Source organism: Physella acuta, unplaced genomic scaffold (assembly GCF_028476545.2).
Source record: "Physella acuta isolate Inbredline_101_S28 unplaced genomic scaffold, ASM2847654v3 ptg000175l, whole genome shotgun sequence".
NCBI lineage: Eukaryota > Metazoa > Mollusca > Gastropoda > Physidae > Physella > Physella acuta.
The window spans coordinates 84128-156216 of record NW_026731694.1 but is presented as its reverse complement, the minus strand read 5'-3'; the positions used below and the strand labels follow the sequence as shown (position 1 = coordinate 156216).

The following is a 72089-nucleotide window of genomic DNA, read 5'->3' as shown; positions in this document are numbered from 1 at the left end:
GACGCTTGAATATCTTTATTATATTCGTAATGAAGGCAGTAAATTCCAAACATATCTTCAGGTAACTTAATTCATAATTAATTAAAGAACTTACCGGATGTAGAGACGGGACGTCTACCGGAAGAATAGTTGTTTCCAGAACATCCAGCGTGCTGCTAAGTTTTCCAGGGTCGCCTACGTTGCAGAATTTTCCGATCGCGCGCCTGAAGAAGTTGGTGAGTAAGGACGAGCTGCATTCTGAATTAGAGTGAGGACAACGGTAAAAGCTAGGCTAGACTGAATGCAAAGCTGTCTATGAAACGTGTGAGGACAGCGGTAAAAGCTAGGCTAGACTGAATGAAAAGCTGTCTTTGAAAAGTGTGGGGGCAACGGTAAAAGCTAGGCTATACTGAATGCAAAGCTGTTTTTGAAACGTGTGAGGATAGTGGTAAAAGCTAGGCTAGACTGAATGCGAAGCTGTCTTTGAAACATGTGAGGATAGCGGTAAAAGCTAGGCTAGACTGAATGCAAAGCTGTTTTTGAAACGTGTGAGGATAGTGGTAAAAGCTAGGTATAGACAGAATGCAAAGCTGTTTTTGAAACGTGTGAGGATAGTGGTAAAAGCTAGGCTAGACTGAATGCAAAGCTGTCTTTGAGAAGTGTGGGGGCAACGGTAAAAGCTAGGCTAGACTGAATGCAAACCTGTTTTTGAAACGTGTGAGGATAGTGGTAAAAGCTAGGCTAGACTGAATGCAAAGCTGTCTTTGAGAAGTGTGGGGGCAACGGTAAAAGCTAGGCTAGACTGAATGCAAACCTGTTTTTGAAACGTGTATGGACAACGGAAAAAGCTAGGCTAGACTGAATCCAAAGCTGTCTTTGAAACGTGTATGGACAACGGAAAAAGCTAGGCTAGACTGAATCCAAAGCTGTCTTTGAAAAGTGTGGGGACAACGGTAAAAGCTAGGCTAGACTGAATGCAAAGCTTTTTTTGAGAAGTGTGGGGGCAACGGTAAAAGCTAGGCTAGACTGAATGCAAAGCTGTCTTTGAGAAGTGTGGGGGCAACGGTAAAAGCTAGGCTAGACTGAATGCAAACCTGTTTTTGAAACGTGTGAGGATAGTGGTAAAAGCTAGGCTAGACTGAATGCAAAGCTGTTTTTGAAACGTGTATGGACAACGGAAAAAGCTAGGCTAGACTGAATCCAAAGCTGTCTTTGAAAAGTGTGGGGACAACGGTAAAAGCTAGGCTAGACTGAATGCAAAGCTGTCTTTGAGAAGTGTGGGGGCAACAGTAAAAGCTAGGCTAGACTGAATGCAAAGCTGTCTTTGAAAAGTGTGAGGATAGTGGTAAAAGCTAGGCTAGACTGAATGCAAAGCTGTTTTTGAAACGTGTGAGGATAGTGGTAAAAGCTAGGCTAGACTGAATGCAAAGCTGTCTTTGAGAAGTGTGGGGACAACGGTAAAAGCTAGGCTAGACTGAATGCAAAGCTGTTTTTGAAACGTGTGAGGATAGTGGTAAAAGCTAGGCTAGACTGAATGCAAAGCTGTCTTTGAGAAGTGTGGGGGCAACGGTAAAAGCTAGGCTAGACTGAATGCAAATCCGTCTTTGAAAAGTGGGAGGATAGTGGTAAAAGCTAGGCTAGACTGAATGCAAAGCTGTTTTTGAAACGTGTGAGGATAGTGGTAAAAGCTAGGCTAGACTGAATGCAAAGCTTTTTTTGAGAAGTGTGGGGGCAACGGTAAAAGCTAGGCTAGACTGAATGCAAAGCTGTCTTTGAGAAGTGTGGGGGCAACGGTAAAAGCTAGGCTAGACTGAATGCAAACCTGTTTTTGAAACGTGTGAGGATAGTGGTAAAAGCTAGGCTAGACTGAATGCAAAGCTGTTTTTGAAACGTGTGAGGATAGTGGTAAAAGCTAGGCTAGACTGAATGCAAAGCTGTCTTTGAAAAGTGTGAGGATAGTGGTAAAAGCTAGGCTAGACTGAATGCAAAGCTGTTTATGAAACGTGTGAGGATCAGTGGCGTAGCCAGGATCGTCTCAAGGGGGGGTTCCAATTTTTACCGGGGGTCAAACTTTCGATTTGCACCCCCCCCCTCAGACTTTCGATTTGCACCCCCCCCCCCCTCAAACTTTCGATTTGCACCCCCCCCTCAAACTTTCGATTTGCACCCCCCCTCATACTTTTTATATATACCGAGGGGTCTATGGGGGGGGTTATGACCCCCCCCCCCTTAACCCCCCCTGCCTACGCCACTGGTGAGGATAGTGGTAAAAGCTAGGCTAGACTGAATGGAAAGCTGTCTTTGAAACGTGCGCCCCCTATTCGAGTAATGACAGTTGTTATACTAGTAAACAAGGGATTGTTTCACCCGTCTCGATCTGATTCCTACACCCCTCCCCCACCTTTTGCAGCAAAAGTATAAACTCTGGGAGAAAATTTTTAAAAAAGTATAATTAATTAATTAAGAATATATATACTTTAACCAGGTGTCTCCCCCTGTGTCCGGCACAAATTTAAGTGCTAACCCCCCCCCCCCTCCGCAGAGAAAAATGTTTGAAAGAAACGGCTTCTGAAACTGAATGATGTTTGGCTTAATTTAAACCGGAAACAGGCTACAGATGACTAGAAGAAGGGGAGGGGTGGGGTTGACCAAGAGATTTATGTCCAGTGCATTTCTCTCCCTTGAAATAGCCATGATGTACTCAGTGCGGCAAACATGGCCCCTTATGATTACAGTAATCTGGACATGTCATTGGCGATGTAACATCTGCCTAAATGGATCATAGGCTACATGTTGTAAGCTGAATTAAAATCTATTGTAAGATGATATTTTAGAGTCAGCACTGAGTTTCATTAATGTCTCATAAACATATGAGCTGTTTCGGTTGCCCAGTACTTCAGATAGTAGTTTTTAGAACTATAAAGGTTGTTTTAGGTATTTACATCAAAGAAGAGTAGTAGACAGTTATACAAGCAAACAAAAAAACCTAAAGGAACTTTTTGTGCTATCTTCAATTAAATGAGGGGACGGAGTGGTCCAGCGGTAGAGAGCTGGACTGCTAAACCGTTAGTCTCGAGTCAGTAGACCGTCCCCGAGTCCACCCAACTCTGATGGGTACCTAATTCAAATTAGGGAAAGTAAAGGCGGCTGGGCATAGTGCTGAACACACTATCTCTTCATATGCCGAGGTCACAGAAACAAGTGAACTCTACTTCACTTGCCTCATAGACCGTCAGGTTTGAATGGGAAACTTAACTTACTTTACTTTTCAGTTGAATGATAGCATTATTAACGGAATGAAATCAACAACAGATTAACATAAAATATGAGGTTAACAAAGTCAGCTAAAACTACAAGTATTTTAAACCTACGAAGAGCTGACAAAACTAGTTTCAAGTATGGAACAACTCTTTCGATTTTGTTGAATCTACTTTGAAGCTTGACGGTAGTAACAGTAGGTCTATAATAATGCGTGATAAGAACAACAATACAATCTGTTCATATGTCCAGCTAGCATATGAATCTATACATCCATAATTTTAACTTACGCAAACTGTCAGCCGAGTTTAAAATGAGACAAGCGAACAGAAATAAGCCCACAACACGGCGATACATAATGGTGTTCATGTCATACATCAAATATTCAAAAATTCATTTCTGTTTTATCTAGTTTTGAGTTTTATACTGCTATGGTTAAAAAATATATATATGAAAATGACAAAATTGACATAAAAAGTGGACGTTTAAGTATAACATCAAACAAGGAGTCAGCTGAACCATCCGATCCACGTCAATCATCGGTATTGATTTTTTACTTAATTGCAGGTGTTAATCGATAGATCGATAGTCGCGTTAACAGTTTGACTAAGATACTAAAGTGCTTGGAACATTTAGCTAAGAGGTGAATCAGAGACGATAATCATTACACATTAAGATGAGCATTCAACAGGTATTCACGTGAGGCTAAACCGTACGAGGATTTTTACAATAACCAGCAATCGTTACTAAACCTTTGTAAGTCGGGTACTAAATAAAGCTGAGTAGTCTCAACTTAGTTTTCACATCAAATTGAGAAGTAAATAATTGGGCATGTAGACAGAAGCATACCAAGCATGAGAAGATGTTCACACATTGTTAATGTTCAAACAATCAAGACGTTCACGTAAGACATTTACACAATCAAGACGTTCAAACTATCCATAAGTTCACACAAGAAGTTCACGCAATCAAAATCTAAAATAGGCTATTAATAAATAGAGAGTAATTTTATCATCTTCAATAGAAATAAAAAATATCAAGTTTTGCAGTAACGGCAGAGTTAATTCAACGCTAAAGGTAGAAATAATACATTCCTGATGAAATATCTCTATGTCCCAATGCCTATACATTATAATATTATAATGATAGATATACACAAATATACACACACAAACCACACCACATATAAGGTGGTGAAGCAACTAAATTTTAAGGAAATAAAAAATAACACAACTTTGAATGAATACCAGATTTATTATTTGCAAACGTTGAGGAAAATGTTGAGTAAAACATAGCATCAACAGATACAGTCTGAAGCCGCACATAGCCCAGCAAACTGCAAGTAGATCCCATTATAGTCTAGGATCTATCTCATCCTGCTGGTACAGTTGCAAGGGTCGTTCTCCCCATGTCCTTCAGCAATCAGATTCGGTGGCAGAGGAATTCTGGGAAATATTTGGTAAAATCGCTTTTAATTAGACCTATAAAATCATCTCGATATTTGCTAAGGGATGAGATTTCGATAAAACAAGCTCTACCCTAACCTTAATTTTAACCCCCGGGCCATGTTTTACAAAAATTGCTGATTTAACATTCCAGTCTTCCTGTCCACGAGAACAATTTTAGCAACGATATGGTGGGAAGGTGTGTTGGGGGAGGATTATATTATAATTGAACGGTTTCTGATTAAATTTATTTTAAGTAACAAAATAAATACAAATTCAAATATCTGGAAATTCGTAACCTCGATTAATTAAGCCAAAAAAAGTCCCACTACTCTCAACCCTACGTGCCTGACGTGATTTACGACCAACCCTCTGACCACCTACAATGGGAGGAGTGAAACCAAAGCATACCCCCCCCCTCCCATCCTAATACAAAATCTCGCTGAAAACAACGCTAACCTCTCTTTCGACCAGACAATGTAGGGGACATTACTCGATTGCAGGCTGAATATACCCAGTGTTGAGACAAGGGCGAATGAGTTGCAAGCGAGGCCTACTGTGTAGGATGGTCGACTCTGTGACATTAAAAAAAAAATTCGTTCACGTATTGCTGTCTCTCGGGTCATAGATCAATATAAGTAATTGGGTTAATTAGATTTTACTTAATTTACAACGTTCGGAGTTCGAAGTTGTTTGTTGTTAGTTTACATATCTCCAATTCGATCCATTTTAAAGCGAATTCCCTCTAACTGTCCAGATTAGTTTAATGCAGATTACAGATAATTGTAAATTTGGTGTTTATTTGGTGTTTTCATTAGTTTGAAAAAAAAGGGATAATATTTGGGAAAGGTTAATTAGAGCATTATAAACATCATGTTTTGGGAAAGATTAATAACCCTATTATAATCATCCTTTTTGGGAAAGGTTAATCACCCCATAATAATCATCCTATTTAGGAAAGGTTGATTACCCCATTATAATCACCCTATTTGGTAAAGGTTAATTATCCCATTATAATCATCTTATTTGGGAAAGGTTAATTACCCCATTATAATCATCCTATTTGGTAAAGGTTAATTACCCCATTATTATTATCCTTTTTGAGAAAGTTTAATTACTCCATTATAATCATCATATTTGGGAAAGGTTAATTACCCCATTATAATCATCGTATTTGGGAAAAGTCAATTACTCCATTATTATTATCATATTTGAGAAAGTTTTATTACCCCATTATTATTATCCTATTTGAGAAAGTTTAATTACCCCATTATTATTATCCTATTTGAGAAAGTTTAATTACCCCATTATAATCATCCTATTTTGGAAATGTTAATTACCCCATTATAATCATCCTATTTAGGAAAGTTTAATTACCCCATTATAATCACGTGAACACACAGGCCAGGAGCCAATGAAAGAGTTGGCCTCGATGAGCCGGAAGCGGATCACACAATCTTGGCTGCCCCGGAAGTCGTCCTTGCTCAGCGTGGAGATCAAGGTCAAGTTCGCATCGCCGTTGCTGTATAGTTCAGGGATACATTTCCGTAAGAATGGTTTATATGTTTACATTGCAGCATTTGTAACCTCATTCAACACCTTACAGGCATTACACAGCTGATAAATACTTCATTGGGGACGGTGGGGGTCAAGCGGTAGAGGGCTCGACTGCCAACACGGGAGTCACGTGTTCAGATATCGGTCCGGATTTTAGTCTGCGGAAGGTCCCTGAGTTCACCCAGCTCAGATAGGTTCCTCGCCCACGTTAAGGTAAATAAAGTAGACTGGACAGAATTCTGACCATACTATCCCTTAAAATGTCGAGGTCAAGAAACATATAAACTATACTCTATCTACTCTATTAATATCATTGAATTTGACAGGAGAATTGTGTTTATACAACTTATAAATTAATTCACCAACCACTGAAACCATATTTTTAACTTATCAACTATTCAACCAGTGGCGTAGCGAGGGTGGGGGGGGGGGGGGGTAGCGGGGGTGCGGACCGCACAGGGTGACACCATTTAAGGGGGGTGACACCAAGGCGAAAAATAGCAAAATATAAAGAGAAAAAAAATGATATTTCCACTTAATTAAGTGATTAAGTCGAAGGTTAAATAGTCTTGTAAGAGCAAATTTGACAATCCCAACAACGGTGAAGGGGGGGGGGGGGGTGCAAATCGAAAGTTTTAGGGGGGGGGGGTAAACAAATAGAAAGACTAAGAAGAAGAAGAGGGGGGGGGGGGTGCAAAAATCGAACGTTTGAGGGGGTGCAAATCGAAAATTGAAAGTTTGTCCCCGGGCGCCGGGAAAGGTCGCTACGCCTCTGGGGGGGGGGGTGACACCCTTAAGTGCCGTACAGGGTAACACCCGACCTCGCTACGCCACTGTATTCAACACCCCTTTTCTTCACCGCTTTTGCCTCGTTTTCACCTAGTCTACAGAGAAATTGGGTTGGGTTACAAAACTTGAGGTCTCCAGTTCCTTTCTCGGAACTTATTCCGTACAATCTGTCATTGATTACCCGCCCGTAATTGGTTCCTAACATAATTCGTGGAAATATAGGAATCTAGGCATAGTGGCATCGTAATACTGCACCGTGGTCAAGAATTAATTTCTCTGTTAACCTACTTTTAAACAAAAACCTACTTGATCTAATACACAATCATTTAAAGGCAATGCTATTTTACTTAGACATCCAACAATATACGGGAAAGCGTTAGGATACGTCACGTTGTAAGGACGACTTACGGGAAAGCGTTAGGATACGTCACGTTGTAAAGGACAACTTACGGAAAAGAGTTAGGATACGTCACGTTGTAAAGGACAACTTACGGGAAAGCGTTAGGATACATCACTTTGTAAGGACAACTTATAAGAAAGCGTTAGAATACGTAACGTTGTAAGGACAACTTATAAGAAAGCGTTAGAATACGTAACGTTGTAAAAGACAACTTACGGGAAAGCGTTAGAATACGTAACGTTGTAAGGACAACTTACGGGAAAGCGTTAGGATGGATCACGTTGTAAGGACAACTTACGGAAAAGCGTTAGGATGGATCACGTTGTAAGGAAAGCCATGTATGATCTTCTCCTCATCCAGCGTGACAGCCATCACTTGCTGTATCAGAGGGACGCCGTTGATTTTAAAAACCATAGTCAGGGTAAACGCCTGAAAACAAATTTACAAGGAGTATAAAGTTTAGTCTACGGGGAAAAAATTCTCAGTACACGAATCATTGTAAAATAAATGTATGCTTAAGATTAAAAGTAAACGAAACCAGCTGTTATAAATTTTAACTAAAGCGTTTACTGAAAAAGGCACTAAAAATTAAACAAACGACGTTAATTTATTTTTAAAGATGGTAATAATGAATGAATAATTAATGTCCAGGTAATATTTTTGTATTCTGTTTTCGGCTTTAGAAAGCGTGTGAATAAATCGTTTTTACGTCACGACACTATAGAGTAATGCTATAAAATCATTCATTTCTTGTTTTAAGTTAGTTATGTGCTTAAAACACTTTTTATACTCGTTAGGAAAATAAATATTTCTCTACAGCTTTTTAAAGGTGCATCCAAATATGTATTTCCATTTTTTTTTAAAATAGGTGGGATAATTTTTGTAACTATGACAACGGCGGCAATCTTGAAAAATTAACCTCTTCGTAGGATTTTTACTATTCATAAAATATTATATTTTAAGTCCAATAAACAATGAATTCATAATCTTTTACCATATTTCAGCCTGCTTTTCTTTTTGGAATGCTTCCATAGTCCTTGTCCAACCAAGCCCAGAACTAAAGGCAACCATTATTTGATTTTTGAGTTGTCTCTTCTAGGTTCCTTGCTGACCCAGAGTCTTGTCTGCCCGGGGGTTCGAACCCGTGACCACAAGCCGACCACGCCAACCCCTGCATCTCAGTATAGGCCTGCATTTTCCATTTTTTTGGGTTTGGTAATACATCACTGTCTCTGATCTGTTATTTGGTATTCTATCTAGATGACCCAACTTACGAAATCTTCCTTTTTCTTATGTCTGCTACTACTACATGACAGTTGCACAGTTCTTGCAATTCACAATTGTAGAATTACAGTCGAAATTTCGAAAAAGATATAAATTACTAAAGAGTAAAACTTTTTTATAACATTTTTTGTGCTCAATGGAAAATTACGCACACAGAAAAATGCTCCAATTGAAGTAAGCGCAGAGAGAATAAGTAAGTCTAAATTAATTTTTATTTTTATTTTCAAGGGATGCATGTTTAACAAAAGAAATGTTTTCCATAAAATTACCGAATATAGTTTCGCTGTCTGTCTATCTATCTATCTATCTATCTATCTGACAAGAACGCTCTAGAGAAAACACAAGCAATTTAAAAACATGCATAGTATTTCGAAAAACGAAGTATGACGTCGACACATTTAGCATCTCAAGCCGGAGAGTGCACACAGTAATATGACGTCATTGATTCTCAAAAAAGGCAATTTTGTCTAATCTAAGTGGTTTGCGTGAAGAGTTTCTTGCATACAATTCTTCGGGTAGGGGCGAAGCCCCACCCCCCGCGTAAGAACGTCTGAGCCCCCCCCCCTCCCTAACACAAAAGAAATTTCTTCATCGATACTCTATAATAAAATTACCGCCTAATTAATGTGTCTAATCTAAAAAGTGGTTTTCTTGCAATGTCTTTAATGCAATTCTTCGGGTAGTGGCTAAGCGCGACACCAGTGTTTCTTTCAGACTTTTTCCTCCCCGGAGAGGGATGGGGGTACTTGAAATTTTCGGTGGCGGGGGTAGAATTTTCGGGGAGGGGGCGGACACTGGGTGGTGTGTGTGTGTGGGGGGGGGGGGGGTGGGGGGTGGGGGGGGGGGGTGGTGTGTGTGTGGGGGGGGGGAGGGGGTGGGGTGGTTTTAGTTTAGACTTTTTCCTCCCCGGAGAGGGGTGGGGGGTACTTGAAATTTTCGGGGGCGGGGGTAGAATTTTCGGGGAGGGGGCGGACACTGGAAAAAGTATATAATCATATTTCGTTGAATGGGACGGTAGACATGTTTTTTTGGGGGGTGGGGGGGGGGGTGGGGGGGGGGGGTGTTGGGGGGTGGGGGTGGGTTGGTTTTAGTTTAGAGAAAAGAGACAGCACTATCAACCTAGCGCCCGGTGTATCCTTCCTCAACGGGCCATTTTTCTCGTATTTAAATAATATCGCATAGATGTAAAGTTCTGGATTGTATTTTCTGTAACATGGCTTTTGTTAAATTTGCTGATACATTTCTCTTTCGAATGCGCATCATCGTTGCGTTTGACTCGAAAATATACACTTAAGTAAGTTGATTTCCTAGATTGTGTGAGAACCTACCGGATGTAGAGATGGGACGTCTACCGGAAGTACCGTTGTCTCCACAACATCCAATGTGCTGCTAAGTTTTCCAGGGTCTCACACGTTGCAGAATTTTCCGACCGCGCGCCTGAAAAAGTTGGTGAGCAAGGACGATCTACATTCTGAAGGAGAGTAAAGAGAAAATATTAGGCTGGTTACATTAATGACAACACTGTCTATGAAAGCATGGGTGTCCATATTCGAGAAATGACAGGCTGTAGTGGTAGTGAGTTCAGGCCTATGAGTAAGGTGGTAAGGTGGTAGAGTAACTTGTCCCTTTCTTTATCTTGATTATAAAAATTGAATGAATTGCTTCCTATGCAATTAATTATAAAGTATCAACATGTTGTGAGCCATGTCCATTAACACCTTCAGTCGGCATTTGTCCTTAATTTGTTTCCATAACCTCTGCCCACACAAGCACAAACTACAAGGCACTAGTTACTTTAATTTGGAGTTTTCTCTCCTTCATTGGTTGCTGTGCTCAGCTCAACTGTCTGGAGGTTCGAACTCGGGACTTTTAGAGTTAGCAATTATTCGCGATCCTGGTCGACCACACCGCCCACTTTAAGGTCTTTGAGATATTTTGCGACATGCATATAACACCAGTTGTACGGTGTTATGTGGAAGAGTAATTGTGTGAAAGTCGATCGCTGACTTTGTAGTTTTTGAGATGGTCTCGTTAGGGCACGTGCAATGTTTATGTGAGCAAAGCTTTTTATAGAGAGAGTAGCTGTTGAGTAAAAGCAACATACGGTACACGATCAAATCCATTAAAACCTAAAGTGAGCTAAGTCTATTGCACACACTTTTAAATTTAAGAAATGTGTGCTAAAATGAGCTAATACTATTCCTTTTAGCTTTGAGTTTAAGTAATTGGTGTTAATATGGGCTAAAAATATTCCTTTTAGGTTTGATTTTGACTAGTATTCATATAGATTGGACAGCGATGAAAAGTAGTGAAATATTTAACGCGAAAAAAAACAAACGCAAACAGGAATTCATTGCATATTCCGGGTTGAACGATATCAATCGCAAAAAAATAAAACATAGAAAAAAAACACAGAGAAACGGAACATAAGAAATTCTGAAGTTTTAAGAGTCGACTAAACTAGGAAAAAAATTGAGTATGAAAAACTGGAAAAAATAGTGCCATACATGATACAATAACTCCAATTTTGTTTCAACCATAGAAAAGCCGCAGTCACAAACAAAAGTGTATTAAGACAACTACAATACAAACCTTTCAACAGCTTAAGTAGCTGGTGACTACATAATACAAGTTTTAACTTACGTAAACTGTCAGCCGAGTTTAGAAAGACACAAGCGAACAGAAATAAACCCGCAACACGGCGATACATAATGGTGTTCATGTCATACATCAAATATTCAAAACTTCGTTTCCTATCATCTAGTTCTGAGTTTTATACTTTTTTAGTTAAAACATACATCTATTATTGTCGTAATTGTCATAAAAAGTGGAAGTTCAACATCATACATTGATTCAGCTCAATGTCAATCATCGATATTGATTTTTTTTTATTTTTTCACTTACTTGCAACCGATAAGGGGATATGCTCATTACAAAATCACCAAAAATCCTGATTTTTTTCCTGATGATGTTTTATTTGCACTTTGAATACTTTGTCCATTTTTGTATTAGGAAAATTATAACTTTAATGAGATTTTTTTTCAGATGTTTTAAATACCATTTTTTTACCATATTAATTAAAAAATAATCCTTTTTTCCCCAATCTTACCAGTTGTGTACGAAAAGTTTTATATCCGTTATCATATTGTATCAATGGAAAGCTAGATTTCTCATGTATTTGTTAATCGTATTTTCCATCACCTCGGAAACACCCAAAGCTTACAATCGGCTTCACAAATTTACACAGATATATTTTCGTTACTTTTCGTTACTTTTTGCAGTCTTTCTCAGTTCGCAATTTTTTAACACTAAAAAGCCTACTATATTTTTTATTTATTAAACAAAGGCAACCATATTTTCAGATTTTGTTCTTGATGCATAAATAAAACATTAGTTACGTGGGAGTTATGATAGCTTTAAAAGAAAAAAAGTTTACTGTAAATAATATCCAAATTTGAAACTTTTGCATACTAAAAAGGGTACAATTTTTATGACCTTGTAATATTGTGACCATTAGATCTTTTAAAAAGTTGTCGTGACAAAAGTTTAAATATATACTGAAATACAAGCCTAATAAATGTCATTGCTAACAGTGTATACAGAAAGAAGGCTTATTATTTTTACAAGTACCTAAATATTCAAAATGGCGGAGGTTTTATTTTGGGTTTCCATGACAACCAAAATTGTAACCCTTTTTTTTGCTGTTTAATACATACTTTTATGTGCCAAACACGTTAAAAGTACTGAAAAGGCTTTAGATCTTAAATTGCAAAAAAAAAAAAAAAACAAGAAAAAAACGGAGCATATCCCCTTAATCGATAGATTGATAGTTGCGTCAAATTTTAACTTTGGTACTAAAACACTTGGAACATTTAGCTAAAAAGTTTAACAGAGAGGAGAATTGTCAATACATTAAGATGTCCATTCAGCAGATAATGTTCACATAGGGATATTTGCTAAATGTACGTGACTTTTTTTTTTACAATCCACACAATCTAGAAGTCCACACAATCAAGACGTCCACACAATCTAGAAGTCCACACATTCAAGACGTCCACATAATCTAGAAGTCCACACAATCAAGACGTCCACACAATCTAGAAATCCACACAATCAAGACGTCCACACAATCTAGAAGTCCACACAATCAAGACGTCCACACAATCTAGAAATCCACACAATCAAGACGTCCACACAATGTAGACGTTCACACAATCTAGACGTCCACACAATCTAGACGTCCACACAATCTAGACGTCCAATGTAGTTTAACCGCAGCCCTAAGCTCTTCAGGAGCTAAATAGTGTGCTGTATTAAGTGAAGTGTCTACCTTGGGCGTTGAAATATCTCTATGTCATAATTACTGTTTCAGTAACAACACATGCTTTAAACCCCTCTGTATATGCATATATATATATATATATATATATATATATATATATATATATATATATATAAATATATATATATATATATATATATATATATATATATATATATATATATATATATATATATATATATATACATATATATATATATATATATATATATATATATTGATATAGATAGATAGATTCAGATATTAGATAGCAGAGACGAAATAAGTGGTAAATAGAAACACAAAAAAACACTTAAATGAACACATGATTTATTTCTTTTTACAAACGACACCTACAATTCAAAGTGTTCTACATTAAAACAGCATCAAGGCGTTAAGTCGGATGTTGTTCAGTACCCAGCATACTGCATGCAGATCCCAGTATAGTCTAGGATCTATCTCAATCTGCTGGTACAGTTACAAGGGTCGTTCTCTCCGTGTCCTTCAGCAATCAGATTTGGTGGCAGAGGAATTCTGGGAAATATGAGTAGAATTCGTTTTTAATCTGATCCGCATAGACATACTTCTTATGCATACTTTTCTAATTAAACTGACCCTACATATTAACTCTAAATAAAGCTCACTATCTCTTACAGAACCTAATTTTACAACTAAGCCTTCATGTCAAAACTAGTAAGTTTAGTAATAAAATTGTAAAGTAAAGGAGGGGTGAACTTTTTGAAACATTTTTGAATGTTTTTTTTTTATCAAATGCACTCCGCTTAACAACATAACTGCTGATAATCTAAAGTCAACTTTCTAGAACCCAGTTTCCTCCAAAGCACTTTGTTTACACATTTTAAGCCTCGTCTTCATCCATAGGCTTGTGACCTATAAACGGCCTTCTATAGGAACTTGATTTATACCATCATTGTGTAATGGTAGCGCGTTGTACGGCTAACACGACAGTCTCGAGTTCGAAACCCGTCGTTGGGTTAATCCTAATAGGTATCAGACTCACGTTTGGGGAAAATAAAACATGCTGGGCATAGCGATGAGTACTTTATTCATTTCAAATATCCAATTCACAGATGAACTCTGCTTCACATGCCCTATTGACCTTAAGGCAGGGGATACCAACCCCATGCCCGCGGGCGCAATGGCGCCCGCCGATCGATTCGTATGTACCCGCCTCTCACTACTCGACAGAGACTGAATTTTGTCATAAACATTATTGAAAGGTTGAAGGGGATGGAAATCGAAAGTTTGAGGGTGGTGCAAATCGAAAGTTTTGTCCCCTGGTGACGGGAAGGGTCGCTACGCCTCTGGAAGGAGTTTGTCAATTTAAAATAGTTGGTGCCCGCCACCCTACCGATATTTTAGCATATGTTCTAGAGTAAAAAAAAGGTTGGGAACCCCTGCCTTAAGGTCTGGTAGGGCACTTTTTAGAGTCATGGTTCAAACCCCCCCACCTCTCTTCCTACTCCGCGTTCAACAATTCTGACTACACAACACTGACCTCTCTTTAGACCAAACAATATAGGGAACATTGCTCGATTGAAGGCGGAAGAGACCCAAGGTCGAGACCATGGCGAAAGAGTTGCACGTGATTCCGACAGTGAGGGTTGGCCGTCCCTGGAGAACATAAACAAAAACATAAGCTGTTTATTGTAAACTTTTACTTTAATGCAATGACTCTCTGGGAATAGGGCTGGTAAGTAGGTCATCAACCAGTTCTATGGCTCATGCAGGTTTTATTGAGCCGTAGAACTGGTTGGTGACCTACTTACCAGCCCTATTAGTTGCTAATAAATTAACTCAAAATTGACTTCTTTCTCAGGTGAACTTCTTTAAACTATCCGTGTTAGTTTGATTCAGCTGACGAATGATCAGCGGTATTAGTCCCTATATATAAATTTAGTGTTAAAATTTAATTAAAAAAATATAACAACGGTGTGATGTGCTCACAAAAATTGCTGTCAAGAAAATTAAGAGCCAGTTGCAGAAGATAATACCATAACGTGGGACGGCGTGGCCTAGCGGTCGTGCGCTCGACCGCTAACCCGAAAGACTAGAGTTCGAACCAGGGTCCAAGTCATTAGAACGTCCACACAGCTCTGATGGGTACCTAACTCATGATAGATAAAGTAGAGGAGGAGGGGCATAATGCTGACCACACCTTCCTTTCAAATGCCGATTTCAAGAAACATATAATCTATTTCATCTGCCCAATGGATCGCTAGCTCGGAAGCGGAATCTTTAAAGAAGGTAATGAGGTACTGATAGGGTTTTTAAAGAAGGTAATAAGGGAATGATAGGGGTTTAAAGCACCTATTAATATTTGCGCAACCCGCATGACAAATATTAATAACTAACGAAATGGAAAATACTTTACTAATTGTTTTAAAATTTAATATTGACATTTAAAATACCGAGTATTGAAATTATTTGTTATAATAGTTTATATTATATTCTATATATTCCCTCCTTCGATGAAATACCGAGGATAACCCATGAAATTTGTTTTCTCTGAAATCTAACTCACTTACTTTCCTCTTTTTTCTCATAGTTTTTTTCGTCCTATTTTAAGTGCATCTAAAAAAGCTAGTATTAGTTTTTGTTTCATTTTACACGTATTAGTGTACTGTTAACTAGAGAAAGGTTAATTACCCATTATAATCATCCTTTTTGGGAAAGGTTATTTACCAAATTATAATCATCCTATTTTGGAATTGTTAATTACCCCATTATAATCATCATATTTTGGAAATGTAAATTACCCCATTATATTCACGAGTACACACAGGCCAGGAGCCAATGAACGAGTTGGCCTCAATGAGCCGGAAGTGGACAACACACTCCTCCCTGGTCTGAAAGTCCTCTTTCCTCAGCGTGGAAATCAGGGTCAAGTTTGCATCGTCGTTTCTGGAAGGTTATGTAAAACGTCGATGTAATGCTCGTTGATATCTTAACTTCATTACACTTCTAATCCCCAACAACAACACATTTATATCTTAACTTCATTACACTTCTAATTCCCTACAACAATACATTCATAAATTAAGTTCATTACACTTCTAATCACCTACAACAATACATTCATAAATTAAGTTCATTACACTTCTAATCCCCAACAACAATACATTCATAAATTAAGTTCATTACACTTCTAATCCCCAACAACAATACATTCATAAATTAAGTTCATTACACTTCTAATCCCCAACAACAATACATTCATAAATTAAGTTCATTACACTTCTAATCCCCAACAACAATACATTCATAAATTAAGTTCATTACACTTCTAATCCCCAACAACACATTCATAATTTAAGTTCATTACACTTCTAATTCTCTACAAAAACACATTCATATCTTAACTTCATTACACTTCTAATTCCCCACAACAACACATTCATATCTTAACTTTACTACATTTCTAATTCTCTACAAAAACACATTCATATCTTAACTTTACTACATTTCTAATTCTCTACAAAAACACATTCATATCTTAACTTTGCTACATTTCTAATTCTCTACAAAAACACATTCATATCTTAACTTTACTACATTTCTAGTTCTCTACAAAAACACATTCATATCTTAACTTCACTACATTTCTAATTCTCTACAAAAACACATTCATATCTTAACTTTGCTACATTTCTAATTCTCTACAAAAACACATTCATATCTTAACTTTACTACATTTCTAGTTCTCTACAAAAACACATTCATATCTTAACTTCACTACATTTCTAATTCTCTACAAAAACACATTCATATCTTAACTTCATTACACTTGTAATCCCCAAAAACAACACATTCATAACTTAACTTCATTACACTTATAATCCCCAACAACAACACACTCATAAATTAAGTTCATTACACTTATAATCCCCAACAACAACACATACATAAATTAAAGTTCATTACACTTCTAATCCCCAACAACAACACATTCATAAATTAAGTTCATTACACTTCTAATCCCCAACAACAACACATTCATAAATTAAGTTCATTACACTTCTAATCCCCAACAACAACACATTCATAAATTAAGTTCATTACACTTCTAATCCCCAACAACAACAACACATTCATATTTTAACTTAGGGGTAAATTACGTGGTGAATTAGGGGGTAAGTTAGGGGGTAAGTTATGGGATAACGTACGATGTGAATAAGGGGGGGGGGGGGTGGTGCCTTACGTGGTAACTTACGGAAAAGCATTTGGATAAGTCACATTGTAAGGAATGATTTGTATGACTTTCTCCTCATCCACCGTGATAGCCAGCACGTGCTGCAACAGTGGCACGTGGTTGATTTTTTGCACCAGGGTCAACGTGAAAGCCTGAACATCAATTAGAAACGGGATTAAAGATAAATCAAGGAGAGGAAATTATTCGAATGGTAAAATAATCTCGATATATGTCAATATAAAATTAATTTGTGCATGAAATTTGAAAGGGAGGTTGTGATCGGGGGGTGGGGGTGGGAGAGTACAGTTTTTGACTCCGAAAAACAGGAGTCTAAACCCCCTGGTATCTGAGGCTAGCTTGCTTGTACAGCTACTGTTGAGAGGTTGGGTGAAGGTGTCCTAACTGAATACACAAAACTCGAGTTTCTGATTTTTCTATTTTAAAAGAGCTACTGGTAAGAGAACTAAAGGTGATATTTCACACAGTAGGTTCAAAGGACTAAGCGGCGTAGCAACTCATTCCGGCGCCCAGTGCGAACTATCAAATTTGCTCCGCGTGGGCGAAAAAGAGGCCCCACCCCATTTAGTAGTCAATATTCCATGTTGTTAGTATGATGTCACAACATTAAAGACAGTTAAGTTAGTCAGGAAAGCAAAGTTGTAGTCTATTTTCTTCAACTTCGACTGTGTATCATTCAGTAATGCTGCTCAGAATGAGATTTTAAATAATTAGTTTACCCCGTTTGGCGCATCTTAGGGTCGGCCTGCCCCACCCGCATTTCCCTTAGTTACGCCTCTGAAACAACAACGTGCTAGACGTAAAGTTCTCATAAGTATCCGGGCTCATTTTTCTATAATAACGTGTGTTTTAAGTTTGTTGATTACGTTTCTTAATTATGTGCTTTACGGTCGTGTTTAATTTTAAAGATACCTTCGAGTAACTCAATACCGATATTGTGTGAGAACCTACCGGATGTAAAGATGGAACGTCTACTGGAAGTACCGTTGTCTCCACAACATCCAGCGTGCTGCTAAGTTTTCCAGGGTCTCCAACGTTGCAGAATTTTCCGACCGCGCGCCTGAAGAAGTTGGTGAGTAAAGACGACCTACATTCTGAAGGAGAGTCAATTTGAAACAATTGGTTGCGTTTATTACAAAACTGTCTTACAACATGACAATGTGTAGTGCTAAAGAAACATATTTGCTATTATAATGTCTTAAGTTCAATTTCCTTTATTTAAATTTCAAATTAGGAGAGGAGGGTTATGGCCAAGGGTTTCATGTCTAGGGATTTTGTTGGAAATATAACGGCTTGTTTCATTATTTTTTATATTTTTAATTGCATCATTGAAGGGATTCTCATCCAACAACATTTTATTTTCCTTATTGCAAGTTGACTCCAATGCCAACCTGCTTTTCTTTTTGGATTTACCTACATTGTCTTTGTCCAAACAGGTATAATATGCAAGGCAGCAGTTATTTTATTTTGGAGTGATCTCCCCTAGAAGAGTTCCTTTCTAATTTGCTCAGGGTTGCGATTTTGTGAGCTTCAGCGCTAGCAGCAGGGCCGCGCTACCAATAAGGCGAACTAGGCGGTCGCCTCGGGCGCCCTCCCTAACGGGGGCGCAAAAAGGTTTAATCGCTATTACCAAAAAAAAAAGTACTTAATAATTAAAAATTTTGATTATCTTTTATAAATATGGGTGGTAATATATAAAGGAGTAGTGATCTATTTCGGCGCCCAGGACGAACTATCAATTTTGTGCCCCCACTCGCAAAATAGGCCTATTAAGGGCTATATTTATTCGCGATGGTGAGAATACAACCCCACCTCCCTTTTTACCAGTCACTTTACCTTTTTATTTTGGTGTCACATAATTGATGTAGAAAACGATTAAATTTACATTTCGAACATTTCAAACAGTTATCTAATTTTAATGTTGACTTAGTTATCGCTCCAGCGCATGACGGGGCGTTCCAAAATGCGTGCAATTTTGGTTTTTAAATCTCGTTTTCTCTGACTTTGAATTAGAAATCTGTTCTGGTGTACAGAGTTTTGTAATGACAGGCTATTCAAAGTATTGTTCTTGTTTGGTAAGATTTGATGAATCGTTTAGATTTGGGAGTAACGGCTGTTTTGTAGATGAAGGTCTAGTTGAATCTGATTGGTAATAGAGAAATGAGAATGTAGATGATGTGGTATCGTAGTTCTGGAGCTCGGGAGTATCGAAGTGTGATTATTGTTATCGTGCAGTAGTAGGTCCAGTTAAATCTTTGTTTATTGGGAGTATCGCTTGTAGAGCTTGGTGAAGTTAAGCGAGGTGGTGTAGTAGTTTTGGAGTATCGAGTCTAGTTAAGTTTAGGCATCGATGTTTGATGTATGTTGTGAACGTAGTAGATTATATAGAGTAGTCGAGTTTATCGTAAGTTAGGTGATTTCAATTCAGGACAGAACACACTACATAGAAAAATAGGCGTTCTCTATCTGAAAAATCTTTAGTTTTTTAGGAATCTATAATCTATATTACCACTCTTAAAGTATTAATATATAATATTATATAGGTTGGAATTTATAACTAACCGTAAACTTTATTATTTTTTACCGACAGAACACACTACATAGAAAGGTATGCGTTCTCTAACTGAAAAATCTTTAGTTTTTTAGGAATCTATAATCTATATTACCACTCTTAAAGTATTAATATATAATATTATATAGATTGGAATTTATAACTAACCGTAAACTTTATTTTTTTTTTAAATTATAATTTTTACATTTAATCAATAATTATAGCAACGCCTTAAAACAGTTCGGGTATTGGGATTTTTTTTTAATCCAAAATTATTTTTTTAAATACTTTTATTTTCAACTAAAACAATTAACATCAAACATTTGTTTGTAAGCCATTGTCTGTGGTAACATAATATATACATAGTAGAATAGTCAGAAACATTGTACATAGCAGTGTTTCTTCCAGACTTTTTTCTCCGGGGGGGGGGGGGGGGGGCACTTGAAATTTTCGGGGGGGGGGGGGCGGGGGGCGGGGGGCGGTAGACTTTCTTTGGGGGGGGGGGGCGGACACTGCTAAAAGTATATATTTTCTATATAAATTATATAAATTTCATTACGTTCGGGAGGGGGGCGGTAAAAATTTTTTCGGGGGGAGCTTCGCTCCCTCCCCCCCGAAGAGATGCCTGAAAGAAACTCTGGTACATAGTATTCATCACATTTTGTACTTTAAAATTTTTAAAAATTTGTTACAGTATACATATTTTTTTTATTACAAACAATGTTGTGGTCCAATAGACACAAATTTTCTTTACATCCGATGAAGTAACATTTTTTCTCCATGGTCAATTTTTTTATTTTCTACCTGTTACGATTAAAATCATATCCAGTACATGTATAAAACTTTTTTTCCTTGAAATATTTGCTTTCCCTGACAATAACCCATTGTCTTTTATCTTTAAGTACCTCATGTTTTTTTATATTCGCAGAAATACTCAAATAATGCAGAAAGGTTTGTTGAATGTTCCATTCTAACTTTCTCTGGTTCAATAATTCAGTGATGGAAATTTCGGCGTCTCACTGAAAATACCTTACTCTGAAAGGGAAATAAAACAACCCTACTTAGAGATCTCTGTTTTACTTTAAAAAATACTTTTTTTTTTTTTTTTTTTTTTTTTTTAAATACTTTTATTTTCAATTTTAAAACAAATATAGTAACATCCCCCACCGTTTTGGTGGGTATTTACAAGGTGGTTACATTAATGTATAGGGTATAGTAAATAAATTGCTAATTTGGTGAATAAGTATATAAAATATATTGGGTTTAAGGCATTTTGGTTCAACAATTGGACAGAGGCTGGTTTGGAACATTTTGCTATTAAAAGTGGGTCAGGTTGTACAATATATGGGAGGTTATTCCAAAAAACTAAATTGGTTTACATGGGTTTCATCCCTTCTTGTACAATAAACATAGTAATAAAGAATGAATAAATGAAGGTGATACGTATATATATATATACAACTGTTGTTACTACAATTGTTACTACAATGATACCATTACAAGAAAAATACAACTGCCATTCTGTTTACTTTAAAAAATACAAAATATGTTTCGAAAATTGCGTATTTCAAGCAATGCGCTAGATTGAATATCATCACGATTGACTAGAAGTATGTTATAATAAAACTACCGTATTTAGACTTTCAAACAAAACCGACAGCTAAGTAATCAATTCGTAAAATATATTCTGTCGACACAATTGCATAGGTAATATAAAAGATTTGTTATAATTATTACGTAATGAAATTGAAAGCGTTTTATTGTGTTTTTTTAAAGCTTGTCTTAGTTACACTTGTTAATTTAGTTATTCTTGTGAAAGTTATTTCCCTTGAATGAAATTTTGGTGTTTGAATTTCAAAATGGGAGATAATTCATTAGGTTGACCGCTTACTTATAAATAGAAATTTAAGTTATTATTTGCTATTGGAAATATATAGAGCAGAAGTTCTAAACAAAATAGTTTGGTAGGTTTTCTTGCATTATCAAGTTGAAAAACAAATACATCACCAGCCGTTGTATATTGCAATACATACCCATACAACAACTGCGTCTAAAATCGTCTTAGTCGCATATTAATCATGTAATTAATCAAGTGTCTTGTTCACACCACCCCTCTCCTAATGGAGTTCATATATAACAATTGTAGGTTGGAATCTATAACATTTGTAAACTTTTATTTTTAAAAAACAAAAAAAAAAGAAAAGCATTACATAATGACACAATATAGACATTTTATAATTTTAACTAGACAGGTAAGCTTGGGAGGCCTGTAGAGAGCCCAATACTACAAAAACTGTTGGGGGGTGGGGGGGAATTATGTTTTTTTTTCTAGACTTATTTCTCCCGGAAGGGGTAGGGGGGACCACTTGAAATTTTCTAAGGTGGGGGGGGGGGGCTATGTCTTAAAGTACAAAGTAGACTTTGTAGTAGACAATTTCAAAAGAATGTGATTACGCTTGCAAACTGGAATTGAAGGAATTAGTACAGACTTTTGCGACGAAGGAGGCAAGTAAAATTTGATTTTGATGTCTACTTATAAGGTGTATGCAGTTGATAATAAATTAATTATTAATATGTCACTTTTAATTACTTGTTTTCTTATACGTATGTTTTAGTAATTAATTTGTGTGAAAGGGGCGTTTCAATAAGTTTTGCCTAGGGCGCTAAATAACCTGGCGCCGGCACTGGCTAGCAGTACTGCTAGACCACGCAATAACGCCTTTGATTAGTTTGATTTCCAGGGCGAACATATCAGATCGACTATAAGACTACGAAGATATAAAGTTTAGTATGTTGTGTTTTTTGTTTTTGTTTTAAGATTTATAAAGATTCGACAACAATGAGAATTGTAGGTAGTATAAAACAAGAAAAAGGTAAACTCCAAGAATTTATCATTGATTCTCGAACTAAATTATTTCAGTCACGAGGGATAGAAAAAACCTGAACAAACCAGAACAATAGGAATGTATAATGTTTCCAGTGTGTTTTGAAAGAGAACAACATTCACGAGGAGACAAGAACAACACAATGCTAAAAATAACTGGTGTTAACATCCATCTGTTTTAACTTACGCAAACTGTCAGCCGAGTTAAGAAATACACAAGCGAACAGAAACACACTCAAAACACGGCGATACATAATGGTGTTCATGTCGAACATTAAATATTCAAACCTTTGTTTCGTTTCATTTAGTTTAGTTTTATAGTTTTAAACTGCGATCGTTAAACATGGATGAAATATGATTTGATTGACGTAAAAATTTGACAGTGATGTTTTTACATTGAATAAAACACGGAGTTAGTTCACCCATCTTGTCGAAATCAATCATCGACATTGGCTTTTCAAATAATATGCAAGATACAATAAACAGATCGATTGCTGAGTCAACCATTATGTTATGTTTAACTTACATACTGAACCACTTTGCACATTCAGCTAACAAGTGAAACAGACGAAAATCTTTGTACAGGACTTTAGCGCCAAGAGAAATTTTTCACTATTGACAACGGCTGTGAAAACATATGTGCCGCTTACATTCACAAACTAACTAACGAAAACCGTAGTAAGCCAGGTACTAGTTACTGCTGAGTGGACTCGGACTTTAAAAATAAAGCGGGAGTGAACTTCCCTAAGCTTTCTTATACGTCTTATAAGTGGAATGGCAACTGGGGATATAGATATGGTTTTAAATCAATTTTTAAATACTTGAACTTTAAAAAATAGAATAGAATCTCGACGAACTACTAGGTCGTCTATTGTATGGTAATACTTTAAATTAAAATAAAAAAAACATTTGCCCGATTAAAATAAGTTCCCTACACTCCGTGTATGATTTGTGTAAAACGGTGAAAACTTTCAAAATTGTAAGGGATTTTCGTGCACGATTACAATGCTTCTTCTATACTCTGTATACCAGAAAGTAAAAATAGAAATTAGGGATAAAATATCTTATAAGCAAACAAACACATACCAAACACGAGGTTACGAATTCAACACAAACCACTTTGGTCTGTGAACATTTAGAATTGTTACTTTGTCAATTGCCCAAACACACACTCATTTCATCGGATTCCTGTTTACTTACCAGTTGTTTACTGTAATCGGTTCATTGTCTCCTTTTCAACTTTAATACATACAAAATATGTAATTTAAAACTAATGGTTACAAATAATTACCATCTATTTCTCTGTTAAAACCTTATGTATAAGTTTTTCATATGTTACACAATAGTATTGATTATAATAAAAAAAATGTCTAGATCAAGTTTTTATTCAATGTTTTGGGCCTTGGCTAAGGTGAAGAGGACACCAAGAAGACATAGTCAAACGGCCGACTAACTACTAGGCCGTCCTAGTATGGTATGGTATGGTACCTAGTAATGTATGGTAACATGTTAATTTAAAAAAAATATTTTCACAAATTTCGTTAAAAAATTGTTAAAATATTTATTTTCCTTTGTTAAAAAAAAAATTATTTATCACATTGACTAAAAGTGTGTCATACATTGTTCTGATTATTTTGTTAATTTTTTACATTTCTAAAAATAACCAACAATAGTGTGAAGAAAACTCGCTATTTTATTTTCACACTGAAACCTGTTATCTTTTATACAAATGTTGATCAACTGCTTGCTATGAGCTTTTTAGACAATTACTTTGCCTTGCATGTACACGGATCAACACTATCATGGCTGCTGTATTTCATGTTTAGGGGGAGGGGAAACCTGGAAATAAAATGTAAAAAAATATTTTGACAGGTTAGGGTCATAACCTTTAAAAAAAATTGTCGAGATAGATGTAAAGTAATATAACGAAGTTTCATAGGACTGTGTATCAGAGCGTATCTCAATTTGTTGTTATCGAATTTAGAAAATAAATCTGCTATTTCCAGGTTTTTTTTATAGTTAAGTACACGATGGAGCTGGACGGATCAGAACCCGTAACAGCTCAAGGCTGTCATAAACGACCATCAGGTTTTAGTACTCAACATTTGACTGTCAGAACATAGCACTTTATTGTTTACAACGTGATGGTAAGGACTGAGTGCTTTACAGCGTTACCACACTGTCTGAGGGCTTTACATTTTGTCCTTATGGCTTTAGTGCTTTACAACTTGTCCGTATGATCTTAGTGCTTTACAAACCACCATCTGGCCTAAGTTCTTTACAACTCGACACATAGGTTTTAACGTTATGTACAATTTGACCATACCATTTGAAAAACCAAGGGGTCATCCATAAATAACGGCACGCTTTTGTTGACGATTTTTACCTCCCCCCTCCTTTCCGTCACACATCGTCACAAAAAGCCAGACCCCCACCCCTAAAATGAAGTCACACCTTAGCCTACATACCCACCCCCTCAAAATTGCAGTTGAATTTTTCTTAAATCATCGATATTTTCCTAAAATCTTGTATAAACTCAGTCTATATAGAGTATTTTAATAAATTCCTATTACAATTTATTAAAACAGTTGTCTAAAACGCGAAATAACGTCTAAAATTAGTTTTCTAACATGGCTTTTTAAAAATACAAAAGTGTGACGTCGCACCATCTGAACCCCCCCCCCCCTCATCACACACCGTCACAAAATTACGGACCCCCCTTCCCCCCTACGAGCGTGACGTCATTTATGGACGACCTCCAATTAATTCCTGACAGCCTGAGTTCAAGCAATGATTCAGCAGAAATAACCTATGAACGAATAAGTTTCCACCCTTACCTTTCTTTGACCCAGATGACGTATGGGATGTTGCAGGATTTCTCTGGGAACAGGTTGAGCGTGGAGACAAAAGCGTGGGCGTTACAGCTCAGTGTAATCGTGTAGAAGGGGATTCCCTAGAGGAGAGAGTGTATGTAGGATGTCATGTGGGCACATGGATATGGTATATGTGGTGTTATTCAGTATTGCGTTTGTATTTAAAATAGATATAGTTTTACACTTTTTCTTTTATCATTATATAATTATAAAGGTGTCATTGAGGACCCTTTCTTCTTGAGTTAAAAAAATCGTGAGCTTTTTTGCCAGGGACAGTTTTTATGGCGTATATTGCTTAGAGTTATTTCATTGCAATATTTTTTGTCATAAAAAGTTAGGTCCTTCGACGTTAAGCTAAGCTGTATCAGATCACGTGATATTTGACCGAGTGGCCAAGTTAGACTTACCCCCGTGAAGAAACCTGTACAATCCGGCCAGGCAGCCACAAAAGAATTTGATTCAATGGGTCGAAAGATGACCTCACACTCGGGTCTCGTCTTAAAAGAATCAGCTTTTAGGGAAGAAAGTGACGTCAAGTTCACTTGCCCACTTCCGCTACTAGGAAACAATGTTTATTTTTAATAAAAAATGGTCTAAACAAACATGTTTATATTTGTTAGGTAACAAGCAACGTTTGATTTTTTTAAAAAGCAAAGAACTTTTAATTTCTCAACCTGGTTGAGTAATTAAGTGCTTTTGTGCTAACTTAATGCTCTTCAGTTAAATTTAGAGCTTTAATGTATGTTTTTACAATTAATCTAATGCGTCGGTACCGTAGCTACTGTAGGATGAGAAAATAAAAAAAAAAACTGTCTTTAAAACAACAACTGTAGTTTAATTACTCAAAGGTTTCTTGATTTTAAAACCAATAGTTTTGAATAATTTATTTATTTTTAGAAAAATAGATGTCGAAAGTCGACTTGAGGCAAATCCCTAAAACAAGAGCAGATAGGGATATTAAAACTCGCAAAAAGGGATAGATCGGGCAAGCCAGTGGGAGAGATGACAATATTGCGAGGCAAGCTTTGGACTTAAACACCTGGTGGAAAAAGTAAGTCGGTCTTTAAAATCCCTGACATGGAATGTGGAAGGAGAAGCAATGATTGCCAAAGATTTGCAAAAACAACTAAATTGTGCTGCCCGAAACATAGTCTGGTAGAGAAATGTAGCTACGTTCTTTTGCTCCTTTGGGACTTGAAAGGATTGCGTAAAACTTTAAACTCGGCACCTTAACACTCTAGTGTCTGTAATATTATACCCAAAGGATTGCGTAAAACTTTAAACTCGGCACCTTAACACTCTAGTGTCTGTAATATTATAACCAAAGGATTGCGTAAAACTTTAAACTCGGCACCTTAACACTCTAGTGTCTGTAATATTATACCCAAAAGATTAAGTAAAACTTTAAACTCCGTACCGTAACACTCTAGTATCTGTGATATTATACCCAAAGGATTAAGTAAAACTTTAAACTTCGTACAGCAACACTCTAGTATCTGTGATTTTGTACCCAAAGGATTAAGTAAAACTTTAAACTCCGTACGCAACCCTGTAATGTGTGTGATTTTGTACCCAAAGGATTAAGTAAAACTTTAAACTCCGTACGCAACCCTGTAATGTGTGTGATTTTATACCCAAAGGATTAAGTAAAACTTTAAACTCCGTACGCAACCCTGTAATGTGTGTGATTTTGTACCCAAAGGATTAAGTAAAACTTTAAACTCGGCACAATAACACTCTAGTATCTGTAAAATTATACCCAAAGGATTAAGTAAAACTTTAAACTCCGTACGCAACCCTGTAATGTGTGTGATTTTGTACCCAAAGGATTAAGTAAAACTTTAAACTCGGCACCGTAACACTCTAGTATCTGTAAAATTATACCCAAAGGATTAAGTAAAACTTTAAACTCGGCACCGTAACACTCTAGTATCTGTAAAATTATACCCAAAGGATTAAGTAAAACTTTAAACTCGGCACCGTAACACTCTAGTATCTGTAAAATTATACCCAAAGGATTAAGTAAAACTTTAAACTCGGCACCGTAACACTCTAGTATCTGTAAAATTATACCCAAAGGATTAAGTAAAACTTTAAACTCGGCACCGTAACACTCTAGTATCTGTAAAATTATACCCAAAGGATTAAGTAAAACTTTAAACTCCGTATGCAACCCTGTAATGTGTGTGATTTTGTACCCAAAGGATTAAGTAAAACTTTAAACTCCGTACGCAACCCTGTAATGTGTGTGATTTTGTACCCAAAGGATTAAGTAAAACTTTAAACTCGGCACCGTAACACTCTAGTATCTGTAATATTATACCCAAAGGATTGCGTAAAACTTTAAACTCGGCACCGCAACACTAGTATCTGTGATATTATACCCAAAAGATTAAGTAAAACTTGAAACTCCGTACCGTAACACTCTAGTGTCTGTGATTTTGTATGGTTGTATGTGGATGAGTCGTTCATCATCCAACCAAACGACCAGCACTTCCTGTCTGACGATGACGTCATTGACTGTGTCGGTAGAAAGAAGCGTAAAGCCAAGCTGTATAAGAAAACACACGATTGGTTAAGGTTAAGGCAGGGGTTTCGAGCATAGTTTTACCAAGTAGATTACAACCAGCTATAGAACATCCTACACAGATAATGTTAGTGCTAACTTTAGTGAAGATTAGGATTCGAATTCCAACAAAGATTATGTAGCTAGATAAAGCTGGTATGTTACATAATTACAATTAACTAAACTAAACGTGCTTACAAGTCATAAAATTATAATATAATAGTTTGAGACGGTGTGAGAATATTTACGTTCTCAAGAGCTGGAATGGCCACTGGTACAACTTTGATCTCAATGACGTCTTGTGGACAGGCGGGGTCAAGCCGACCTGGGTCCCCACTGTTGCTGAATACCCCAGTGGCTAGCTTGAAGAAGGTGTCAAGTATAGGAGAGTTGCATTCTGGGGAAACACCAGCATCAGATAAACAACTACTAGCTGTTGTGATTGTGTTATTTAGGCTTTTTAAAATATTTTTTTAACTATTGGTTTTTTTTATATTTTTCAAGTGAAAAGTCCATTTTTTTTGTATTACAATCAAACGAAGTTGAATTTCATCAGCTTAGGGGAACACTATTTTCCCAAAATTACTATAACTTTTAACTAAAGCTTGATGTCAGTTACATATGCAACATGTTACTACTTATGAATCACAAACGATTAAAGTATTTCTTTTCATTCTAGACTTATGGTCCTATTTATTTGTAACTTATGTTTCTAAAAAAAAACATTTCAAAGTGTCTGTTGTATACTGTTATTAGAAGTTTTTTCAACTACATGTAGGCTATGTTGCTATTTGGAGGTATTCTAGCTATTTGTTGTTTATACTGTTATTTATTATATTCTGTCTACTATTGGTACAGAAAGATAAAAATAAATGCTCTGCAGCAGCTACTAGAGTACGTTTTTTTACAACTAGTTTCATTCAATTAATTGTCTACAATTTGCTGCCAAATATAATTAGTATTTACTTACGTAGACATAGCAGAGGCGAAACGAAAAAGGAAACGGAAATGGAAATAGCCAACAGAAGCATAGTTGACCCTCCTGTCTGTTACTGGACACCCTAGTAGCTGGACGGAAGATGTTCAGTACAGGAGAACTGCATTCTGGGTACACATCGTCATCAAATAAACCAACACAGAAAGAAACGGAATTTTGAAAACGTCATTCTGATTTTTTTGCAGTCTTTTAAAATGTTTTATTAACTGTAATTGTAAAGCGTACGGAGATGATCAAGTAACAACACACAATGTAAGTTAACACAACTGTACATAAAGATTTACACACATTTTGTGAATGATACACATAAGGGACAACAACTACACATATAATAACCACGTTAACAAGGGGCACACAAAAAACTTAAGAAACACAGTAAAAACATTATGAACATACACACACTGACGTGTTGTTACAGTTAACGATTGACGTTAATTAGACGTATGATGAGACAATAAAGGACGTTTAATAACATACAACACGTTCAGAACAAGGCAACCATTACATCACATTAACCAGCGGTCGAAAATCTGCGGTTTAATTTGATGTCAATATGCAGCTCTCAAGTTACATAATAATTATATTTTATTTTCAAAACTAAAAAAAATATTATACTGTAAACACAAAAACAACTTTAAGCAAAATAAAAAAACAAACAATGAGAATAGGTAAAGTAGAGCGTATATGAACAGCTGACAGCCGCTAGGCATTAGACCCAACTCCACAACTGTGTTGTAGCCAGGGGGTGATCCATAAATGACGTCACACTCGTAGGGGGGAGGGGGGGTCCGTACTTTTGTGACGATGTGTGATGAGAGGGAGGGGGGGGGGGGTCAGATGTTGCGACGTCACATTTTTGCATTATAAAAAAGCAATGTTAGAAAACGAATTTTAGACGTTATTTTGCGTTTTAGATAACTGTTTTAATAAATTGTAATAGTTTAGATAAGATTTTGGAAAAATATCGATGTTTGAAAAAAAAATTCAACTGCAATTTTGAGGAGGGGTTGTAGGTTAAGGTGTGACGTCATTTTAGGGGGGGGGGGTCCTGACTTTTTGTGACGAAGTGTGACGGAGGGGAGGGGGGGGGAGGTACAAATCGTCAAAAAAGCGTGACGTCATTTATGGATGACCCCCAGCCCCGTGGCAATGGTTCATGCTTTTCATTACCAAGTGCGCATAAAAATGTTAGCGGCTCTTTGAAAATTGTGAAATTCTGTAGATTGTAATTTTTGGCTCTTTCGTCTCAAAAGGTTGCCGACCCTTGTATTAATCCATGCATCCATACACTACAACATAGTAAACATGTAATCATATGAACCTTACACACACCCGAACCTCACACCACCCCACACACAAACTCAGTTCAAACTTATTTAATAAACAATATCATATCTTACTTTCACCATAACTTACCCCATTACTGCTAAACACAACACATTATTGTACTATACCAATCATATAGGCCTACCTCATTACTTTTACCCACATTATGTTGTACTTTACCAATCACATAGGCCTACCTCATTAATTTTACCCACATTATGTTGTACTTTACCAATCATATAGGCCTACCTCATTAATTTTACCCACATTATGTTGTACTTTACCAATCATATAGGCCTACCTCATTAATTTTACCCACATTATGTTGTACTTTACCAATCATATAGGCCTACCTCATTAATTTTACCCACATTATGTTGTACTTTACCAATCATATAGGCCTACCTCATTAATTTTACCCACATTATGTTGTACTTTACCAATCATATAGGCCTACCTCATTAATTTTACCCACATTATGTTGTACTTTACCAATCATATAGGCCTACCTCATTAATTTTACCCACATTATGTTGTACTTTACCAATCATATAGGCCTACCTCATTAATTTTACCCACATTATGTTGTACTTTACCAATCATATAGGCCTACCTCATTAATTTTACCCACATTATGTTGTATTTTACCAATCATATAGGCCTACCTCATTAATTTTACCCACATTATGTTGTACTTTACCAATCATATAGGCCTACCTCATTAATTTTACCCACATTATGTTGTACTTTACCAATCATATAGGCCTACCTCAGTACTTTTACCCACAATATGTTGTTGTACTTTCAAACCCCAACCGCTTGTACTTTCCCTAACTACGACATACATCAAAGCTAGGCCCTGAGTTCAGAAACCTAACTTGAGATTTTTTTTTGGCTTAGCAATCATCCGATCTACCGCTGCCCAAGTATGACTACGAAGCTGGTGTCGTACCCATGGAGATGGATATTTGCATTTATTACAGCTGCTTTCCCAACATATGCAGAAAAAATGTATTTATTTTTCAATCAACATTTATTCATCCAAAAAAAAAAGTAAATTATCAGTGTATAACACATCAAGGTAATTTTTATGTTTATTCTCTTAATCAGATTAAGCTACTAAACATCGAGATAATGCAAAATACAGCTCAACCATTATTTTTTAACTAAATACTAAACGATGCCGAATATTTATACTCTATCTGTAGTTGAGCAGGTCAGGACGCCGGGCAGTTACATGGATCCCCACCCCCGTGGTTGTTGTAGACCATGTTTGGGGGGAGGGGGAATCTGAAAAAATATATTGAAGCAAAAAAAACAGTATTAATATTTTTTTAAACAACTACTTTTTCACAATGAAACTGACCTAGCTATATAGAAATTAACTTTACAAAGTATATACCAACACTCGTCTTGTAACATACGCCACACACTAACCTCTACACTAGTCTTTTAACTCTGACAAGCTCACTCTAACTTCTTCGATGGTCTTGTAACATACCATGTAAAACACCCACTAACTTCTACACTAGCCTTGTAACATATACCATACACTGACCTTTTCACTGGTCTTGTAACATATGCCACACAATGAGCCCTATACTGACCTTGTAACATATACACTACATTGACCTCTACACTAGCCTTGTAACATTCACCACACAATGAGCACTATACTGGCCATGTAACACCAAAAAGATTTACTCTGACACTGACCTCTCTTTTAACCAGATGACATAGGGAAAGTTGCAAGGTTTCTCATGGAAAAGATCCAGCACAGACACGAACGATAGGGCATTACAGCTGAGGCTGATCGTGTAAGTCGCCAACTCCTGGAAGAGAAATATATGTAGAAAAATATATATAGTAGACGACTATGTTTCCCATTGGAAAAAGGTCTGCCTGTTGAAGCATATTTTTCCCAAAATCCCAAACATGTCTGCGATCCCCCCTGCTAAACACATAGGTATATTTAACGCAAACTCTCAATCTACTCAGCAAAGCGAAGCAGCTTGTAAACAGTTTTATCGATACAATTACAAAGAAATTAACGTTTACTTATTTAAACATATCTTGCTCACTATGACGTTAAAACTGGATACACTAAAATGTTAAAATGGCTTTACCAAGACTGTAAACAAGTCACACAAAGACGTTGAACTGAGCCTTCTAAGACGTTGAACTCACCCCACCATAGTGCCCAGTACAGTCCGGCCAGGCTGCTACGAAATTATTGGACTCTATAGCTCTGTAGATGACCTCACACTCGCTCCTTGTTTGAAAAGATCCAACGCCAAGGGCTGAGAGTAATGTACGGTTAACTTGACCACCCCTAGATGGAAAATATAATAAACACAGCTTTTAATATAAGGGATCCAACTAGATTACAGAAGTCTAAATCCGCTACATCATCCACCTATATGTACCACATCATCCATCCCCCATTATGTACCACATCATCCACATATATGTACCACATCATCCACCTATATGTACCACACCATCCCCCCTAAATGTACCACATCATCCATCCCTTATATGTACCACATCATCCACCTATATGTACCACATCATCCATCCCTTATATGTACCACATCATCCACCTCTATGTACCACATCATCCACCTATATGTAACACATCATCCAACTATATGTACCACATCATCCATCCCCTATATGTACCACATCATCCACCTATATGTACCACATCATCCACCTATATGTACCACACCATCCCCCCTAAATGTACCACATCATCCATCCCTTATATGTACCACATCATCCACCTCTATGTACCACATCATCCACCTATATGTAACACATCATCCAACTATATGTACCACATCATCCACCTATATGTACCACACCATCCCCCCTACATGTACCACGTCATCCAACTATATGTACCACATCATCCACCTATATGTACCAAATCATCCACTTATATGTACCACATCATCCACCTATATGTACCACATCAACCACCTATATGTACCACACCATCCACCTATATGTAACACACCATCCAGCTATATGTACTACATCAACCACTTACTGCACCACATCATCCACCTATATGTACCACATCATCCACCTATATGTACCACATCATCCACCTATATGTAACACACCATCTACCTATATGTACCACTTCATCCATCCCCCTATATGTACCACATCATCCACCTATATGTACCACATCATCCCCCTATATGTACCACATCATCCACCTATATGTACCACATCATCCACCTATATGTACCACATCATCCAGCTATATGTACCACATCATCCAGCTATATGTACCACATCATCCACCTATATGTACCACATCATCCACCTATATGTACCACATCATCCACCTATATGTACCACTTCATCCATCCCCCTATATGTACCACATCATCCACCTATATGTACCACATCATCCACCTATATGTACCACTTCATCCATCCACCTATATGTACCACATCATCCAGCTATATGTACCACACCATCCCCCCTCTATGTACCACATCATCCACCTATATGTACCACATCATCCACCTATATGTACCACATCATCCACCTATATGTACCACTTCATCCATCCCCCTATATGTACCACACCATCCCCCCTATATGTACCACATCATCCACCTATATGTACCACATCATCCACCTATATGTACCACTTCATCCATCCACCTATATGTACCACATCATCCAGCTATATGTACCACACCATCCCCCCTCTATGTACCACATCATCCACCTATATGTACCACATCATCCACCTATATGTACCACATCATCCACCTATATGTACCACATCATCCACCTATATGTACCACTTCATCCATCCACCTATATGTACCACATCATCCAGCTATATGTACCACACCATCCCCCCTCTATGTACCACATCATCCACCTATATGTACCACATCATCCACCTATATGTACCACATCATCCACCTATATGTACCACACCATCCACCTATATGTACCACTTCATCCATCCACCTATATGTACCACATCATCCACCTATATGTACCACACCATCCACCTATATGTACCGCATCATCCACCTATATGTACCACATCATCCACCTATATGTACCACACCATCTACCTATATGTACCACATCATCCACCTATATGTACCACATCATCTACCTATATGTACCACATCATCCACCTACATGTACCACATCATCCCCCGATAAATACCACATCATCTACATATATGTACCACATCATCCATCTATATGTACTACATCATCCACCTATATGTACCACATCATCCACCTATATGTACCACACCATCTACCTATATGTACCACATCATCCACCTATATGTACCACATCATCTACCTATATGTACCACATCATCCACCTACATGTACCACATCATCCCCCGATAAATACCACATCATCTACATATATGTACCACATCATCCATCTATATGTACTACATCATCCACCTATATGTACCACATCTTCCACTTACTGCACCACAGTGTTGTCTGTGATGTTGTATGGCTGTAGATGGATGACTCTATCCACATCCAACTTGACAGTGAGCACCTCCAGTCTATAAATAGCTCCATTCACTCTCTCAGTAAACAAGATTGTAAACCCGCCCTGTAAAACAATTGGTAGGTTTGTTGTGAGCTATAAATAGACATTTAAAGAATAATGATTTTATTATGATACGGCTTGTGAACTTTGTTCAATAAATATAATTTCCTTTTTATATAAACGTGTTGAGTTTTTTCGAGTCAGATGAGCAGGATAAAAACACTCCATACGTTGTTCGTTGTTTAGGAAAAAAAGTCGATGGAAACCTGTCATCACTCTGATTCAACTCAGTCAATTTTTTGTTAGATTTCTACCTGGCTAACGTTATGTAGAGCTGAGCCTAGTTCTGACCACAGTATGTATTTACAGTTCACGAAAACAGGTGGGCTCTACTTCACCTGATCATCAGGTCCAAAATGTTACGTTTTTCTTTCTTTTTTTTTTAGAGGAGCGGATGGTGGTGATCCGATTTAATTCCGAACCTAAGTGACAATGGGAAAATGTGTGTGTGTGTGTTTGTGTGAAAAGGAAAATGAGGTGATAAAATCAGCAAAAAAAAGCCACACAAACATGGGAAAAGGAAAAAAATTAGTAAACTAAGGTAAAAAAAGTTCCAGCCAAACCGTAAAGTTCTCCAGGGATTCGATGTGCACTGGCAAAAATTCAGCCTCAATCAAATCCTGTGGACAGTCTGGGTCAAGCCTCCCAGGGTCACCGCTGTTGCTGAAAGTTCCACTCAACAGTTGAAAGAACGTGCCCAGGATCGGTGACTGGCATTCTAAAGACGGTACTCAGTTTAATATAAATAGTTATTAGAGGGTCATGACAGAGTTATTGTCTGGTGTAGAAAATAACTGACTTAACAAAGAAAGCAATAACAGATACCTGATTATAAGGCCAAACAGGAAAATCATTCTCAGTTTAATATCAAGGGTTATGAGAGGGTACTAATAGAGTTATTGTCTGGTGTAGAAAATAACTCACTTAACAAAAAAGCAATAACATATACCTGATTATAACGCCAAACAAGAAAATCATGCTGAAGACAGTAAAAAAAGTATTTGGGAAAGATGCAGCAATAATGTGTAAATTAAGCAGTAAGAACTAACTCACTGTTCTTACCCTAAGCCTAACTATTGTTCTATTCATAACCATAATAACAAATCAAAAGCAATACGGACCGAAAACTCCTTTGTAGGCCAAACCTAAAGTAATTTTAAAAACAACTACTTGATCTATTCCTAACCCTAGTCTTGGATTCAAAGTCACAGCAATTAGTTCTAATACTATATGTATAGATCTACACTGTAACTACAATTGTAGCAGTAAATTTAAACATAATTTATGCATTTTTGTTTGCAACATTAACAAAATGCTACTTACGTAAACACGAGCATGGTGTAATGAAACAGCAACAGAAAACAATAGCAACAACCAGCAGACGACGAAACATCATTCACCGCTACTCCCAACACGTAAATAAACAAAGACTGTCCGTGTGTTTTTATAGTTGATTACCTGTCATAGCCCATCAGCTTTGTAGAATGTAATGGTCGTGATACATAGACATTTATTGTCTTTAGCTGAGCAATACTTTTAAAAGTAAGGAATGTGGGATTTTGCTCTCATTTTTTGTACTTTCTCGTATATACGAAGTATAAAGAAAGTCTGATAATCTTGCAAAAAAAAAAAAAGATTGAGATTTTAGAAAATGTCGACGTTTTACACCTCCCTGATTCGGAAAAACATAGTTTTACAATCTTGTCCGTATGTCTCTGTGTGTGTATGTGTGTGTGTGTGTGTCTGTATGTGTTTGTAAACACGATAACTTGAGTACCATTACAGCTAGGTTGATAAAATTTCATATATTAGTATTATATCAAAATCGTAGATCCGTAACAGCTTTTCAGCGATTTCCGATAACCTTTCAATTTTTCAAAAGCCTAATAACTTGAGTACTATTTCAGATAGATAAACGAAATTTAACATGTATGTAAAAAATATAATTGCTGCCTTCTGTAAAATTTTGAGTAATTTCCGTTGACCGGAAGTAGTAATTTACGCTATTTCCGATTTCAGAAAAAACCTATGTGAATTTATAAAGTACTAATAATATTCCGCACTATTATACACATTTTGCTAGGCGTTCACTAGGTGTGCAATTCCTTTTTTCTACGAGATTTTATTCTATTTTAAAAAGTTTAAGTAGGCTTATTTAAAATGGATTAAAAACCATGTCTATATCCCGAGTTACCATCCCCTGTTGTTTTATATAAGAATATTCGAGAAAGTTTAGGGGAGATCACTCCCGGTTTATTTATAACGAAATGGGATATATTTTCCCTTCAACGCAAACAGCGTGGTATAACATAAATAGATCAGCTCATATTCTTTCCCCGACCTCTACAAAGCATTATTTAAAATTGGTACTACAGACCATTCAAAAGTCTTTTTACAAAGTTACCAATGTTAATGTTCACTTTATGGAAGGCAGTAATTTTATAAGGTTTTATTAAATAATTTTATTTAGTTCACAATGGTTGTGTAGTTGTTGCTTTTTGTCTGCCATATATATTTTTTGTATACCAATAGATAAACCTCCTAAAATAGACCTAAATTTAGAGCTACGATCGAGTAGCTTTAAATACATGTTAAGCCGTCACTAAAATGACGAAGAAAAGTGAAGATCTTACCGATTAGCCAGTGGCGCAGCTACAATTTTCGGGCCCCTATGCACACCTCATCAGTGGCCGTTAGACTACAACGGAATTAAACATGGACAACGAAGGAATCGACTGCTGCTTTCAAGAACAGAGTTTTAAATAATGTACATTTTATAATTTTTACATCTCGATTGTGGATTTATACTGTACTGTATTATTATGTACTACCCCGTAAAGTAAAAGATATTTGATTTCATATCACTTTTATTTGAAAAGCAAATGAACTGTAAGCCTGTAACATATAAGTAACCAAACTCAGTGGCGTCAAGAGACGGTGGGTGTGGTCCACATTGAGTAACACCATTTAGGCTGTCACCATTTAAAAATTGAAAACCTTACAATCAGAACTATGTTTTATCAAGTTAAAACAATACAATACAAGGGAGGGGTTATATCCCACCAAAAATTTTCGATTGTTGAAGGGGGGGGGGGGGGTACGGTAAGGTTGACACCTTCAATAAACAAACAGGGTGACTATCGTTATTGTGATCACTAACCAAACACAATTTTTTTAAAAGTTGCTCATGATTCATTTAGATTTGTTTTTTTCCAGGCTTTTAAGCTTACAAAATAATTAATTAGTTCCTTAGGATCCACTTTAGATGCTTCTGTATGTTCAATACTGATGTAGGTCTAGTTCTTTAAAACTGAGATAGTTAAAATGCGAACGACACCGATACCAGATTTATCGGATCTTAGATGCTGGGGCGAAGATTTGTCCAAACTACTGTTTAGACGCCACCAGGGCGTCCAGTATGACACCCTTGAGAGTTTATCACCCACCGTAAGTACAGTACCATAGGTAGACGGGTACAATCCCTGGTTTGGTTAAAGATGGAATGTAGAGGACCACTGTGCCCCTAGTATGTTGTGCTCTAGTGCTTTGTGTCAGGTGTACGCATGAGGCGTAGGAAGAAACCCTTGTTTTATTTTGACAGTTGAATCAATTACTATCCAGTACTCTTCTTGACGCTCAATCAAAGGATCCCGTGCACCCAGGTAGCCGTTGGGTATCTTGGGGTGTCCAACCGTTACTTATGCTGAGGCACCGATGAACACCCCCTTTTTTGATTGAGCAAACGATTTTTAGTAGCACTCCATATTGTTAGTGTATGGCGCTCATTAAAAAATATAGGCGCCCTTGTGCTCATAAGGGAGTCCTAGGCGCACCGGGTTACGCTACCGCTGGGGTGCCGGCTGATGCGCCTGTGCACTTCGACAGTTGAATCAAGTAGTAACACTGACCCGCTGCGCAGGACGTTCAACCAACGGATCCCCTGTGCAAAGGGCAGTAAACCGCATCGCTTTACTGCCGGGGCGCCGCCTTCCGAAAAAATAATGGCAGATAGAGTCTCAGGAGTCAGAGTTTCTTCCGGTATTTCTTCAGAATAATGACTGGGAAAAGCCCTGCCAGGAGTATTCTCAACAACTACCAAAGTTTCTTTAGGATTAGATGTTTGATGAATAAAAGACAGAAAAACATAAATCTCATAGTGTAAGTAACGCAATATTGATTAGAGACAAATTAGATCAGCAAACAAAATGTCATTCATGTCATTAATGTTTAAACTATCACAAAAAACATTGACAAGCCAATGTTTAACCTGTTAAACTATCAGCCTTATAGATCGGGTCTTCACTGTCAATTCCTCTATGTGATCATATGTGTTGAATGTTTTATTTTGTCTAGTTAAAAGGAAAACATGATTTTTAAAAAAATCAACTTTTAATCAGTGAATCACACATCAAGTTACTTTTTATGTTTATTCTTTTAATCAGATTTAAGCTACAAAACGAGTCCGACGTAATCAAACCTATATCTCAACCATTATTTTTAACGCAATATTCCTCAAGGCAGATATTAATTTGTAGTTGAGCAGGTCAAGACGCCGGGCAGTTACATGGGTCCCCACCCCCGTGGTTGTTGTAGACCATGTTTGGGGGGAGGGGGAATCTGAAAAATATATCAAAGCAAAAACAGTATTAATACTCTTTTCAATGTTTACCTTTTCACAATTAAATGAGCCTAATCTTATTGAAACTCACTTTACAAAGTATGTACAAAACACTGTTCTTGTAACCCCAAGATAAGGTACTCCTAAAAGCTTCACACTAACCTCTACACTATTCTTGTAACATACACCACACATTAACCTCTACACTGGTTTTGTAACATACACCACACACTAACCTCTACACTGGTCTTGTAACATACACCACACACTAACCTCTACACTGGTCTTGTAACATACACCACACACTAACCTCTACACTGATCTTGTAACATACACCACACACTAACCTCTACACTGGTCTTGTAACATACACCACACACTAACCTCTACACTGGTTTTGTAACATATGCCACACATTAACATCTTCACTGGTTTTGTAACATACACCACACATTAACATCTTCACTGGTCTTGTAACATACACCACACACTAACATCTTTACTAGTCTTGTAACATACACCACACACTAACCTCTACACTGATCTTGTAACATACACCACACACTAACCTCTACACTGGTCTTGTAACATACACCACACACTAACCTCTACACTGGTCTTGTAACATACACCACACACAAACATCTTTACTGGTCTTGTAACATACACCACACACTAACATCTTCACTGGTCTTGTAACATACACCACACACAAATATCTTTACTGGTCTTGTAACATACACCACACACTAACCTCTACACTGGTCTTGTAACATACACCTCACACTAACATCTTTACTGGTCTTGTAACATACACCACACACTAACCTCTACACTGGTCTTGTAACATACACCACACACAAACATCTTTACTGGTCTTGTCACATACACCACACACTAACATCTTCACTGGTCTTGTAACATACACCACACACAAACATCTTTACTGGTCTTGTAACATACACCACACACTAACCTCTACACTGGTCTTGTAACATACACCACACACTAACCTCTACACTGGTCTTGTAACATACACCACACACAAACATCTTTACTGGTCTTGTAACATACACCACACACTAACCTCTACACTGGTCTTGTAACATATGCCACATTAACCTCTACACTGGTCTTGTAACATACACCTCACACTAACATCTTTACTGGTCTTGTAACATACACCACACACTAACCTCTACACTGGTCTTGTAACATACACCTCACACTAACATCTTTACTGGTCTTGTAACATACACCACACACTAACCTCTACACTGGTCTTGTAACATACACCACACACTAACTTCTACACTAGTCTTGTAACATATGCCACATTAACGTCTACACTAATTTTGTAAGAACAGCTACTAACAATATGCCTGACACTAACCTCTCTTTTAACCAGATTATGTATGGCAAGTTGCAAGCTTTCTCGGGGAAAAGATCAAGCACTGAGACGAACGATATGCCGTTACAGCTGAGGCTGATGGTGTATGCGGCCAACTCCTAGAAGTTACACATACTTATAAGTTATAGATAAACAGATTTTGTAGACTACCTTGTTTTCCGTTAGAAAAAGGTATGTTTGTTAAATTACCGCATAATCCCAAACATGCCTACTATTCCCCCTGTTAAACATATAGGTACATCCAGTGGCGTAGGCAGGGGGGTTAGAAGGGGTCATAACCCCCCATAGACCCCTCGGTATATATATAAAGTATGAGGGGGAGGGGTGCAAATCGAAAGTTTGAGGGGGGAGTGCAAATCGAAATATTGAGGGGGGGGGTGCAAATCGAAAGTTTGAGGGGTTGCAAATCGAAAGTTTGATGGGGGGTGCAAATCGAAAGTTTGAGGGGGGGGGTGTAAATCGAAAGTTTGTCCCCGGGTAAAAATTGGACCCCCCTCCCCTTAAGACGATCCAGGCTACGCCACTGGGTACATCGAAAAAAAAAACTCTCGCCATGTACTCAACAAATTGTACTTACGCCTAAACACTTTTGTCGATACAATTACAAAGATGTAAATTTTTAGTTTTTGTTGAACATATATGGCTGACTTAGACGTTAATCTGGTCTCACTCGGTCATTGAACTGGTCATAACATTACGTTAAACCTGACCCAGAATACGTTACAATGTCGTTACCAAGACGTTAAAAGAGCCACACAAAGTAGCTGAACCGGCACTTCAAGAATTTACCTTATTATATCTTGCAGAAAAAGTAATTGCGCACCAAATGAACAGCACTTACCTTCAAAGACTTACCTTACTATATCTCGTAGAAAAAATAATTGCGCACCAAATGAACAGCACTTACCTTCAAAGACTTACCTTACTATATCTCGTAGAAAAATTAATTGCGCACCAAATGAACAGCACTTACCCCATTATAGTGCCCAGTACAGTCCGGCCAGGATGCCACATAAGTGTTGAACTCAATTGATCTGAAGATGACCCCACATTCGTTCCTTGTTTGAAAAGATCCAACACCAAGTGCTGATAGCGACGTCAGGTTTACTTGACCACCCCTAGATGGAATATTTTGTTAACACAGGGGCAAGCTAGAATATAGAAAATTTGAATCCATTACGAAACCACTGCTGGAACTAGAAAAATAAAATGGGAGTGATCTCTCCTAAACTTTCTCGAATATTTTTATGAAACACTACGGGGGATGACAACTCAGGATGGCCATGATTTTTTATCAATTTTTAAATACTTAAACTTTTAAAAATAGAAACGGATCTCGTAGAAAAATTTATATGCGCAGCAAGTGAACAGCAAACAATGTGTGTATAGTAGTGCGGAGTATTAGTACGTAATAATCATATGCAATTTTTTGAAAAATCGGAAATAGCGTAAAGTACTTATTCTGGTCAACGGAAATTACTCAAAATTTGACAGAAAACAGAGAATTAGATTTTTTACTTATATGCGAAATTTCATCTATCTTATATGTACTACGTCATCAACTGTATGTACTAAATGAGCCATCAATTTCTACTACATCACCTACTTTATTTAATACATCATCCAACCACCTATATGTACCACATCATCCAGCTATATGTATTACATCATCCACTTACAGCACCACAGTGCTGTCTGTAATGTTGTACGGCTGTAGATGGACGAGTCGATCTGCATCAATCTTGACAGTGAGCACTTCCAGTCTATAAATAGCTCCATTCACTCTCTCACTAAACACGATTGTAAACCCGCCCTGAAAAACAATTGGTGAGTTCTTGTGAGATGTATACAGACATTTAAAAAAAACCAGGATGTTATAAGTGAAATTCGTACGAAACTATTTGTTTAGTGTTTATATAACTGAATTGTTTTCATTGATTCATATGAGCCGGATACAGATGCTACATACAGTGTTTCTTTCAGACTACCTTTTCCTGGGGAGGGAGCACCTGATATTTGGGGGAGGGGGGGGTGGAAACTGGTAAAGTATATTTTGTCTATATAAATTCCATTTCGTTTTAGGGGGAGGGAGTAGACTTCCTTAGGGGGATAGACGGAGTCTGCCACACCCCCCCCCCCACCTCCGAAGAGTTCCTTGAAGAAACTCTGGCTGCATACGTTGTTCGCTATTTAGAATAAAAAACGTGTTGATATTTTCTAAAGGGGAAATCACGGCGGGCCCAGCATGTAGACAGCATGGCTGCCACCTGATATCTCGAGTTCTGATAATGGTCTTGAATGAGATTCCAGTCAGCCTGTGTTAGGTTCCTGAGTAGGGTTAGGCAGTGTTACGTCCGGTTTTCGGTTCAACTCAGGAAAAGATTCGTAGTTAACTTCAATACTTTTATTTGGACTCACTTCTTCACATAACAGAGTAGCCCTCGCCCTAACCGCTACCAACTGACCATTTACAATCGTTCACTCCAGCTTTTATACCGCATTCGACCTTGGGATAACAATACATAAACACACCGGGGTTAACAATAATCTAGGGTAAACTCAACTCACACACGCACTCTCTCCTAATTCTAGATTATTCTAACCTATTTCTATCTAACCTACAACTGACCCGTGACAGAGCAGTGCATATTTAGACAACGCTGTTCCATTATATGCCCGGGGTACAAAAAACATGTGAACTCTACTTCACCTGCAATGTTGGTTCAAAAAGTTACCTTTTCTTTTTGTTTTAAATAAGGGATTAGAAGGATCAGGGTTAATTCCGAACATATTTTATCATGGGGAAAAAGTGTGCATGTGTTTGTGTGGAAAGAGGAGGGGGTCGACAATGATAAAATCAGCAAAAAACTGAAAAACAATTTGGAATTTTTTTTACTTTTTACGAAAATTAGGATAAAGAAAGTTCAAGCCAAACCGTAAAGTTCTCCATGGACTTGATTTGCACTGGCAAAAACTCAACCTCAATCAAATCCTGTGGACAGTCAGGGTCAAACCGCCCCGGGTCACCGCTGTTGCTGAAAGTTCCACTCAACAGTTGAAAGAATGTGCCCAGGATCGGTGACTGGCATTCTAAAGACGACACGCAGTTTTATTTACAAATTCCTTTGAGAAGGTAAGTGTTTGGTGTAGAAAATTATAAATTGTAGCAAAACAACAACAAAATTAAACCTGCTAATAAGACCTAACAGTAAAAGCCATTCTAAATACAATCAATGAAAAAGTTTGTGGAAAATACGCAATAATATGGTGTAAATTAAACAGTAAGACATAACTTAACGTAGTTACAATGTGTCAACCTTAAAGAAATTTAAAAATAACTATTTGATTTAATGCCGCAACAATCACAGTTTAAATACCAACGTTTTTATTTTCTCGTATACGGAGTATAGAGGAGGTATTGCAATCGAGAAAAAAAATCGAAACCGAGATTTTAACAGATCGACGTTTTAGAGTCTGAAAAACTTAATTTTGCGATCTTGTTTGTATGTCTATTTGAGTGTGTGTAGCTTGAGTACCGTTACAACTAGGTGGAAGTAATTTCATATATAAGTATTATATCGAATTTGTAGTCGTGTATTAACTTTTGAGCAATTTCCGGTAACCGGAAGTGTAACTTACTCCATTTTAGGTTTTTCAAAAGCCTGTACTTGAGTACTGTTTCTGATAGACGAAATTTCCCATATGAGTAAAATATATAGCTCTGTTTTCTGACAACTTCTTTTTAAAAATTCGGGCTACTGGAAGTAGCACTATTTCCAATTTCTCAAAAAAAAAAAACATTTAATGTACTAACCGTCCCTGCTCTGGCCTGTCTAAAAACCTATCTGTAAAGGATCATGGCGTGTGTTTAATTATTGGTATATACCCGGCATTGCCCGGGTTGATGAAATATATTACTTTTCTGAAAGCAAACACAAACACAAGCACACACGCAAACGGAAACACATAAAAGAACGCAAACACAAATACAAACTCAAACGCCAACATCAAAACAAACTATAAAAAAGTCAATATTTTCTGCTTTTTTGTAATTCCTATATCAATGACTGTAATTTAACAAAGACATGTAATTTGAAAACTTTTTTTTTTAAATTGGAATTTTTGTTGAGTGTATACAATTAGTTTATTTTTATTCTTTGCAAATTACTTCAATTAAAATGATAATTTGTAAAATAAAAAAAATTATTTTTAAGGTGAACAATATTGATTTTTTGTTATCTTTAATTTCGATTTTAGTCCAAAAATGAACACTTAAAAAAACTACACAATGGCGATAAAGTCGAGTTTTTTTTCTATATTCATGTCTTACACAATTCCACCACAGAGGCACCGAGTCGTTTTGAGCTTTATATATTAAAATAATGTTTCGCAGTATTATACACAGTTTATTTGCTGTTCATTTGGTGCGCAATTATTTTTTTCTATGAGATTCTATTCTATTTTTTAAAAAAATAAGTATTTAAACATTGATTTTTTCAATGACTATATTCCGACTGCACTTAGTTCCATCCCCATTTATTTTATTTCATAAAATTCGAGAAAGTTTAGGGGACATAACACCCGCTTTACTAGATCTACACGTAGATATTGAATATATCTACTCAAAACGTCAAATTTATTGCTGTATTTACAAACTTACGTAAACACTGGTACGGTGCAATGAAGCAGACCAGTAAACGATACATGGTTTACCCGCTTAGCCCAACACGTAAACACACACAAATTGTCTTATGTGTTTTTATTGTTGATTTCCTGTCACAGACCGTCAACTTTGTAGAATGTAATGGTCAGGATACAGAGACATTTATCGTCTTTAGCTCAGCAGGACATTTGTGAGAAAATAGTCAGTGATCGTGTTATTACAAAATGTGTGGTTTTTTTAACTTTCACTACTACCAATCGATACAAAGCACAATAAAACATTAGTACCATAATATATTTACATTTCTTAATACCAATTTTGCAAACGTTGATTTTTAATCTATGGAGGTCTGCATTTTTAATAAGGTTTTAGTATATTATTTCACAATGGCTGTATATTTTTTTTTTGTCCGTGGGTTTGTGGCTAATTTAATGAGTTACTTTTGGCGCACTTTCAGATGGACCAACTTTGTTTGAACTTTCCAAATGCGTTCGTCTGTCAAGACAATGCAAAAGTATTTTATTTTGAATCAAATTTAGAATTAAATTAGTCATTAAAGGATTACTAAATTCATTAGTAAAAGGGAATATGACAGCTTTATTCTCCAGGGAACGCTCCGTCTGCCTAAATTAACTAATACGAGCCGACCCGCTGCGTATCATACGCCGCTATTTAGTTGTTTTTTTTTCTACTTTTCAGTAATTTATAATTTGTGAATTCGACAGTACCAATGCTGCCACTGAAAATATTTGCTTAAAAACACTAACCCCCCCCCCCCCTCCCCACGTGAAAGCAGCCTCCTCTTAGTTACCTCCTCTAAGTTTAAAATCGTTTCAAACTAAATTATCTGCCCCCAATAGCCGTCACCAAACCCGTCTCTATGATTGTAAAATGTAAACAGCGTGACCACAGCTCACCAGACAATGTGGGGGTGGGGTGGGTGTGGTAGTGATAGTGATAGAGAGAAAGAGAGGGGACTGCAAGGAGGCGCTTGCAGCTTGTTTAAAAGTTTTCTAACGGCTCCCAGAAGAGAATTATATATATAGATTAATGAGATACCAAAACAATTAGGCTTTTTCTTTTATGCTATAAGAAAAAGCTCCTAAACTAGACATTCATCGGTTTGATAGCTACATAACAAATTTCATTGATTTTAGAGCAATGATCGATTACCTAAACAATGACGAGCCGTCGCTAACTCGACGTCGAAAAGTGAAGATCTGACAGGTGAGCTTGTTGGGTCATCAGGTTATTGACATGTTGTCATTCGACGCTGGTTGGTTTAGTCGTGCTGTGTTTTTGGACAGGGTGGTGTGTCTCTATAGGGTGAGATTGGATGGTGGTACAGTTATGCGCTGTGTGTTTGGACAGGGTGGTGTGGTGTGTTTTTGGATAGGGTGGTGTGGTGTGTTTTTGGTGTGCTGTGTGTTTGGGCAGGGCGGTGTGCTGTGTGTTTGGACAGGGTGGTGTGGTGTGATTTTGGACAGGGTGGTTTGCTGTGTATTTGGACAGGGTGGTGTGGTGTGTATTTGGACAGGGTGGTGTAGTGTGTGTTTGGACAGGGTGGTGTGCTGTGTGTTTGGACAGGGTGGTGTGGTGTGTGTTTGGACAGGTTGGTGTGCTGTGTGTTTGGACAGATTGGTGTGGTGTGTGTTTGGACAGGTTGGTTTGCTGTGTGTTTGGACAGGGTGGTGTGGTGTGTTTTTGGACAGGGTGTCGTGTCGTTAGAGTGAGATTGGATGCTGGTACAGTGATGTGCTGTGTTTGTGGACAGCGTGAATTGTCGTTAGGGTGAAAGTGGATGCAGTATCGCGTTGGTATTACTGAGATAGACGTTGAAGAGAGTTTAGGCGGATGGGGTGGTGGTGAGGATGGGGGTGCGGGGCGCGTTTTGTGGCATCATTCACATAGGTAACACAAAAGTAATTATATCTAATTTTAATATCTGTATATGCAGATAGCTTAAGAGGTAATGAATTCTATTTTCATCACTATGCACGGGGGGGGGGGGCACTATCCGAGATGGAGGGGGGTACAACACCACATTGCCTATCATTATTCTACATAATATATATATTGTTGTTGAGGGAAGGGGTGGCTGAAATTCTCGCGTTCGTATCCATAGCTCGATTCAGTAGGGCGTCCATGAGTTTACCCAGCTCTGGTGGGTACCTGACTTAAGTTAGGGAAATAAAGTCGGCTGGGCATAGTACTGACAACGTTTTGCCTACACATGCCGAGGGTTACTGAAACAGCCTACCTCTACATCACCTGCCTCATGTTCTAGCTGGTGCTTAACTTGTATATACTTTCGTTAGCGATGGGAGGGGGTATAGTGACGACACTGACTTTTTAAACTCTGATTTTGAGGTAAAAACTTTTATATGAATTTATAACTATTAATTTTCTAATAAACGCTTTAAAAGTATATACTTTGGGTTTATAATATTTCACAGAGGTCGCTGTTAATATTTAAACAAATATAATTAACTAATTTGTGTGATAAAATTGTTTAATGAACGAAGATAGTCCGTCGTAAGACCATAAACTACATATCTAAAAAAAAACAAAGGCCCTCATAGTATGAATCGATTTAAATATAGAATTATTTTCATGATACTATATCATAACTGATTCATTTAAATCAGGGGTTCCCAACCCCGTGCCCGCGGGCGCCATGGCGCCCGCCGAACGATTCGTAGGTGCCCGCCTCTCACTATTTGACAGAGACAGAATTTTTTTCATAAACATTATTGAAAGGTTGAAGGGGATGGAAATCGAAAGTTTGAGGGGGGGGGGGGTGCAAATCGAAAATTTGAGGGGGGGGGGGTGCAAATCGAAAGTTTTGTCCCCGGGTGACGGGAAGGGTCGCTACGCCTCTAGAAGGAGTTAGTCGATTTAAAATAGGTGGTGTGCCCGCCACCCTACCGATATTTTAGAATGTGCTCTAGAGTAAAAAAAGGTTGGGAACCCCTGATTTAAATCAACAGGTGTGTATGTGTGTGAGTGGCGCAATGTGTGCCTGTGTGTGTGGAGGCGGGGAGTGGGGATTAAACTGGTGGTGGTTGGCTTTTTGAACGCTCTAAAAATAACATTTTATTTGATTTTTATCGACTCCTTATCTCAAACTGTGGAATCTGGGGCAGGCAAATTTCGCTATAAAGCACAAATGGGTAAAATTTTGTCAGTAGAGATAGTCAAATAGTGTTTGGAGGGTTGGTTCATCGTTCATAACTGGGAATCAAATATTTTATGAACGGGCATTAGGGTCCCTGTTTCTTTTTGATACTTCAGATTTCTCATACTTTATATTTCTCATACTTCAAATTAATTTTTCATTCTTAAGATTTAAGAGACCTGAATGAGCAGTGTAGTTGGTTGATACTATCATAGGCACTGACCACACATTTAAGGGTATGAACACAATCAAAAGGAATATATTCACATCTTAATTGTCCATAATGCAGATGTTTGCAAACAGATGGTCATTGCACCACCATTGAAAAAAACGTAAGGAATTTGGGAGGCTACCTAGCCCAACCTCTCACTTTTCTTTTAGCAAAGACATAAAATTATAAAATGAAAAGTGTAACGCTATAAAAATACTGATTTTCCTATACACATAAGCGAAGAACATAGAACATAGAACTTTGTTATAAGTATATATATATATATATATATATATATATATATATATATATATATATATATATATATATATATATGTATATATATATATGTATAAATTATTATTTTTACAAGCTTTTATTTAACTCACTTCCTCTGTCTGTCGTCAGTCTAGATCGAAACGCCGGGCACTTCTAACTGACAGATACGGTTCGTAATTGGTACGTGGGTCAAGACATGAAGATAATGCATTATGTTTGGACCAAATTAGTAGGCATCACGTCCGTGTTGGGCGTGGAGCGAGGGGGGGGGGGGGCTCTACGTCAAAAGCCCGTCATCACGTTCAATAGGCGCACGATGGTTTTTAGTCGGGTTCTCTACCACTAGACTACGCCATCCCATAATATTTTACTGAAACTTTAGCAATAAACCTTACAATGGTTTTTAGTCATGTAACTATTGTAAATAAAACATGTAAAGTACTGAAAAAAAAATTCACAAAAAAAAAAAAAACCTTTTAATAGCAAGCTTTTATGTAATAATGCACTAAAAAGTAGAAAATAAATTATACACTACTATTTAAATAACCATTAAAGAAAAGCGTGGGTCTCTTCCTTAATATTATACACTACTATTTAAATTGCTATTTTTAATTTTTAATTTTTTTTCAGTAATAATAATTTATTTTATAGATTTTACACAGCATCAAAGACATGAACATCAATCGCATATATAATAATCAAAGGGAGAAAATAAAATGGCATAAGAACTAGACTAAAATGAGATGTCAAACTAGGTTTCTCTTGACTGCTTAGTTTACTGTGCTCCGTCCTTAGCTGCGGAGTCAAAAGTTCACTTTGTAGCCACCCATGGACAGAAATAGAAACATCAGGGAGAAGTGTCTCTCCACATATAAGGAATAATAAACCCATGAATCATACGGATGAAGTATTGTTTGAAAGGCACTTTCATTTGTGTTTTTTCAATCAGGTAGTTAACTATTGTATGGTGTCTAGTTTTGTACATCTAAATTGTTATTATAAATTCGTACAACGTTAACGTTGACCGTAAGTAAAACAGCATTAATATTGGCTATAATTTAAATCTAAAAAAATTAAGTTAAAAAATATTTTTTATTTTGCTACTATTGAATTGACTTGAATTCAAAGTGACTTTTCGGAGAAAATTAAAGGTTACCGCCCTTGATTATTTTGAATAATTTGTAAACATATCTTTATTCGTTGATGTAATAGTTTTATGTATCTGTCCCACGCTTGGTTCCTGGTTGATATTTTGTGTCACATGTAAAGTCTTCTTATGGAGAGCTTTTAATATTCTGATACATCTGACTTGTGACGGGCGTTTGGGCCAGATTAGAAAAATCTGCATGGTCACGGCGGTTTTTGATTTAAAAAATAATAATTTGAATGATTAAAGAGAATGTTAGTTGGAAAAGATTTATTTAAATGGTCAATGGAGAATAGTAAAGTTGTCTGATCAGATGAAGCATTGACAGTCAGATATTTATAACTTTTGAGTTTTTTAATACTTTTTTTTTTTTTTTTTGCCGCTTGGCGTTTTAATATTATTCCTCTCTTGCTGTCTACCCTGTTCGCGCAGGGAGGCAGCAAGAGTAGGTTGCATGATTATATACATTATACATACATGAAATATTATGCATATTTAAAACAATTTAATCCTTGCTTGTGTTATTTCCCTTGTTTTTCTGTTTTCTTGATTCACTTCTGGTTTCTTGGTTTCTTTTCGTATTTTCCATGTTTTCCTGTTTTTATTGATTCGCTTGTTTTTACTTCCGGTTTCTTAGTTCCTTTTTAAAATGACATAAAGTACATGACAAAACATGATCGCTTCTCTGTTTTTGGCCGTGCTTCTTGTGATTAATACAGTCTTGGTTGGTTAGTGGTAGATTCTTAGTTGGTAGTTGTACTTGGTGAGAGTGAGTTTGGTGTCTTGTCGTTGATGGTGGAGTTGGTCGAATGGTGTAGAACTTGGAGAGGGTGGTTGAGGTAGTGTCCTTGCGTTGAGATGAGGTATGATGCGCTTGGTAGTAGAGTTGTTCGATGAATTGAAGCTTGGAGAGAATAGTTGAGTTGGGTGGGTTCTTGTGTTGAGAGATCTTTCGAGGTGAGTTGCTTTGAAGTATTGTTCATTGTGGTTTGAAGAGGAGTAAAGTTGTGACGTAGTCGAGTAATTGAGTTGGGCGAGGTGACGTTGAAGAGTGAAGTTTGCTGATGTTGCTGAGTCGATGGTTTTGAGCTTGGTGAGGTATTTGAAGTGGGCGAAGTAAAGCTGTTGACGATTGTTTATTTTAGGTAAGTTGAGTAGTTGATCTTGAGAGATGGTTAGTTGATTTGCTAGTGTTTGACGTAAGCCTCCCACCTAAGATTTCTCCTAGGTAGGTGTCGTCAGAGTGATAGTGAGTTTGTTGGGAGTGAGGTAGTTGCGTTTGACGTAGTAGATGAGTTCGATTTGTTGGCGATTGTGACAGACCTCCCACCTAAGATTTCTCCTAGATGGGTGTCGTCAGAGTGATTGGGAGCGAGGTAGTTGCGTTTGACGTAGTAGATGAGTTCGATTTGTTGGCGATTGTGACAGACCTCCCACCTAAGATTTCTCCTAGATGGGTGTCGTCAGAGTGATTGGGAGCGAGGTAGTTGCGTTTGACGTAGTAGATGAGTTCGATTTGTTGGCGATAGACAGACCTCCCACCTAAGATTTCTCCTAGATGGGTGTCGTCAGTCTGAAAAAAAGAAGGTTGAAAATTAGCCGCTCGTACATTTGAAGCCACCCAATACAAGTACTGGGTGACTCATCTCGAGGACATGTGCGTTCGAGGGATGTGTGGGAGCAACCCCACAGCGGTCGTTGGCGAGATTTGCGTGAGTTAGAGTAGTAGATTTGACCGCCTCTCGACCCCGGTAGCCAGCCCTAAAAGGGGCTGACCAACCAAATGGCCAAGATCCGTGTAGATCCATAACAGATACTACACTTTGATCTTAGCCAAAAGGCCGAGAAGCGATCGATCGTTTTTTTTTTTTTTTTTTTTTTTCAGCAATAATAATATATTTAAAGAATGACACACAGAGATAAACATGTATGCAAATATACATAGAATGCCACTAACCACTAATAAATAATTACAGTAATTATGTAAGCTGTATCTGTGTGTTTTACAAATTGTTATTATGGATTAATATGATATTTGTCTGATAATGTTATGTTGCAATCATGTTTTACACACCGTTTTTTAATACTTTGAAGTTTTTATACAACTTGAGTACCTCGTCATAGATCAAATTTTGTACTATGAATTTTCAAAAACAACTATTTAAGTTTTCTAGATTATTGATGGTTTTCAATTTAAATTTTTAGACAAATTAAAATTTGGAAATATAAAAACAAGACCAGTAATTATGAATTTTTAATCGTTCGTTTTAAATACTAAAGTTATGAATAACATGTTAAATTATTTTGTTATATATAAATTTTAATTTGTTTTTTAACAATATTGGGAATAATATTTAAAAGTTGTATCCCTTTGCTGTAAAAAAGTACACATGGGAAATAAGGTAATATAATTAGAAGTTCAATAACAAAATGTCAGCATATTAAAGGGTAGTGTGGTCAGACCTCAGCTCAGCCAAAATCGGTTTAAAAAGACAAAACCTTTTTTTTGTTTGAGATTTGGCGGTACACTGTGCAGGTGAAGTAGAGTTTACCTGTTTCTTTGACCTCAGCATACGAAGGGATAGTGTGGTCAAACGCATGCTCAGCCAAAATCGGTGTTTTTAAAGGACAATAACATTTTGTATTAGGTGGGACGTCTTTTTGTATGTGGGATCTGGCTTTTTGTGAAGATGTGTGACAGTTGGAAGGGAAGGGGAAAGATAAAAATCGTCAATTAAACCTGACGTCATTCATGGATTACTCTCGAAACCCACGGTTATTCAAGGATAACGGGTAGTTTAGTAAAATATAAAACAATTCTTAACTTTAATGTACCAGTGCTTCTATGTACATGCTATATTTTGTCAACGACTGCACAATCCTTTTGAAACATACACAAACACCAACACATTCAACAATTCAATAACATACCTTTAACTTCTGCTCCACTCTTTACTAGGGTCGTCCATAAATGACGTCACATACCTAGGCGATGGGGATTTGGGGGGGGGGGGGGGGGGAGGGGGTCCGTAATTTCGTAACTATGTGTGATGAGGGGGAAGAGGATTCAAATAGTGTGACGTCACACTTTTGCATTTACAAAACAGCAATGTTAGAAACTGAAAGATAGCAGTTATTTCGCATTTTAGAAAACTGTTTTTAATAAATTGACATATTTTAGAAAGAGATCTTTGTTTTTTTTTAAGTATTCCACTTCAATTTTGATGGGGTTGTATGCTGAGGCGTGACGTCATTTTATAGGGGGGGGGGGTGGGTGGTTTGGCTTTTTGTGACAATATGTGACGGAGGGGAGGTACAACTAGTCAACAAGCATGAAGCTATTTATGGACGACCCCCACCCCACACCACACACAACATTTTTAACTTAGTCATAGTAAAAGACTACTATTCTTCTTTCCAACATTATCATAGTTGTTTCTTAAAAATCTCACCAGAGAACACATTCAAAATGTGTATCTAGAAGATACTTTTCACAAACGTTTCTGAACCTATGCGCAACATTGTTCATCTTGAAATTTAGTCAAATTTAATCTCGTCTTAAATCTATACATCTTTTGGGATGTGTTTCATAAGAAGAATTGTTCTATTGTTTAATTTTAACTTTGCCCTATGTGTATAGCAAATCAATGTGCGTACATAACTCTATTCAATGCATGGTCAATAAGGCCCGTTTCCCCATATCTATATGGTACAACAATTGATTTTTCTACAGTTTTGTATTTTCCTCTAAAACACTCTTCTCGGCAGTCCGCGCGTTGATGTTGATGGTGCTGCAATCTGTCGCTAGGTTGTAACAGTTCTCGACGTTCAAGCTAGGTTGTAACAGTTCTCGACGTTCAAGCCTAAATAAATGTTGGTCGTTACATGCCTGTGGATTAATAAACATTTGAATTGTTTATATTTGTATGTATTTTATGTGTGGATAATAATATAAAAATATGTGCCTATATATATATATATATATATATATATATATATATATATATATATATGCCAATATATGTATACTCATGGTTTTATATAAACAAATAATTATACATATATAGATACATGACTGTTAGAATAGTGTTGTCTATGGATGTGTTGGATTAGGCTAATAGCGTAAAAAATTACAAAACAAATTAAATTATGTGAAATTGTTGTGTGACGAATAAGCCTAGTGGAAACATCTCAACCCCACTAGTTGCCGTACCCATGTTGTCATTGTAAAGGTACTGATTACTATATTATACGGATAGGTCAGCAGCATCGCTATGTCTGGTGTCACCCACTGCGGCACTTTGTGGTGTCACCCCCCCCCCCAAGAAACAAAGTATATATATATATATATATATATATATATATATATATATATATATATATATATATATATATATATATATATATATATATATATATATATATATACATATATATATATATACATATATATATAAATATAAATATATATATATATATATATATATATAAATATAAATATATATATATATATATATATATATATATATATATATATATATATATATATATATATATATATATATATATATATATATATATATATATATATGCCTACATAGGCCTATAATTTAAATATATGCTACATTCGCTATGTGTATGTTTAAAAGCGTTAATCACTGCAGACGTAATAATAGTAACGATGTTTATCTTTAATCTGTCAATAATACAGATTGATGTATACTTTTTTCTCTAAAGTAAGCGTGTTTACGTTATGGTGTCACCCCTTCCCTTGTAATAATTGACAATTTGTACTTAAATACTATTTATCTTTAATCAATTAGCAATGTAACTGGCAAAAAAGCATTCAAAATTTTGTCACCCGGTGCGGTCCGCACCCCCCACCCTGCCCTCGATACGCCTATGGGATATCTACATATTCATAACATGGTGGATTACTATAACTTGTAATGATATACACGCACTAATAGACACAATGATATACGATTTACACGACACAAGTCTTACATGTTGAGTATCTATATATATAATTCTCTTCTTGGATACCCTAGAAAACACCAAGCTGTAATCGCGCCTAGCAGCCCCCTCTCTTCCTCTCTAAGCAAACCTATCACCCCTAACCCCACATGATCTGGTGAGCTGTGGTTCACGTTAAATGTTTACAATCGTAGAGCCAGGTTTAGTGACTGCTATTAGGGGCAGATAATTTAGTTTGAAACAATTTTAAACTTAGGGGAGGTAAATAAGAAGAGGCTGTTTTCACGGGGGTGGGGGGTGGGGGGGGGGGTGAAGGGTAGGGGTTGGGAAGGGGGATTATCGCCCTTAACGAGCCACTGATAGTGTTTTAAAGCAAATATTTTCAGTGGCAGCATTGGTACTGTCAAATTCACAAATTATGAATTACTGAAAAGTAGAAAACAAAACAACTAAATAACGGCGTATGATACGTCGCGGGTCGGCTCGTATAGGGCCTATCTATAATATCTATATACATTTTTTTTAGTGGGGAAAGTGGGGCGGGTAGACTTGTTTTGGGGGTAATTGCCCCTTTCATAAAAGATGCCATAAGGAAACTGAGGTGATAAATCAGATTAAACAATTGGTTAAGATTTAAAGGCATTAAAAATTACTATGGCAGACCCATAATACTATGTTGTTGTGTGAGTGAAACAAGGTAAACAATTTTTTATATTTTTTTACAGTTAACTTGTATAATTAGCCAAATCGCAATTGCTTGACATAAATTCAGTATGTTTGTTTTAGATCGCCATGTTGGTAGCCGCCCTGCTGGTAATCGCCCAATTGTAAGTACCCAGGTGGTAATCGTCCACTTGGTAACCGTCCAGTTGGTATTCGCACAGTTTAAAATCGCAAAGATGTTATCGCCCCGCTGGTAACGCTCAGTTTGTAATCGCCCATTTGGTAATCGCCCTGCTGGTAATCGTCCATTTCGTAATCGCCCTCCAGGTAATCGCCCTGCTGGTAACTGCCCAGTTTGTAATCGCCCTGCTGATAATCGTCCATTTGGTAATCGCCCTCCAGGTAATCGCCCTGCTGGTAACTGCCCAGTTTGAAATCGCCCATTTGGTAATCGCCCTGCTGGTAATCGTCCATTTGGGAATCGCCCTCCAGGTAATCGCCCTGCTGGTAACTGCCCAGTTTGTAATCGCAGAGTCAGCCTCGGCGAGATTGTTGTCGTCAACATAAATATCGCCAGGTGGTCGCTTTATAATAATTTTATGCAAGCCTTACTTATTGTGATTGGTCAATTCCGATCAGCTGCTACGCTAATAATCCAAGCGGTCATTGAATTGGTTTGTTTTATAGATTACTCTGTACTTTTGCTGGCTGTAAATATGAAGTTATAGCTGAATTAATCAAGCACAGGTTTGTATATGACGCTGCTGAGAGTATAATGAACCCATTTACCTTTATATAAAAGCAACGTAGAGACCGACCAAAACATACAAGTCTATTTCTAAAATATCGGCATCCACAGGATCATTAGGAGTTTATTTTTTTTAGTCCAGCAGAGATACAAATCAATCATCCCTTAAGTCCTCTTGTCTGGAAGGGGCTAGTCGATGGAAAAGTCTAGTCACTAGAAAGGGCTAGTCATTAGAAAGAGTCAGTAGGAAGGACTCCTCGCTGAAAAGGGCTACATAAAGGACAAAACTAATCTCTGGAAAGGGCTACACAGTAGAAAGTTTTACTGAAAAGGTATTGCAGCTGGAAAGGGCTAGTAAGTAGAAAGGACGACCGAAACACACATTGCAATCAATTCTCCGCGAGACCGAGCCAGCCCAGTAAAACGAGCGTACCCAGCCATGTTTTCTGCAATTCTATTGACGTCACTGGCAATGTTTGCCCCAGCCCACGCTACACCTAAAGGTAATTCACATTCTAAAGGTAAATCCTTTGTTCCTAAAGGTAATTCAAATGTTTCTAAAGGTAAGTCATCTCTGTCTAAAGGTAATTCATATTTCTATAGATAAATCCTGTGTCTAAAGGTAATTCACATGGTTCTAAAGGTAAATCATATGTTTTAAAAGGCGAATGTTTTAGTTGTCAAGATAAGTTATATGTATGTAAAGATAATTCGTGTCGGCTTACATAAATAAAACCAAGTCTTAGCGTAACCACGTGTGACTCATGAGAATTCATATGTACAAATGTAAATCATATTTGAAAAGTAAGTTATATGTTTCTGTACAACATTATCCATATAGTGAATAATTTACTTAGCTGTAACTTATATTTGTAATGGATAAACAATTACATAAAAAACAAACCAAATATGTATACGCATGCTAAGGGACATCAACTAAACGATGTATTAATCGTGTACTCATCAGCCTTGACCTTTGCATCGATGTTGAGTGGGCGGTTTAGTGACATTGACCTCTCACCCCTGGAGAACTATGAAGTGGAGCAGTACCAACAAGGTTTCATGATCATGCTCCAACCTGTCTTGGTACCCAACCTACAACCGGTAGGTTTCAAGTAGTAGTTTAGGTTCAGTTAATCATCAGCTACCACAACTCTTTTGGATCAGTTTCAAACTCAAAGTAACTCAAGGGTTTTGATAAATTAAGCAAGTCCCGCAACTTAGTAATGGTAGAAACTTTAACATTTTAATTATAATAAAAATAATGCAATCACACCAGGTAAAAGTAACCTAACATTCATCATCAAGACACATTGGTCAGATAAGGTAGAGTTCAGGGACCTCGGCATATGAAAGGATAGTGTGGCCAACACAATGCCCAGCCGCATTTGTTTTCCCTAACGTGAGTTAGCTACCCATAATAGCTGGGTGAACTCAGGGACGGTCTTTTAACGAACCCAGATTCGAACTCGAGACTTTCGGGTTAGCAGTCTAGCTCTCTACCGCTAGATCATTCCGTCAACACAACCTATCATTAAAACCACCCTACCATCCCCACCCCCAAACTCCTTCCAGCTGATGACCTTCTATGGCAGGGAGTGGGTGAACGGCTCCCTGATGCGTCATTACCTGACCACCGTAAAGGAGGGAGGGGACGGCCTCATCCACATGGACGTCTACGATTTCCCTGGACGTCACACAATCAGGTGAGTGGTTCACAGGGACGTCAGAGTATCAGGTGAGTGGTTCACAGGGGCGTCAAAATATCAGGGGAGTGGTTCACAGGGACGTCAGAGTATCAGGTGGGTGGTTCACAGGGACATCAGTAATTCAGGTGAGTGGTTCACGGGGACGTCAGAGTATCAGGTGAGTGGTTCACAGGGACGTCAAAATATCAGGGGAGTGGTTCACAGGGACGTCAGAGTATCAGGTGGGTGGTTCACAGGGACATCAGTAATTCAGGTGAGTGGTTCACAGGGACGTCAGAGTATCAGGTGAGTGGTTCACAGGGACGTCAGTGTTTCAGGTGAGTGGTTCACAAGGGCGTCAAAATATCAGGGGAGTGGTTCACAGGGACGTCAAAATATCAGGGAAGTGGTTCACAGGGACGTCAGTGTTTCAGGTGAGTGGTTCACAGGGACGTCAGTGTTTCAGGTGAGTGGTTCACAGGGGCGTCAAAATATCAGGGGAGTGGTTCACAGGGACGTCAGTGTTTCAGGTGAGTGGTTCACAGGGACGTCAGAGTATCAGGTGAGTGGTTCACAGGGACGTCAGAGTATCAGGTGGGTGGTTCACAGGGACGTCAGAGTATCAGGTGAGTGGTTCACAGGGACGTCAGTGTTTCAGGTGAGTGGTTCACAGGGACATCAGAGTATCAGGTGAGTGGTTCACATGGACGTCAGAGTATCAGGTGAGTGGTTCACAGGGACGTCAGTGTTTCAGGTGAGTGGTTCACAGGGACGTCAGAGTATCAGGTGAGTGGTTCACAGGGACGTCAGTGTTTTAGGTGAGTGGTCCACAGGGACATCAGAGTATTAGGTGAGTGGTTCACAGGGACATCAGTAATTCAGGTGAGTGGTTCACAGGGACGTCAGAGTATCAGGTGAGTGGTTCACAGGGGCGTCAAAATATCAGGGGAGTGGTTCACAGGGACGTCAGAGTATCAGGTGGGTGGTTCACAGGGACATCAGTAATTCAGGTGAGTGGTTCACAGGGACGTCAGAGTATCAGGTGGGTGGTTCACAGGGACATCAGTAATTCAGGTGAGTGGTTCACAGGGACGTCAGAGTATCAGGTGGGTGGTTCACAGGGACATCAGTAATTCAGGTGAGTGGTTCACAGGGACGTCAGAGTATCAGGTGAGTGGTTCACAGGGACGTCAAAATATCAGGGGAGTGGTTCACAGGGACGTCAGAGTATCAGGTGGGTGGTTCACAGGGACATCAGTAATTCAGGTGAGTGGTTCACAGGGACGTCAGAGTATCAGGTGAGTGGTTCACAGGGACGTCAAAATATCAGGGGAGTGGTTCACAGGGACGTCAGAGTATCAGGTGAGTGGTTCACAGGGACGTCAAAATATCAGGGAAGTGGTTCACAGGGACGTCAGAGTATCAGGTGAGTGGTTCACAGGGACGTCAGAGTATCAGGTGAGTGGTTCACAGGGACGTCAAAGTATCAGGTGAGTGGTTCACATGGACGTCAGAATATCAGGTGAGTGGTTCACAGTGACGTCAGAGTATCCGGTGAGTGGTTCACAGGGACGTCAGTGTTTCAGGTGAGTGGTTCACAGGGACATCAGAGTATCAGGTGAGTGGTTCACATGGGCGTCAGAGTATCAGGTGAGTGGTTCACAGGGACGTCAGTGTTTCAAGTGAGTGGTTCACAGGGACGTCAGAGTATCAGGTGAGTGGTTCACAGGGACGTCAGTGTTTCAGGTGAGTGGTCCACAGGGACATCAGAGTATTAGGTGAGTGGTTCACAGGGACATCAGTAATTCAGGTGAGTGGTTCACAGGGACGTCAGAGTATCAGGTGAGTGGTTCACAGGGACATCAGTGTTTCAGGTGAGTGGTTCACAGGGACGTCAAATTAACAGGTGACTGGTTCACATGGACGTCAAATTATCAATTGAGTGGTTCACATGGGACGTCAGACCATCAGGAGAGTGGTTTGACGTCCCGCCAGCCGATGAGTGGTTTGACGTCCGGGGACGTCAGACTATCAGGGGGGGGGGGGGGGGGGTGGTGGTCCACAAGACAACCCCGTGGGGTGTGGGATGGGCAGAAGTAACTTGCAGTAGTTGTGTTAGATTAGAAGTGATAAATCGATATTTGGTATTGTACTCCATTCCCAAACACACCGGTCTTACATAAGAACATATATAATAAATAAATAAATAAATATATATATATATATATATATATATATATATATATATATATATATATATATATATATATATACATATATATGTATATATATAATATATGTGTGTATGTGTTTGTGTGCGTGCGTGTGTGTGTGTTTGTGCGTGTGTGTGTGTTTGTGTGTGTGTTTGAGTATGTGTATGAGTGAGTGTGTGTGTGTGTGCATACTTTTGGTATTCATATGATTTATCTACAGGAATTTCACTGAAGATCTAGTTCAAAACTTAACGGCACCAAGACAATGCCACACAATTTTTCAACAAGTAGAAGAGACTGTGTTTGTGGGGATCTGGCCTTTCTGTACAGGCGTATCAGGAGAGGTAAAGTTGTATTGAAGTGTTTAGGGGAGACAATTAGGAATATATGCACGTTTTCTCTTACTTTGTACAGAAAGATTACATATTCTACGGTTGTGGTTACGTACTTCTATAAAAATTATTTTAATACGTCTTGAAAAGAACTTAACAATAGATAGTATTCCTTATCGCTAATTCTAATTTATAATTAGAGTATATTCTAAATAAATCACCTTCGCGAATTAATTTATGTATAGCTTATATCTAGGTAACGATAATATAACTTGTGATATATTTTGCACCGTAAAGGTTTCAAATAATTCTTCTTCTTCCCTTTCCAATAAATTAAATACTTTTGTGTCCCAGGTTCCCGAACAGTTCATCATCATACTAACGTGTAACTCCTTCATTGCTTGTCCCCCAAACTCTGGAATGTTACATGTAAACAAACTGATAGAAAGGTAAGGAGCTGTATGAGTCTCAAGTGAATATCACGTGCAAGACAACCTGGAACTCTCGTGATCAGTTCGTGAGTTCGAGTTTGTACCATGTTGATAGGTTTAAAGTCAGATCTGACAGGCAATTATTATCAGGGAAAGGTTAAGGCGAGTGGGCTTAGAACTAACTACTCTCTTTCTTCATGTATACCTAGATCACACAAAGATTGACTCTAATTGATTAGCACCATAAACCGTTTACACATTACATATTTTCAATGACTAATCCAGTTTTAAATTTTTTTTCCTCTCATCTCGTCATAGAAAAGTTATGATTTAGTTTCAAGTTCGCAAGAGGGTATTTTCTTCCCTTTCGTATAGGCCTACATGGTTTAAAAGTGCAGCCTCCTCTGAAAATACCAAAAACAAATACTTTTCCCCTAGATTGCTTAATCTTTTTGTTCCTTGGTTGGACACAGGCTATGGAAGCAAATCCAGAACTAAAAGCAGGCTGATATAGGAGTCAACGATATAAATGAACATAACGAGTCCACCGTAATACATCATTTTTAAAGGAAATCCCTCTAACATTAAAATTAAGAAGAAGAAAAAGAAAATTGACCGTCTGTCCTGTCTGGTTTCACTAGTGGGAAATAAAAATAAAAAGTTCAAAAGAAACACTTTAGTTGTCATGCCAAGGGCCCATAATCTGACAAGGGCCATAATCTGATATGTTTTTGTGTGTTAGTTTGATGATTACTTTAAGACGCGTATCAAATAAACGCCAGTTTAAACTTTTACAGGATAAACCTCCTCCCCTACATGACCAGCGGAGTAGATGGAAACTCCACTCAACCGTGTCGGGCATAGACAACACAAACTTGATCGCTGGACAGAACCTACGTCATCGTTAGACATCAATTACCTGAGTAATGATCAGAACTCACCTCTTAGAATACAAAACCTACCAAATCCTACCAAAACCTACCAAAACCTACCAAAACCTACCAAAACCTACCAAAACCTACCAAAACCTACCAAATCCTACCAAAACCTACCTCATGTCTCGATTAAACCTGCTGCATCATTTGGCAGAATTATCTGATAGAATCTACCTCACATTCTGATAAAACCTTCCTACATTTCTTACATTATTCTACTCGGTGTTTTATATAAATAAAAATTGGAATGTTATTTTCATCAAGTTTTTAAATCTGAACTAATTTGTTTTTTTTTTGCTCATAAGAATCGAATCTAAGATTATTTGCTTGAATATAATTGTGGCCATATTTAGTAGCATAATATTCGAGACATGCGATTAAATCAACCATTTTTATTTAATTTGAACATAATTTCTCTGAAGGTATATTTTTTTTTAATTAATAAAAAGGAAACGTTCCAATAACCAGCTTTTATGTAATAATGCACTAAAGAGAAGAAAATAAATGATGTTCTTTGAAATTATAACAATGCACTATTGTAAAATAACTTTAAGGAAAACCGGCATGTTAATAATTTGTTATGTTTTTAATTTGGCATCGTTGATGGTTGTTAGTAAATGTTCGTTTGTTACTGATTTGACTTACTGTTACTAATTTGTGTGTTTTGGGTCATCCGTAGAGGAATGGGAGGTTCGGACATTTTTGACGATGTGAGATAGAGGAGGGAAACATACTCTGACGTCACCGTATTACTTTTAAAAAAATATTTTTTACGCTAATTCAAGCAGTTTCAATTTTATTTATTCGCAAATTATTATAAAAATTGATAAATAAATCTAACACCAATCACAATTTTCTAAAATTTTGTGTAAAAAAATAGAAAGAAAAAAAAAGTTTTTATATGCAAAGAGAGGCTACTCAATTAATATTTTTGCAAAAACATTATCCGCGGTTATATCCCCTTACTAAACTGAAAGTTGGTGTGTTGTTGGCTAGTGTGATATCTAATTAGGGGGTTCTTACCTCCTGTGATGACGAGTGGCGATGAGGGTAGGGTTTGGGTGAAAGGGGTAGGAAATTGATTTTATAAGCTTGACTTTGTTTACGGACGACAAGAGCTATAGCTTCTTATATTAACAACCAACAATAGACATTTCATAAAAAATACTTGTGTTTATTGTATTTGAATCAATATCTGGAAGTTAATTAATTATTATAGTTAACTATTTACCATATACATCGATGATATATAAATTTAGATCAAAGTTCATCCTCCATTACTCATTTGTTGTCGGCCTACAAAAAAAAAATAAAAAAATAAATAAATAAATAAATAAATAAATAAATAACGGATAACGTTAATCAATCTTTGATAAGATAGATGTGTAGAAGAATATTTGGTGACGTGCTATTGACGTCTGTGATGTGCTTGATCCTTTTACATATGGCTGTTAGTCGAGTCGAGAACATTCTCCTCATTGTACTGTGCCATACCCCGTCAGGTTGATGGTAGTCCCGTTAATACCCACAGCGTCAGAATGACCAATCTCCACATTCTCTGTCTTTATGTTTTGTACTTTGACGAAATTGATGGATACAAAGCTGAAAAGAGAATTATTTATTAATAAATAATACAAATATGTATCGATTAGTTTTAAGGTTACTGCAATATTTTCAACATAAAATTTCTATAAATTTAATATTTTAACGATTAATTTTAAAGTTAATTTATTTTTTCAAATATTTATTAAAGTACTTATCGATTAATTTAAAAAAAAATCTATTTATTAAGTAGGTATTAATTAAATTTAAAGTTACTTAAATACTTTTTAAATATATTCATAAATGTATGTAGCGATTAAGTTTAAAGTTACAAAATTATTTTCAATAATCATTAAATATATTCATGCATGTCTGATAGAGTTTTTGGACAAGTCAAAAGCAGTAAGGTTTAAAACGGCTAAATCTGTCAAAATATCGGTAAATATATGTTAATTATTCTTCACGATCATAATATTAACCCTATACATGAAAAAAAAATGAGAAAAATAATGCACTTTTGATTATTTAAATGCAATATATTTCGCTATAAAGTTGGATACACCTGTTTCTAGTTAAATATTGTCTATATTTTAAAATAATCTTACAAATTCAGTTTCCCGTCTTGACTAATTCGGCCGTTAATTTTGCAGAATTCTTCACCACTATCCTGGCCAGAAGTTTGTAGCTTTTCCAGCGCCCTCTCCACGTCTGCTTTAGAAAACCTTTTGTCTAGCCCCGCCTTTTTGAACTCTTCCTCAATTTTAGGTAGCGAGGATAGAATAGAATTTCTGATCTCGGTTATAACAGTTGGAGGTAGGCTCTGAGAGCCAGGGTCCTCTGTAGAGCCGTTGGCTCCATCTACTTGCTTTGGGGTAGAATCTCTTGCATGGGCTCCGGCTAAAGACGTGGCCAGACTATTCGTCTTAGAAATCAGCTCTGAAAGCCCGGAAACTTGACTTGCTTTTTTGGAAGAAGTTTTTTTAATTTCCGATTTCTTCGCCTCACATGATTTAGTTCCAGTTTTCTGATTATCGTCTGGAACTTGAGTGCTGGTGACGTGTATACTTTTGATAAGGCAATTGATTATACCAGTAGTGGAGATTGGCATTTCTGTAGTCGATTATTTCAACAATGGATAGATACAACTTTAAAAATAACAATCTGTTTTATTCTCTTATTAAAGTAGCTGTGTCTTTAGCGTTCAATGCACCTAAAGGATATAAAATGCTAAAAAAATAATATTTTGTCAATTTTGACATCGTGAATAATAAAAAGTGTAATTAAAAAAGGACCTTTGGGGGTCGTCCATAAATGACGTCACACTCGTAGGGGAAGGGGGTTCCGTTATTTTGTGACTGTGTGTGATGAGGGGGTGGGGTGGGGGGGGTTCAGATGGTGCGACGTCAAACTTTTGCATTATAAAAAGGCAATGTTAGAAAACGAATTTTAGCCGTTATTTTGCGTTTTAGAAAACTGTTTTAATAAATTGTAATAGGAATTGATTAAAATACTCTATGTTGACAGAGTTCAGACAAGATTTTAGAAAAATATCGATGTTTAAAAAAAAAATTCAACTGCAATTTTTTTTTTGGGGGGGGGGGGGGGGGTTGTAGGCTGAGGTGTGACGTCATTTTAGGGGGGGGGGGGTCTGGCTTTTTGTGACGACGTTTGACGGAGGGGAGGGGGAGGTGAAAATCGTCAAAAAAAAGCGTGACGTCATTTATGGATGACCCTTAAGATACAATTATGTCGTATCCTTCTATGCAAAATTTGTTCTAGAAAAAAAAATGATTAAAAAATAACATTATGTCAATTTTGACGTGGTGAATAATTAAAAGATAAAAATGTATTATTTTCGAATGCAATGCGTCACACAGCAGGCAAACGTGATTGACGTAAATGTTACCTTTGGTAAAAAATTAAATGTTAAGGTCATTGCATATTGAGTCCTGTGACACCATTACGTATGTTTGCACAGTTACGTTATGGATCTATTCCACAGTTCATTCCACATTCTGCTGGATATTGATTTAAGTATGTTAAAAGCTTAAAATAGCAATTCAAACAGAAAATGATATTTTAATCATCGCGGCACCAAATCGCCCCGCCTTCCATGCATCAAATAAGATGTGTAAACACTTCAACCAATCAGCTCTACAAAAACAGAGCTTTTTTTATTACCGACCACTATCACAGCTTGTGCATAGATGACGCGGGTTGGCTTGAACTCTGACCCGAAGGATCTGATTGCTTGAATTGGTAGGTTCGAATCCCGTTGGATTAAAACTACTTTCTCTCTACTTGGATTATATTCTGTACCTTGTCTACCCTTGGTGTTGTAATATCCCTTTTTGTTTACATTGCTATTTCAGTAACAAAACGCCTTCTTCCACCCTCTCTACAAGTTTGAAACAAATCGGTTTAAGGTAAGTGGGTCAATTTTTTAACGCAGGGGTCAACATGTGACGTCAACAAGAAACACGAAGCAGCAACTTGGAGAAAACGGGTTAAATGAAATCTTGTAAGTATAGCTTAAGTGTGGATGTTTGAGGACAGATTCGCACGATCTGGTGTAATCTTGATGTAGACATTTGCTTAAAGCAAATAGAAGCTTTAAAATAGACGGCCTAACACAAATTTTGTTACATCCGGGTGGTTCTTATAGGTTTACTTATTACAAAATTTCTCTTACATTTCTCTTACATTTCTTGTACATTCGTACCCAAGACACATGAGGCAGATGAAGTAGAGTTCATCTGTTCCAAAGACCTTAGCATACAGAGGGATTAGTGTGGTCAACACTATGTTCAGCTGCCTTTATTTTTATTAGCGCGAGTCAGGTACCCATCGAGATCCGAACTCGAGACTTTCGTGTTAGCAGTTTAAATAATAGAAGACCCGATTCATTATTGGTCCATAAGGTATATTAATTATTGGTTATTGGTTATTTATAAGCTAAGATAAATAATAATGTCGACATAAGAGTATATTATTGTGAAATAGTGTACATTACCTCAAGATTTCAAGTGTTATCCAAATTACCATAACTTGACGAATGGTGTACCAAGGCGTAGGCGAGCATAATAAGAAGCCGTGTCGCTTAGACCTCGGTATGTTATATATAGCCTCGGGAAATACGATGCTATTCTTAGAAAGTTTAAAAGGACGTTTTTATTATGTACCTAAATACTTTTGAATACTTGGAAAAACGTTTTTAAAAACCTATGGAAGGTTTTTTTTCTTCAAATGTTATATATGAATGGAAATAGTGGTAAGTTATGCATCCTTACGTGAATTAGCCCCCCCCCCCACTTTCCGAAGAAAGTCTACGAAAGGAATTGATATAGAAAATATATACTTTCACCAGTGTCCGTCTCACCCCCTCCCCCGGAAAATTTAGTCCGCTCCCCAAAAATTAGTTTGCTCCCCGAAAATACTAAGTGCTCCCCTGGAGAAAAAAAGTCTGAAAGAAACACTGGTACCATCCTACAGACTAATGGACCCGTTCTCTAAATGTTTGGATCGCCAGCCATACGCCCTTCTACCCGACCACGCCCATACCCTAACCATAATGTTGTAGTGTCTTTTGTGAATTTTTACAAATCACCTTGTAAATAAAAAAAAAATTCCTGGATTTAATCAGCCAATCAATGCTAAATAATATAAGTGATATAATACTAAGCGATGTAACCTAAAGTGAAATTCATTACTTTGCAAGAATTACACACTAGAATAAAAGCACCAATACTTTTTATTTTTTAATTTTTTTCTGAAAAAATGGCTTAGATATTTGAAGAATGGAAGCACCACATTAGAAAGCTTGCAATGTTTAGGTAAACGGTTATATTTTTATATACGTGTGAGCGTCTTTGTGTGTATATGTACTTTAAAGCCCCCCCCCCCCCTGCCCACCCCCTTCCGCAATCACAACAAACAACCTCATAGCCTCAATGTCAAGACAACGGACGCAATCGTCGTCACCACGTCGCTCCACACTGAAGTCGAGCGTTAGTTGTAGCTAGATTGATGTGTAAATAGTTTTACCCTGAATATAACCTTTTGTGTTTGTTCCATCACTAAACTGTGTCAGGCTACATTTTAAAGAAGACGATAACACGATATGATCCCCGGACTGGATGTGTATTACACTACACATTGCTGTATACAAATAGATACATATATATAACACCCTCAAACCCCTTAACCTCACACCACCCCTACCATCTATGACCTAGATTTCAAGCGACCCATTTTGTTGAGTTTAATAATATACTTTAGAACACTAACATAATCTGTTGGAAAACTGTTTTTCTACAAGAGCACACAACTATACATACTCTCGTAGCATAATGATCTGTTGCACAGATGATGGAGAGTACACATGTTTCTTGACCTCGGCGCGTGAATGGATGGTGTGGCCAGCACCATGACCAACCAACTCTCGTCAATATGAGAGGGAAGAAAATTCTCGACTGGAAATTTAGCTGTAACCGGACATTAATTATTAATCAAACACGGGCAAGAAGTAAACACTTTTTAAAAAAAAAATAATATTTAATTTGATTTTTTACCTCCCTTTCAACAACCATAAAAATCAAAGGGAAACAACCTGTTCTTGTTAGCAAATTTTTATATTAATAAAATCTTATTCACAGCTAAAATATAATAAATGAAAATAAGTATACATTAGCATATTAAACTTTATAATTAGCAATATAAATAAAATTTATGTCTGGTTTGTAGTATTCGTTTATTTTTTAATGTGGTTAATTTTTTTCATTTGAAATATAAAACCGTATGATATTTGCGTAAGTATTTTGTACAGAAGCAATACAATTCTGCTGTATCTAATCAACTCGAATTTCAAGCCATGTAGAAATATTTATAATTTTATAATGACAGAGCAATAACAACATTCAACATGCGAATGCCAACATAAACATATTGAACGTTTGATGATTTCATGTTAATGAAGCAACTTTGGTACAAATTTAAAAAAGCAAAATAACTAAATCTAGATCTAGTGTATAGATTTTGTCGACTTTTAAAATATACACTTATACAATGACATCTAGTTCTCGAAGAGCTTTGCATTTCGTATTTAAAGTTGGAAATCGGACAGAGAATGCCAGATTTTATAGAGATGTGCTGGGAATGCAGATTCTTCGTCATGAAGAATTTGAAGAAGGATGTAAAGCAGCCTGTAATGGTCCTTATGATGGTAAATGGAGCAAAACAATGGTGGGATATGGACCAGAAGATAATCATTTTGTAGCTGAATTAACATACAACTACGGTATTGGCAGTTCCAAGCTAGGAAATGATTTTCTGGGTATCACAGTGTCATCAAAATCTGTTTTTGAAAGAGCTAAGGGCACAAGTGATAAAATTACTGAGGAAAATGGAGCTTGTGTACTATCATCTCCTGATGGCTATGTTTTTAAAGTCCTTGAAAAATCTTTACAAGGAGATCCTGTCCAGATTGTTACACTTGCCTCATCCAATCTGCTTAAATCTATCGATTTCTGGGTGAGGCTTTGTGGAATGAAAATCTTTGATCAACATGATAAATCTGCTATTCTTGGTTATGCTAATGACCAGTGTAAGCTTGAGCTTGTTGATATCGAAAAACCAGTGGATCACGGAACGGCTTTTGGAAGAATAGCAATTTCATGTCCAAGTGTAGAGCTCCCTGCTTTAGAAAATTTAATGAAATCTGAACACCAAACTATCTTAACACCACTTGTTAGCCTAGATACACCAAGAAAAGCGACTGTGCAAGTTGTTATAATAGCAGACCCGGATGGGCATGAAATATGTTATGTTGGAGATGAAGCATTCCGTGAATTGTCAAAAGCAGATAAAAATGCCAATACATTGCTAGATGAGGCAATAACAGCAGATAAAAGTGATGATTGGTTTGCCAAGAAAGGAAAAACAAAAGTTGCTGCTTAAAATCCCAAGACGATCTAGATTTACAGACAGTAAAATGTGTACTTTGTTATAAATTCATGGTATTGGTGTATTTTGTCTTTTTCAGTTGCATCACTGAGACCATTTGAAAAAGTTAAATATGAAAAATAGCTTAACAACATGCCTTGATGTTGAATACACATTTAATAAATTAATGCATTGAATCATGGGATATGTTGTGAACAGTCTTAATAATACAACCCCAAAGAAGTATTAGGACAAAGATTTGCCTAAACAAAAAGTGATCAGTCAAATATGATCTAGGCATATGTTAAATCAAAGGTTGACAAATTTAATATCAGTGTGGCTAGGAAGTGGATACAACCTTAAAATCACTTAAAGTTTATGTTTATACTATACCATGCAATGAATATTGCACACAAAATTGCATATGATTATCTTTTTTAAAAAAAGTCCCTATTCACTTGCATATTTATTTTAAAAATTTTATACTTTATCTCACAAACTTATATTTTTGTTTTCAAACTGTAAATTACACATTATATATCCTAGAGTAACCTTAAGTTGTTAATTTGGTTAATCGTTTTAAACTAGTGAACATTTCTCAGCTCTAGCCAGCTATATTTTTAATTAACAAAACTTTTCTAAATAAAATATCCGCAGCCCTAAATTTCGTTTTGAAACAGACAATAAATGAAATGCAGGTGTATTTATTGGTAAGCTGTTGTAAAAAGTGGTATTCGCTAGAGTTTTTGCACCTAAAATATAAATATAATAAAAAAAGGAAAACTTATTTCGGGAATGTTTTTTAAGAGTATTTTTCTTTATTCTACTGCATTTCTTTTAGTTTACCACCTTGATGATGGGGCTAGTCAAGCATTTGTTACAAATTTGTAAAAAATTAAATATTTAAATTAAAACAAAAAAATAAATCAAAATAAAATAATTTTATAATACCATGATTGACTTTACCTTTTTTGTCTTTTTCTTTTGCCTACTAAAGCGAACATGCAAGGCAAACTGACCCTGTAAATTACATGTCTGAGGAGGAAAAAAAAACACCATGACTTTGCCCACATCATAAAATGTTAGAGTCTGAGATTCCGCTGTTGTTGAATGTTGAGTGGGTGGGAGTCACGATGATATGTCTAGCGTAATGCTGTATCAGTTCTGTGTAAAGTAATAAAGTTTTCTTGATTAACCATAAAAAAAAAACTTTTCCCACGATAGATTTTGTTCCTTGACAGGTACTCCATATTGTCAAATTTTGGCATCACAGATAAGGGTAGGACAACAGAGAACTAAATCATCGGGAGTAAAAGAGTTGCATCCGTTATTGATTATCTTAATCTGGCTTTATGTAATTTTGACTTTTTTAAAAAAATTTAATTACTCAATCATAATCTCTCTTTGAACTGTATATAACTACAATTTTGTTTTTAAAAATGTTTTTTAAAAAATAAGAAACAAAAATCTGCAGGAGGAATGCTATGGATATGGCTGTTTGAGAGGAGTGAATGTTTGATTTTACTTGGCACACTCTACATAATATCATCAAGGCTGCTCATAATATTATTGATATTATTTTTCATTAATCACAAATTTATTTCAGTTCTAGTTGTAAGCCCACACCCACTCAGCCCATCCCACCGATAAAAATGCACACATAACTTTCCCAACTCTACACAGAACATTGAATCACTTTTTAATTAAACATTTAAATTTTCAAGTTTAAAAATACAATTGTAATAAGACGTTTTGTATAGTGTATAAATAAACCATCTTAAATGAATGAAAGTAGGCTACATGTAAGAAAGAAGTATTACTATTGTAAATCTGCATCAGTCCTCACAATCCGATGATGAAAACTCTAATACTAAAGCGAACATGCAAGGCAAACTGACGCTTTAAATTACATGTCTGAGGCACATTAAAGAAAAAAAGCCAAGAGATGGTACGACATCACTAGCCGTTACAGCATTCTGGGTTAATGACATCATAAGTGGACATGTAATTCAAATGGAGCAAATATA

At 37.0% G+C, this 72089-nt stretch overlaps 6 protein-coding genes and 1 pseudogene across 6 annotated transcripts in view; 2 read left to right on the top strand and 5 right to left on the bottom strand.

Moving 5' to 3' along the window:
* LOC131936318 (uncharacterized) overlaps window positions 1–3652 on the bottom strand; it is a 6667-nt gene extending 3015 nt beyond the window's left edge. The window contains exons 1-2 of the mRNA XM_059293245.1: window positions 3528–3652; window positions 95–237 (exon numbers count right to left, since the gene is read on the bottom strand). Of these exons, the coding sequence (XP_059149228.1) occupies window positions 95–237; window positions 3528–3615 (231 nt within the window). The 5' untranslated portion in view covers window positions 3616–3652. The remainder of the gene's footprint in view (window positions 1–94; window positions 238–3527) is intronic.
* An 851-nt stretch (window positions 3653–4503) lies between these two features.
* LOC131936321 (uncharacterized) lies at window positions 4504–10177 on the bottom strand. The gene is made up of 5 exons (XM_059293248.1): window positions 10041–10177; window positions 7727–7857; window positions 6060–6204; window positions 5142–5257; window positions 4504–4682 (listed from the first exon to the last, which is right to left on the bottom strand). Exons 2-5 carry the CDS (start codon window positions 7840–7842, stop codon window positions 4604–4606), a joined length of 456 nt encoding a protein of 151 aa, XP_059149231.1. The 5' UTR covers window positions 7843–7857; window positions 10041–10177; the 3' UTR covers window positions 4504–4603.
* A 3305-nt stretch (window positions 10178–13482) lies between these two features.
* LOC131936344 (uncharacterized) lies at window positions 13483–18024 on the bottom strand. The gene is made up of 5 exons (XM_059293281.1): window positions 18019–18024; window positions 17268–17398; window positions 15814–15958; window positions 14553–14668; window positions 13483–13567 (listed from the first exon to the last, which is right to left on the bottom strand). The coding sequence occupies exons 1-5, from the start codon at window positions 18022–18024 to the stop codon at window positions 13489–13491; spliced, it is 477 nt and encodes a 158-aa protein (XP_059149264.1). The 3' UTR covers window positions 13483–13488.
* A 13596-nt stretch (window positions 18025–31620) lies between these two features.
* Window positions 31621–45886, bottom strand: LOC131936341 (uncharacterized). Its single transcript, XM_059293276.1, has 6 exons — window positions 45776–45886; window positions 44051–44205; window positions 34956–35089; window positions 32649–32793; window positions 32178–32293; window positions 31621–31751 (listed from the first exon to the last, which is right to left on the bottom strand). The coding sequence occupies exons 1-6, from the start codon at window positions 45819–45821 to the stop codon at window positions 31679–31681; spliced, it is 669 nt and encodes a 222-aa protein (XP_059149259.1). The 5' UTR covers window positions 45822–45886; the 3' UTR covers window positions 31621–31678.
* Window positions 45887–52286: 6400 nt separating this feature from the next.
* Window positions 52287–52446, bottom strand: LOC131936354 (uncharacterized; annotated as a pseudogene).
* A 4965-nt stretch (window positions 52447–57411) lies between these two features.
* LOC131936314 (uncharacterized) lies at window positions 57412–62557 on the top strand. The gene is made up of 6 exons (XM_059293240.1): window positions 57412–57484; window positions 57949–58085; window positions 58557–58687; window positions 61103–61226; window positions 61569–61663; window positions 62443–62557. Exons 1-6 carry the CDS (start codon window positions 57421–57423, stop codon window positions 62507–62509), a joined length of 618 nt encoding a protein of 205 aa, XP_059149223.1. The 5' UTR covers window positions 57412–57420; the 3' UTR covers window positions 62510–62557.
* A 6482-nt stretch (window positions 62558–69039) lies between these two features.
* On the top strand, window positions 69040–70281 carry LOC131936302 (glyoxalase domain-containing protein 4-like). Its single transcript, XM_059293226.1, has 2 exons — window positions 69040–69105; window positions 69198–70281. The coding sequence occupies exons 1-2, from the start codon at window positions 69086–69088 to the stop codon at window positions 70075–70077; spliced, it is 900 nt and encodes a 299-aa protein (XP_059149209.1). The 5' UTR covers window positions 69040–69085; the 3' UTR covers window positions 70078–70281.
* Window positions 70282–72089: the final 1808 nt, after the last annotated feature.

Bases quoted from the DNA above. Each gene is read 5' to 3' on its own strand.
- LOC131936321 (XM_059293248.1), bottom strand. From the start codon at position 7,842: ATGGTTTTTAAAATCAACGGCGTCCCTCTGATACAGCAAGTGATGGCT. The intron at 6,205-7,726 runs GTAAGTTGTCCT...TGAACTATACAG, and splicing joins ATCCATCCTAACGCTTTTCC to CAACGGCGATGCGAACTTGA. The intron at 4,683-5,141 runs GTTAGCGTTGTT...AATATTTCCCAG, and splicing joins ATTGTCTGGTCGAAAGAGAG to AATTCCTCTGCCACCGAATC.
- LOC131936344 (XM_059293281.1), bottom strand. The intron at 15,959-17,267 runs GTAAGTTACCAC...ATAACCTTCCAG, and splicing joins ACTTATCCAAATGCTTTTCC to AAACGACGATGCAAACTTGA. The intron at 13,568-14,552 runs GTCAGTGTTGTG...CATATTTCCCAG, and splicing joins ATTGTTTGGTCTAAAGAGAG to AATTCCTCTGCCACCAAATC.
- LOC131936341 (XM_059293276.1), bottom strand. From the start codon at position 45,821: ATGTATCGTTTACTGGTCTGCTTCATTGCACCGTACCAGTGTTTAC. The intron at 32,794-34,955 runs GTAAGTGGAAGA...TTTTCCATCTAG, and splicing joins ACAGACAACACTGTGGTGCA to GGGTGGTCAAGTTAACCGTA. The intron at 32,294-32,648 runs GTGAGTTCAACG...TTTCTCTTCCAG, and splicing joins GTACTGGGCACTATGGTGGG to GAGTTGGCGACTTACACGAT.
- LOC131936314 (XM_059293240.1), top strand. From the start codon at position 57,421: ATGTTTTCTGCAATTCTATTGACGTCACTGGCAATGTTTGCCCCAGCC. The intron at 61,227-61,568 runs GTAAAGTTGTAT...TTTGTGTCCCAG, and splicing joins GTACAGGCGTATCAGGAGAG to GTTCCCGAACAGTTCATCAT. The intron at 61,664-62,442 runs GTAAGGAGCTGT...AAACTTTTACAG, and splicing joins GTAAACAAACTGATAGAAAG to GATAAACCTCCTCCCCTACA.
- LOC131936302 (XM_059293226.1), top strand. From the start codon at position 69,086: ATGTTAATGAAGCAACTTTG. The intron at 69,106-69,197 runs GTACAAATTTAA...AATGACATCTAG, and splicing joins ATGTTAATGAAGCAACTTTG to TTCTCGAAGAGCTTTGCATT.